The sequence below is a fragment of the Salvelinus namaycush genome, chromosome 3 (genome assembly GCF_016432855.1).
Source record: "Salvelinus namaycush isolate Seneca chromosome 3, SaNama_1.0, whole genome shotgun sequence".
NCBI classification, from domain to species: Eukaryota; Metazoa; Chordata; class Actinopteri; order Salmoniformes; family Salmonidae; genus Salvelinus; species Salvelinus namaycush.
The window spans coordinates 52,925,929-52,998,017 of NC_052309.1; the positions used below are offsets into that span (position 1 = coordinate 52,925,929).

General features: G+C 41.6%; 3 protein-coding genes across 3 annotated transcripts; all 3 read right to left on the reverse strand.

The window, feature by feature from the left end:
- Positions 1-21,908: 21,908 nt before the first annotated feature.
- LOC120043910 (hepatitis A virus cellular receptor 2 homolog) lies at positions 21,909-25,921 on the reverse strand. The gene is made up of 6 exons (XM_038988513.1): positions 25,861-25,921; positions 24,812-25,147; positions 24,574-24,624; positions 22,720-22,796; positions 22,397-22,581; positions 21,909-21,993 (listed from the first exon to the last, which is right to left on the reverse strand). Exons 1-6 carry the CDS (start codon positions 25,919-25,921, stop codon positions 21,909-21,911), a joined length of 795 nt encoding a protein of 264 aa, XP_038844441.1.
- Positions 25,922-26,916: 995 nt separating this feature from the next.
- On the reverse strand, positions 26,917-29,650 carry LOC120043911 (T-cell immunoglobulin and mucin domain-containing protein 4-like). Its single transcript, XM_038988514.1, has 7 exons — positions 29,602-29,650; positions 28,997-29,338; positions 28,368-28,442; positions 28,182-28,249; positions 27,984-28,074; positions 27,814-27,850; positions 26,917-27,052 (listed from the first exon to the last, which is right to left on the reverse strand). Exons 1-7 carry the CDS (start codon positions 29,648-29,650, stop codon positions 26,917-26,919), a joined length of 798 nt encoding a protein of 265 aa, XP_038844442.1.
- Positions 29,651-33,672: 4,022 nt separating this feature from the next.
- On the reverse strand, positions 33,673-36,419 carry LOC120043912 (T-cell immunoglobulin and mucin domain-containing protein 4-like). The gene is made up of 7 exons (XM_038988516.1): positions 36,371-36,419; positions 35,766-36,107; positions 35,137-35,211; positions 34,951-35,018; positions 34,758-34,848; positions 34,569-34,605; positions 33,673-33,808 (listed from the first exon to the last, which is right to left on the reverse strand). The coding sequence occupies exons 1-7, from the start codon at positions 36,417-36,419 to the stop codon at positions 33,673-33,675; spliced, it is 798 nt and encodes a 265-aa protein (XP_038844444.1).
- Positions 36,420-72,089: the final 35,670 nt, after the last annotated feature.

The window sequence follows — 72,089 nt, forward strand, 5'->3', positions numbered from 1 at the left end:
AGCGGACACATTGACAGCCCTGAAAGAACTTAAACTGGAAACCACATATCCTGAGGCTGCATTTATTGTAGCTGAGGATTTTAACAAGGCTAATCTGAAAACAACGCTCCCTAAATTTTATCAGTATATCGGATGCGCGACCCGGGCTGGCAAAACCCTGGATCATTGTTACTCTTCCGCGACGAATACAAAGCCCTCCCCTGCCCTCCTTTCGGACAATCTGACCACGACTCCATTTTGTTGCTCCCAGCCAATAGACAGAAACTAAAACAGGAAACGCCCGTGCTCAGGTCTGTTCAACGCTGGTCCGACCAATCAGATTCCACGCTTCAAGATTGCTTCGATCACGTGGACTGGGATATGTTCCGCATAGCATCGGACAATAACATTCGGTGAGCGAGTTTATTAGCAAGTGCATCGGTGATGTTGTACCCACAGCGACTATTTAAACCTTCCCCAACCAGAAACCGTGGATTGATAGCAGCATTCATGCAAAACTGAAAGCGTGAACCACTGCTTTTAATCAGGGCAAGGCGACCGGAAACATGACCGAATACAAACAGTGTAGCTATTCCCCCTGCAAGGAAATCAAACAAGCTAACCGTTAGTATAGAGACAAAGTGGAGTCGCAATTCAACGGCTCAGACACAAGAGGTATGTGGCAGGGTCTACAGTCAATCACGGACTATAAAAAGAAAACTAGCCCTGTCGCGGACCACGATGTCTTGCTCCCAGACAAACTAAACAACTTATTTGCTCGCTTTGAGGACAATACAGTGCCACCTACACGGCCCGCTACCAAAACCTGCGAGCTCTCCTTCACTGCAGCCAATGTGAGTAAAACATTTAAACGTGTTAACCCTCGCAAGGCTGCCGGCCCAGACGGCATCCCTAGCCACGTCCTCAGAGCATGCGCAGACCAGCTGGCCGGTGTGGTTACGGACCTATTCAATCAATCCTTATCCCAGTGTGCTGTTCCCACACGCTTCAAGAGGGTCACTATTGTTCCTGTACCCAAGAAAGCTAAGGTAACTGAACTAAATGACTATCGCCCCATAGCACTCACTTCCGTCATCATGAAGGACCATATCACCTCCACCCTACCTGACACCCTAGACCCACTCCAATTTGCTTGCCGCCCCAATAGGTCCACAGACGACGCAATCGCAATCACACTGCCCTAACCCATCTGGACAAGAGGAATACCTATGTAAGAATGCTGTTCATTGACTACAGCTCAGCATTTAACACCATAGTACCCTCCAAACTCATCATTAAGGGTCTCGACCACGCACTGTGCAACTGGGTCCTGGACTTCCTGACGGACCGCCCGCAGGTGGTGAGGGTAGGAAACAACATCTCCACCCTGCTGATCCTCAACACTGGGGCCCCACAAGGGTGCGTTCTCAGCCCTCTCCTGCACTCCCTGTTCACCCATGACTGCGTGGCCATGCACGCCTCCAACTCAATCATCATGTTTGCAGACGACACTACAGTGGTAGGCTTGATTACCAACAACGACGAGACCGACAACAGCAGAGGGAGCAGCCCCCTATCCACATCGATGGGACAGTAGTGGAGAAGGTGGAAAGTTTTAAGTTCATCGGCGTACACATCACAGACAAACTGAATTGGTCCACCCACACAGACAGCGTGGTGAAGATAGCGCAGCAGCGCCTCTTCAACCTCAGGAGGCTGAAGAAATCGGCTTGTCACCAAAAACACTCACAAACCTTTACAGATGCACAATCGAGAGCATCCTATCGGGCTGTATCACCGCCTGGTATGGCAACTGCTCCGCCCACAACCGTAAGACTCCAGAGGGTAGTGACGTCTGCACAACGCATCACCGGGGGCAAACTACCTGCCCTCCAGGACACCTACACCACCCGATGTCACAGAAAGACCAAAAAGATCATCAAGGACATCATCCACCCGAGCCACTGCCTGTTCACCCTGTTACCATACAGAAGGCGAGGTCAGTACAGGTGCATCAAAGCTGGGGCTGAGAGACTGAAAAACAGCTTCTATCTCAAGGACATCAGACTGTTAAACAGCCATCACTAACACATAGAGGATGCTGCCTACATACAGACTTGTCATCATTGGCCACTCTAACAAATGAATCACTAGTCACTTCATTTTTGCCACTTTAATAATGATGTTTACATATCTTGCACTACTCATCCCAAATGTATATACTCTATTTTATACCATTTATTGCAGCTTGCCTATGCCGTTCTGTCATTGCTCATCCATATATTGATATGTATATATTCTTATCCCATTCCTTTACTTAGATTTGTGTGTATTAGGTAGTTTTTGTGGAATTGTTAGATTACTTGTTAGATATTTCTGCACTGTCGGAACTAGAAGCACAAGCATTTCGCTACACTCGCAATAACATCTGCTAACCATGTGTATGTGACCAATAAAATTTGATTTGATTTGATTTGATGACTGAGCTAAACAGGCAGGAATGGGGGATCTATGACCCCAGATGACTGCCTGTGATCGGCTGACCCCATGGTGTTATCTGGCAACTTGGCCTAGCAACAGAGGTATGAAGTGTCAGTTTATGTCCCCTTAGGCTCAGGCAGGTGTGGGGTGTCTACTTGGTGCAGTTAGAAGTCACACAGAATTAGAAGTTGTGTCTCTGTGTACCAGTGCCAGAGAGAGGGTTTTCTACAATGACATTGTAATCAATAAATACATTCCTATTAGAGGATCATGCCAACACGGGCATGTTTGCAGGAAAGTATTGGCTTATTACAGGCAAAGTGAGGTCTGCCTTCACCAGATATATTGCCCACAATGCGCCACACTGGGAAAATGCCTTCGGGGCCGATGTGGAGCCGATAATCAAAGGCGAATTGGTCTAATATTGACAACTTACATGGGGCCAATATTTGTAGACGTGCTTGCTGGGTATCCCTCCCATTGATAAACCATATGGGGAAAAAAGTAAGCTAGTCAGCTAGCCTCAAATACGTAACATAGTAAATGTAAATATGTGACACCCAAAAATAGTATGATATGTTATGTTTTGTATGATTACATAAAAGAGAAGGTTTCTTACTGTAAGCCAAAAAAACTAAAGGAGGGAGGCTGGTCGAGGAGGATAGGAGGGCACGTAATGGGAACATCTAGCAACCCAAAGGTTGTGTGTTTAAATCACACCACAGACAACTTTGGTATTTTAGCAACTTTGCAACTACTTACTACTTTTAACTACTTTGCAGCTACTTAGCATGTCATCTAACCCTTCCCGCTAACCATAACCCTAACTTGACCCATAACCCTAACTCCTAACCTTAACCCTAACCCCTTACCCTAACCTTAACCCCTATCCCTAACCCCCAACTTAGCTAACGTTAACCACCTAACCACCTACAGTAGCTAACGTTAACCAAAACAAAGTGGAATTCGTATGATATGTTATACAGTATATTGCGAATTCGGAACATATCATACTAAATGGATGATGGATACCCATCAAATGAATACATAACATATGAAACATATCATACTGGGTGGAGGGAGACAGATTTACGTTTACTATGTTATGTCTATCCCTAAGTCCAGGTTGCAGTAGTAGAAAACTGTGCGAGGCACAGATGCAACATTAGGCTACCTGCTCTCAATTCATTTGGAAAAAATACACATTTTGCCCATTAATCAAATAAACGACATGTCTTTTACTTATCAATGTAAACCCATTTATTTTATATTTATTCATCGAATTGAATTAACTAGTACATTATTAGCTAAACTATTGACCGACATCTATTTGGAGCTATTTCTGACAAAGTGATTACATGGTGTGATAAGAATCCCTTCACCACCAAGGAAAGAAATCACAAAGATTCACATACAGCTGCATGGCACATGTGAAAGGCAGCGAGAGTATTACTTAAATCAAGCATGGCTGTGGGGAAAATCCTCTAAGTGCAACTGCCAGGGAGGCAGATGTGGAACCGCACAATATCTGTGAGATGTGAGAGAGCAGGAGTGTGGAGAGAGAGAGAGAGAACAGATGGAAAATTCCACGGTACTGGAATTATGCTGAGACTCAGATTTTCAATTTAAAATGTGTGCCAAACAAACAACATTGAATTCAAAGTTTAACAAACCATACAACTCCATGCAAGAGGACTACTTCGAACAATTTACATAGAAAATGTCACAAAAACACATATGCAGATGCAAAGTTTGGTAACCGAATTATGGTAAAATCCACCTCGGTTTTTTATGCGACCACATTTTCCAAAAACTCTGTTAGCTATCTTCTACGCATTAAGATTGAAAGATGTCTTGAGGAAGAATGGGATGTCAGCTATGACATGACACCTTGAGTTTGAAAAAAAATCTATCTTTGGTTATTGAAATACAGTAAGTTAAGTGGATTTACACCCTGTAACAGAATTACGATAACGGAATTACATCATGGGTCCCTGATCTGTACCACACATAAATCATTATGGATATCATTATCTTCATGGTGATGTATCCTGAATAGGTACACAAAGGTAAACATGTGCAATATCATCATTTACATATTTGGATATTATTCTACATACTGGCTATTATTCTAATGAGCTCCGCCCCCAAACAAGGCCAAATTTGGTTGGTCTGGACCGGACCAAATCTGAACCAATCATAGACGTCTATGTTTCACAAGTTTGGACAGTACAGCACATCACAGTAGAGTAGAGTTCAGTGCAGTAGAGTTCTGTATAGTATAGTACAGTAGAGTACAGTAGAGTAGAGTAGAGTAGAGTATATTATACTGTACTCTACTCTCGTGTAATCTAGTGTACTGTACTGAACTCTACTCTACTGTACTCTACTGAAATCTACTCTACTTCTATTTACTGTACTGTACTCTACTGTGCTTCACTGTACTGGACTGTATTCTACTGTGCTGTCCAAACTTGTGAAACATAGACGTCAATGATTGGTTCAGATGTGGTCCGGTCACCAATCACGGACATCTGTGTTGAGCCAAATCAAGGCGGTCTGGAACGGACCAAAAATCTACATCTGTAGATATTGAAATCAAGTGCGGTCCGGACCAAATAACGATATCTGTGTATCTTGAAAGACCAGAGTGGAGTGTCCAAAATTGAACTACTTTCCAACGTCCATGGACGTCCAGTGTCGGTCAGTGCTTTTACTGGTATCAGTAAAAACAGTACAACTAATTGATAGGTCTACCTTGAACTTCTGTGAACCTTTCATGATCCTCCCTCATGTGAGAGAGAAATAAAAAATATCTTAAAGATATGTGGGGGGGTTTTGGTAACAGAATTACAAGGCACAAGGGATGTTTCTTAAACTTACAGAAGGCAAATAATTTCTCCAAAACGAAATATAAGTGTTGATATTAGCAAAAATATAAATGCAACATACAACAATTTCAACAATTTTACTGAATTGCATTTCATATAAGAAAACCAAGCAATTTAAATAAATAAATTAGGCCCCAATCTATGGATTTCACATGACTGGGAATACAGATATGCATCGGTTAGCCACAGATATCTTAAAAAATACGGTAAGGGTGTGGATCAGAAAACCAGTCAGTATCTGGTGTGACCACCATTTGCCTCATGCAGCGCGACACATCTCTTTCACATAGAGTTGATCAGTCTGTTGATTGTGGCCTGTGAAATGTTGTCCCACTCCTCTTCAATGGCTGTGCGAAGATGCTGGATATTGGCGGGAGCTGGAACACATTGTCGTACATGTCGATCCAGAGCATCCCAAACATGCTTAATGGGTGACATGTCTGGTGAGTATGAAGGCCATGGAAGAACTGGGACATTTTCAGCTTCCAGGAATTGTGTACAGATCCTTGCAACATGGGCTGTGCATTATCATGCTGAAACATGAGGCAATGGCGGCGGATGAATGGCATTACAATGGGCCTCAGGATCTCGCCACAGTATCTCTGTGCATTGAAATTGCCATCGATAAAATGTTATTGTGTCCGTTGTCCGTAACTTTTGCTGCCCATACCATAACCCCACTCTGTTCACAACATTGACATACAAGCATGCCTACAAAATCTGCTTGGTACAGTTGAAACTGGGATTCATTCGTGAAGAGCACACTTCTCCAGCGTGCCAGTGGACATTGAAGGTGAGCATTTGCTCGCTGAAGTCGGTTATGACACTGAACTGCAGTCAGGTCAAGACCCTGGTGAGGACGACGAGCACGCAGATGAGCTTCCCTGAGATGGTATCTGACAGTTTGTGCAGAAATTCTTCTGTTGTGCGAACCCACAGTTCCATCAGCTGTCTGGTTGGCTGGTCCTAGACAATCCCGCAGGTTAAGAAGCTGGATGTGGCGGATCCTGGGCTGGCAGTACGTCAGGGATGGACGTACTGCCAAATTCTCTAAAACGACTTTGGAGGCGGCTTATGGTAGAGAAATGAACAAGGAATTGTCTGGCAACAGCTCTGGTGGACATTCCTGCAGTCAGCATTCCAATTGCACGCTCCCTCAGAACGTGAGACATCTTGGTATTGTGTTGTGTGACAAAACTGCACACTTTAGAGTGGCCTTTTATTGACCCCAGCACAAGGTGCACCTGTGTAATGCTCATGCTGTTTAATCATCTTCTTGATATGCCACACCTGTCAGGTGGATGGATTTATCTTGGCAAAGGAGAAATGCTCACTAATTGTGCACAACATTTGAGAGAAATACGCTTTTTGTGAGTATGGTTCAGCTCATGAAACATGGGACAAACACTTTACATGTTGCGTTTATATTCTGTTCAGTGTAGTTGGCAGCGGTCTTTACTTCAAAATTATTGTGTTATATGTATTTCTCACACATTTTAAGACTTTTTTTGGTAGATGTTCTGTTTGACCAGAAATCAAAGCCATTACTTTTTCATTTTTAAGACGGAAAATGGTTTTTTAAAAAGTATATATTAGTTGGTTGACTCATAATCCACCCATGGGTTTAGGGTCATAAAATGCGTGGCCATGCACGCCTCAAACTCAATCATCAAGATTACAGACGACACAACAGTAGTGGGCTTGATTACCAACAATGACGAGACAGCGGTCTGCACAACACATCACCGGGGGCAAACTACCTGCCCTCCAGGACACCTACAGCACCCGATGTCACAGGAAGGCCAAAAAGATCATCAAGGACATCAACCATCTGAGCCACTGCCTGTTCACACCGCTACCATCCAGAAGGCCAGGTCAGTACAGGTGCATCAAAGCTGTGACCGAGAGACTGAAAAACAGCTTCTATCTGAAGGCCATCAGACTGCTAAACAGCAATCACGAACTCAGAGAGGCTGCTGCCTACATTGAGACCCAATCACTGGCCACTTTAATAAATGGATCACTAGTCACTTTACACAATGCACTCTAAATAATGCCACTGTTAATGTTTACATATTTTACATTACTCATATCACATGTATATACTGTATTTTATACCATCTATTGCACCTTGCCTATGCCGCTCGGCCATCGCTCATCCATATACTTATATGTACATATTCTCATTCACCTCTTTTAGATTTGTGTGCATTAGGTAGTTGTTGGGGAACTGTTAGATTACTTGTTAGATTTTACTGCACTGTCGGATCTAGAAGCACAAGCCTTCCGCTAAATTCGCATCAACATCTGTTAGCCATGTGTATGTGACAAATACAATTTGATTTGATTTGATTTGAAATATTGTGCGGATGATGGGCGGGCAGGTGGGTGGCAGGCGGGTGGGTTGAATAAAGAGAAAACAGAAAATCCGTAAATGTATTATTCTTGTGCAATTTATATCTATAGACTACATGGAGGGTTTTCTTTCATTATTTTAGGCTATCTGGCATTAGTGCTTAAGCCTAAGCTTTAGAGCTTAACTGGAGTTATACACGCAGACGACAAATGTTTTTTGGAATGGAAAGGAAAAGTTCATGTCATCCGCTGAGGCAAAAAAAGGACAATGTCAGAGTTTAGTTCAATGAGAGAATAGCAGTGAAATGGAGAGTTGAAAATAAAGAGAAGGGAGGGGCCAGAAAAGTAATGTTTGTGAAAGATTTGGTGAAGTGGTACAGAGGATGATAGCAGTGTCTCTATGTTATGTGTGATTGTGAGGCGCTATACAAATTCGACAGTCACAAGACGGGGACTTCAAATAGGCCTATGGCACGTCAAGGGAACTGTAGCCTACTGTTTAGATCAGGGGTGTCAAAGTCAAATGGACGGAGGGCCAAATAAAAAATTTAGCTACAAGCCGAGGGCCGGACTGTTCGAATGTTCATTGAAAAATTTTTAAATGACGCATATAGTCTAGTGAACCTAATTGAACCTACTGAAAACCTAACAAATATATTCCAATATGATCAGATAAATAAAGCAATATTTTCTTATGGCTCTGTCAGTAATCTTTAATTTTCAACAGACACAAAAGACAAATTTCCTTTATATAAAAATCCCCATAACATGAACATTAAATGAAAGAAACCGGTATTCAAGGCACCATCAGTAGCCTATATTTTCTATTTTAGCAAAAGTGGGCTAAATTTACTTCAAAGAAAAAAACAATAATAGCAATTTTCTATCATCCACTCAACTGAAATATTTTTAAAATATAATTGGATTGAAATACAATAAAATAAAGTGCAAAAATCTAGCCTTTTGTAGCCTTTGTTCCATGTCCATATTCTTGTTTTTGTCCGCGTGTTTCGTTTCATAATGTCGTCTCAGATTATACTCTTTCAGTACCGCCACACTTTCTCCACACAGAAGACACACAGGTTTTCCAGCTACCTCCGTGAACATATACTCCGACTCCCACCTTGTTTGAAACCCCCGGTTCTCAGTGTCCACCTTCCGTTTTGCCATTTTTGATGGGTATCTGAAAGTTAATTTTACTGTGATGCTGACGACTGCTGTGCCAATAAATATTGAAATGAAGCAGCCTACTGCTCGGTGCGTCACCGTTGCATTGTGGGAAATGTAGTATTGGTGCGTGTAAAAGATCTGCGGGCTGCCGGCTTGCTGCGGTCTGCGGGCCGGTTCTAATAATAAATCAAGATCATCCCAGGGGCCGTAAAAAACCTTCTCGCGGGCCGGATGTGGCCCGCGGGCCTTGACTCTGACATATGTGGTTTAGATGGTTTAAATGGAAACTGAAATCTGGATACTGACTGTGGGTCTACAACCTCTCACATTGCTGAAATATCAACTCCTGCAGAATTAAAAGATTCTTGCAAAAATTATACACCAATTCTAGGCAAAATTTTGACTCGGGAACAAGAGAAATATGATGCATTTCTTTCAGCATCTTGAGAGAAGGCGAATGCGCACTTAGCTACCGCCTGTAGCGGTTCTATCTTTATCAGCGTCATAAAAGCTGATAGTATTTAAACCACATAAAATAGGCTACGTATCCAAGCCAAACTGAAGTCTTATCAGAAACGTGTTGGTCGTTTTCACATGCAGCTTCTATTTCCTTACAATCGGTCAAACTGATGTCACTTGGAAATATCTTTTTTTCCCCTGGAGTTACTGCATTTTATCCATAAATGTCTTTGCTGGATGAAAGAAGCAGGAGATTACAGAGGAAACTTGACCAATGTCAACTAGATTGAAGCATTCACTTTATCGTTTTATGACATTATTCTGTTGAGCAAGGGTTTATTTAGTCTTCTATTTCAACTTATAGTACACTGTGTTTCCAAAACATTTAGACCATGACAGACTGACATAGATTGACCAGGTGAATCCAGGTGAAAGCTATGATCCCTTATACAGTTGAAGTTGGAAGTTTACATACAGTTAGGTTGGAGTCATTAAAACTTGTTTTTCAACCACCACAAATTTCTTGTTAACAAACTATAGTTCTGGCAAGTCGGTTAGGTCATCTACTTTGTGCATGACACAAGTAATTTTTCCAACAATTGTTTACAGACAGATTATTTCACTTATAATTCACTGTATCACAATTCCAGTGGGTCAGACACTAAGTTGACCCTGCCTTTAAACAGCTTGGAAAATTCCAGAAAATGATGTCATGGCTTTAGAAGCTTCTGATAGGCTAAGTGACATCATTGGAGTCAATTGGAGGTGTACCTGTGGATGTTTTTCAGATCCTACCATCAACCTCGGTGCCTCCTTGCTTGACATCATGGGAAAATATAAAGAAATCAGCCAAGAATGTAGACCTCCACAAGTCTGGTTCATCCTTGGGAGCAATTTCCAAACGCCTGAAGGTACCACGTTCATCTGTACAAACAATAGTACGCAAGTATAAACACCATGGGACCACGCAGCCGTTATACCGCTCAGGAAGGAGACGCCTTCTGTCTCCTAGAGATGAACGTATTTTGGTGCGAAAAGTGCAAATCAATCCCAGAACAACAGTAAAGGACCTTGTGAAGATGCTGGGGGAAACAGGTACAAAAGTATCCACAGTAAAACGAGTCCTATATCGACATAACCTGAAAGGCCACTCAGCAAGGAAGAAGCCACGGCTCCAAAACCGCCATAAAAAAGCCAGACGACGGTTTACAACTCCACATGGGGACAAAGATCGTACTTTGTGGAGAAATGTCCTCTGGTCTGATGAAACAAAAATAGAAGTGTTGGCCATAATGACCATCGTTATGTTTGGAGGAAAAAGGGGGAAGCTTGCAAGCCGAAGAACACCATCCCAACCATGAAGCACGGGGGTGGCAGCATCATGTTGTGGGGGTGCTTTGCTGCAGGAGGGACTGGTGCACTTCACAAAATAGATGGCATCATGAGTAGGATAATTATGTGGATATATTGAAGCAACATCTCAAAACATCAGTCAGGAAGTTTCATCAGGAAGTTTTTCATCAGGAAGTTTGGTTGCAAATGGGTCTTCCAAATGGACAATGACCCCAAGCATACTTCCAACGTTGTGGCAAAATGGCTTAAGGACAACAAAGTCAAGGTATTGGAGTGGCCATCACAAAGCCCTGACCTCAATCCCATAGAAGATTTGTGGGCAGAACTGAAAAACCGTGTGCTAGCAAGGAGGCCTACAAACCTAACTCAGTTACACCAGCTCTGTCAGGAGGAATGGGCCAAAATTCACCCAACGTATTGTGGGAAGCTTGTGGAAAGCTACCTGAAACGTTTGACCCAAGTTAAACAATTTAAAGGCAATGCTACCAAATACTAATTAAGTGTATGTCAACTTCTGACCCACTGGGAATGTGATGAAAGAAATAAAAGCTGAAATAAATCTTTCTCTCTATTATTCTGACATTTCACATTCTTAAAATAAAGTGATGATCCTAACTGACCAAAAAGTTAATTTTTACTAGGATTAAATGTCAGGAATTGTGAAAAACGGAGTTTAAATTTATTTGGCTAAGGTGTATGTGAACTTCCGACTTCAAATGTTGATGCCACTTGTTAAATCCACTTCAATCAGTGTAGATGAAGGGGAGGAGGCAGGTTAAAGAAGGATTTTAAGCCTTGAGACAATTTAGACATGGATTGTGTATGTGTGCCATTCAGATGGTGAATGGGCAAGACATAAGATTTAAGTGCCTTTTAACGGGGTATGGTAGTAGATGCCAAGCTCACCAGCCTGGTCTCAAAGACTAGACGTAACATAGTAAATGTCAATCTGACACAAATTAGTATGATATGTTACTTTTTGGTATGGTTACATAAGACAGATGGTTACTTAAGGCAAAAACTAAAGTAGGGTGGTTGGTTGGGGTGGATGGTTGGACGTATAGCGCAAACGTCTAGCAACTCAAAGGTTGTGAGTTAGAATATCATCATGGACAACTATAGCACTTTAGCTAATTAGCAACTTTCAACTACTTAGCTTAACCCCTTTAACCTAACTCCTAAACTTAACCCTAACCCCTAACTTAGCTAACATTAGCCATCTAGCCACCTAGCTAGAATTCGAATAAATATGATACGTTTTGCACATTCATAACATATTGTATGTTTTGAAAAATTCTTAACATATAACACAAATTGAGTGTACAAAACATTAAGACGACCTTCCTAATATTGAAATGCAATTTCGTATGATATGTTACGAATTACAGTGTATAATGATAGAAGAGAAGCTGTTTGGATCTAATTCTAAACAAGTTCACTAACATTTAGAATAGCAAAATGTCAGAAATTATAAGCAGAAACCTATCTAAATCAGGCAAAAATATATACTGCACTCCATGCCCCAAAAAATGTCCGCTGTCTCTGACTGTAGCCTATAGTGCATTTTCTATATTATCGGTTTAGGGTTGGGTGCAGGCCTCAGATTGTCACTTTTTCACATAAAGTGCATTCGGAAAGTATTCAGACCCATTGAATTTTTCAACATTTGTTACCTTACATCCTTTTTCTCTACACACAATACACCATAATGACAAAGCAAAAACAGGTTTGTAGACATTGTTGGACATTTATTAAAAACAAAAAATGGAAATATATAATTTACATAAGTATTCAGACCCTTTACTCAGTACTTTGTTGAAGCACATTTGGCAGCGATTACGGCCTTGAGTCTTCTTGGGTATGACGCTACAAGCTTGGCACACCTGTATTTAGGGAGTTTCTCCCATTCTTCTCTGCAGACCCTCTCAAGCTCTGTCAGGTTGGATGAGGAGCTTTACTGCACAACTATTTTCAGGTCTCTCTAGAGTTGTTGAATCGGGTTCAAGTCCGGGCTCTGGCTGGGAAACTCAAGGACATTCAGAGACTTGTCCCTATGCCACTCCTGCTTTGTCTTGGCTGTGTGCTTAGGGTCGTTGTCCTGTTGGAAGCTGAACCTTCGCCCCAGTCTGAGGTCCTGAGTGCTCTGGAGCAGGTTTCCATCAATGATCTCTCTGTACTTTGCTCCATTCATCTTTCCCTCGATCGTGACTGGTCTCCCAGTCCCTGCCGCTGAAAATGCTCAGTTTGGCCGGGCAGCCAGCTCTAGGAAGATTCTTGGTTGTTCCAAACTTCTTCCATTTAGGTATGATGGCCACTGTGTTCTTGGGGACCGTAAATGCTGCAGACAATTTTTGGTAGGCTTCCCCACATCTGTGCCTCGACATAATCCTGTCTCGGAGCTCCATGGACAATTCCTTCAACCTCACGGCTTGATTTTTGCTCTGACCGGCACTGTCAACTGTGGGGCCTTATATAGACAGGTGTGTACCTTTCCAAATCATGTCCAATCAATTGAATTTACCACAGGTGGACTCCAATCAAGTTGAAGAAACATCTCAAGGATGATCAATGGAAACAGGATGCACCTGAGCTCAATTTCATAGCAAAGGGTCTGAATACTAATGGAAATATGACATTTCTGTTAGATTTCTAAAAATAAAATAGCAAAAAATAAAAACAATTTTAGAATTAGGCTGTAACGTAACAAAATGTTGAAGTCAAGGGGTCTGAATACTTTCCGAATGCACTTATAGTCAGGCTGTTGCTGACAGGTTACAGTTACGGGCGGGTGCCAATGAACAAACAGCTGACCTGCACACCACTAGTATCTATGTCTTAATTTCCCCAAAATATAGACTCTTGCCCACTGGGCAAAAACTGGTTGAATCAACATTGTTTCCAAGTCATTGAAAAAAACTAAACATGAAACTGAGTGGATTTTTTTAAGTCATCAAGGCAAGGGAATTTTGTCTTTTTATCACCCAACTTTGAACCTAAATCTAATGGCATGGTGAATTTCTTTGTTGATTTCACCTTGAATTCACGTTAGTTGACAACTCAATCAAATGTAAATCATTGAACTGACGCCTGTGCCCAGTGGTCAGTCTCTTTAATTTGACACCCAATTTTAAATGCTCCTCTGAACTTCACATTTATGCTCATGTGCCCTTTTACATGGAAATGGCCAGATCTAGGAAAACGGTGCTCATTCATCTTTGGGTGGTGATACGTTATCGAGATCACACTATTCTCCTCTTATTGCAGCTCATGAGATTACACTGTTCCCCTCTTATAGCAGGTCATCGATTTATGCCAGACAACGTCGCTCTCAAAGCGCACTGATCCAGAACTGGAGTCACTCCCTTTAAAACCATTAGCACACTTTCCCCCTATCAGTGCTCTGTTATCAATACACCTTGGCCTCACTCTTTAAAGGGGTAGTGGGGAAAGAGGAATTATCTTCAGAATTGTGCTACTGCTCTATTCAATACATTTTGTGTGGATTTCTAAGCGAACATGTCGAGAATTAATAGACATAGTTGCCATTGTAACAAGTTTATATTGATTCCTCGTGAGAGTTTTTAGGGAATAATTAGAGATTACCACATCAGCAGGAGCAGTAGGACTTGCGACAAACTTACATTTCAGGTCAGTATGAGATTGTCAGAGCTAGCTATCAAATATTTGACAAACACCACCAATAAAAGTCCTCATCTGTTTCCATGGGAACTCAGAGAATTGGGCTTGAGCCCAGACACATGCAGAGAGAGATATAAGCAATACCAATATCAAGTGCCTGATAGAAATTGTTGTCAGTGTTTTCTAGTCCCAAAGTATGTACTTTAGTTTTTCTAATCACAATAACTGCATTGTACACAATAGTATTGTTCTTGTAGGTATGACTTCAGCTACTTGATCTCACTGATTAACTGTTGTCAAAGGGGAAACTTCACATTATCCAGCCACAAGTAGTGGCTGTAATGCATTTTCTGGGCTTAAACATGGTGGATAGCTATTCCACAAATAGCGCCTCAACGATTCCCAGAATAAGGTGATTAGTGGAACGAACGTTTTAGAGAGATTGGAACAGAGGAAGAAGTGACTCGTTTGATTAATTAGATATAAAAGCATTCTTCTGACCATAATGCTAGGGTATGCTGTAATGGTCCATTTCATTTCATGTATTACATTTATTTGACCTATCTGCTCAACGATATGTATAACAGTATGAAATATACTGTAATTCTGCATTAAAACTTATATCAAAAAGTGTACGCTTTTGAAAGAGAAAGGCGGGAAATACCTTCCTGTTTTTCTCTTTTTCCATGCTAAAGAGGATAGCAGTGACCTACAGATCACAAAGCTCAATGTTGTGGTGGAACAGACCACAGGCCGATTGGTGTGGCTGTGGCGAATAGCTCCACTCCGCAGGTGTAAGGTTACCTCAGGGAGCTGCACTCAGAGGATATTCTATCCTAATGTGTCTGGAGAGAGCAACTCACCCTCAAACACATACCTCATAGCAGAGGAACCATGTGTAAAGTCAGTGACCTTATACCTACGCTGTCATTACTTGCATTTTTTTTCTACAGAAGAGCTATTAATTATGACTAAAGTTAAAGAGCACAGGAGACATCTGCACTTCTTTTTTTGTTGGAGAGATAATTATCTAGTCTTACTCTAAGTATGTCTTCAGAGGGTCGCGATGGTAGCATTTCTGTCTGCCTATTGACTCAAAAACTCTACTGGTTAGTTATTATGTGTTGTACAACACGGTGTTCCTCTTGTGGAATGCTCAAACCAGATGAAAGTGCAGTGAGTGAGGAGGCCTATTCACGTTGAAGTGTACCGATGGTCAAAGCAGCAAACAAAGTCTTTCCATTTTCACAATGTTACTTCCTGATGACCTTCGTGGTGTGTATGTTCCTAATGTGTTTGTTTATGATGAGTCAACAAACTGCCCGCTGAATCCACCTCATTCAAAGCCTCCACTTCAGAGGGCAAGAGCACTGCAATGCTGCTTTATGATGCTGTTTTGCTTTGACAGTGGGCGAAACGATCTTAGTCCCAATTTGTTGTGATGTATTGAAGTGGAGGGCTTGATTATACTGGATTGATCATACTTGAAGTAACTTATAATTCCTTATCACTTTGTTTTCAAAGAGGAAGTGAAATCCTTCAGATCCATGTGAAGACAAAGTGAATGCCCTGCTGCTGTTTTGTCAGCCTCTGGTTCAGTACACATGTTGTTCATGACTCGTTTCAAATGACTGAGAATTGAATTGCTTCCTTGTGTACAGTATTCAATATGTCAGGTCTGACATTTCGGTTACTTGAGAGTCAATAACTTTTTGTTATGGTCTCTTTAATCGTCCCCTCCCCGTTTTTATTTGTATTTCAATCTGTCCCCTGGCCTCCAGTGACTCCAGGCCTCTCCCATCTGGGATACCAAGTCCCCACATCTGGCTTCTCCTCTGGACCTTGCTGGGCAGGTTGTGTGTGTGTGTGTCTTTCTGTCTTTCTGTCTGTTTTTCTATCTGTCTCTCTGACTAGTCCTGGGACCAAGCTCTCTCTCCCTCCAATGGTGCACAGCCTTGAAGTGTGGCACATCCAGTCCCCGTTCCTCACTTCCGTCCATGTGGCTCCATGGTTGAGTGTTGATTATTCCCCATCTCTCAGTGGCTGCTGTTGCTGCTCTCCACTGGGGGCCTGATCTCCTTCCGCCACATAACTGTGTTTCTGTTTCTGCTGAGGAATGTGAGAAGCAATGTTTAGATTTACATAATTTGGTTTTTCCATCCAGTTTGCCACTGAGGTGTACTGGTTGTCAGCTTGAGGCTCTTGAGGGCACCCTGATCTGACACATCCAGACAGGCATTGTATTGCGTTGTCTGTCTGTCACAAACACAATGAACTGGGTGGTAGTAACATTATAGAGTCAACAATTAATCGTAAAAAAATGATATTGGTTTAGTATCTTCATTCTGTAAATGAACTGTGAAATTAAAGTTTAATAGAAGTTGATGTTACAGGCAGAATTAAGCATATGGACATGTTAAAGCGCATTCTGTACAGCTGAGCAACAGACCCTCAGGGTTACACTTCAAAAGCTCATTGACTTTGACCCTAAAAATAACTTGTACTTTGTATTGGTGCACTTTCATAACTATTTCAAAAAAGACAGTATTACCTGTTGCTGTGCAACATAAAATATCTTTGGCTTTCCTGACAGAAATCATCAGTACACTATGTAGCCTACCGTGTAGTTGCCTAACGTTCCATCTGTTTTACCACACATTTCCCATGAAGACGAACTTGCAGTCAATTCTTGCCCATCAAACACTCACTGTATAGTGCTGCCATCATGTGGATTTTTTTTAAATTGCATCTTCTTTTTTTAACTTTATTTAATTTATTTAAGGCAAGTCAGTTAAGAACAAATTATTATTTTCAATGACGGCCTACCAAAAGGCAAAAGGCCACACATACAGTTGAAGTCGGAAGTTTACATACACCTTAGCCAAATACATTTAAACTCAGTTTTTCACAATTCCTGACATTTAATCCTAGTAAAAATTCCCGGTCTTAGGTCAGTTAGGATGCCCACAAATTTTCTATGGGATTGAGGTCAGGGCTTTGGCCACTCCAAAACCTTGACTTTGTTGTCCTTAAGCCATTTTGCCACAACGTTGGAAGTATGCTTGGGGTCATTGTCCATTTGGAAGACCCATTTGCGACCAAGCTTTAACTTCCTGACTGACGTCTTGAGATGTTGCTTCAATATATCCGCATAATTTTCCTTCTCATGAAGCCATCTATTTTGTGAAGTGCACCAGTCCCTCCTGCAGCAAAGCACCCCCACAACATGATGTTGCCACCCCCGTGATTCACGGTTGGGATAGTGTTCTTCGGCTTGCAAGCCTCCCCCTTCTTCCTCCTAACATAACGATGGTCATTATGGCCAAACAGTTCTATTTTTGTTTCATCAGACCAGAGGTTATTTCTCCAAAAATATCTTTGTCCCCATGTGCAGTTGCAGACCGTAGTCTGGCTTTTTTTATGGTGGTTTTGGAGCAGTGGCTTCTTCCTTGCTGAGCGGCCTTTCAAGTTATGTCTATATAGGACTTGTTTAACTGTGAATATAGGTACTTTTGTACCTGTTTCCTCCAGCATCTCACAAGGTCCTGTGCTGTTGTTCTGGGATTGATTTGCACTTTTCGCACCAAAGTACGTTCATCTCGAGGAGACAGAACGTGTCTCCTTCCTGAGCGGTATGACGGCTGCGTGGTCCCATGGTGTTTATACTTGCGTACTATTGTTTGTACAGATGAACGTGGTACCTTCAGGCATTTGGAAATATTCGGACATTTCACATTCTTAAAATAAACTGGTGATCCTAACTGACCTAAGACAGGGAATTAAAAAAAAAGGATTAGATAGTTTAAATGTATTTGGCTAAGATGAATGTAAAATTCCGACTTCAACTGTATATATATATACATTTAGCCATGTCCTGACTCCTGATGCTAAATCATGCTCATCAAGATTTTAATACCACTGTCATGACTCACAAAAAAAATGTATAAAACGCCTAATAGGAGACCATTGATTCAACTTAAAATACGTGGCTATGAAAAATCATTTGGCAGGAGAATTTTGCATGCATCACCATTCCCTTCCCCCTACATCCATTCTGCCTGTGCCTTTGTTATCAAAGAGAATCCACTAGAGCAAAAATAGGCTCTTTGTTTTCTTGGGGGTATAGCCTCTAGAAATTCTAAACGTTGAACACCATGTTAATCATGAACAAAATTACTGGTTGGGTTCACTTGATGTTTTATTGGAAAGAGGCTAAATTCAGACAGTTTGTAAAAACAATCCAATACTGTGCATCAAGAAAAAAAATCACACAGTACAATAACAATGTAGAAAAAAAGTGAATAAATACATTTTACATGGGGGGAAAAACACAAACCCTTTTTCATTAGGTCGAATCATCCTTCAAGGTGTCTCCCTGTACAACAGTTCCCTCAGTAGGTGAAAATAGAGCCTTTGAGATAGGTGTTCATTGTGAGGCAGGTTTCAGGCGACCGTGATCAGTCCAATGGACGTCAGTTAAATCAAATCAAGTTTATTTTATATAGCCCTTCGTACATCACCTAATATCTCGAAGTGCTGTACAGGAACCCAGCCTAAAACCCCAAACAGCAAGCAATGCAGGTGTAGAAGCACGGCGGCTAGGAAAAACTCCCTAGAAAGGCCAAAACCTAGGAGGAAACCTAGAGAGGAACCAGGCTATGAGGGGTGGCCAGTCCTCTTCTGGCTGTGCCGGGTGGAGATTATAACAGAACATGGCCAAGATGTTCAAATGTTCATAAATGACCAGCATGGTCAAATAATAATCAGGAGTAAATGTCAGTTGGCTTTTCATAGCCGATCATTAAGATTATCTCTACCGCTCCTGCGGTCTCTAGAGAGTTGAAAACAGCAGGTCTGGGACAGGTAGCACGTCCGGTGGACAGGTCAGGGTTCCATAGCCGCAGGCAGAACAGTTGAAACTGGAACAGCAGCAAGGCCAGGTGGACTGGGGACAGCAAGGAGTCATCATGCCCGGTAGTCCTGACGCATGGTCCTAGGGCTCAGGTCCTCCGAGAGAGAGAAAGAAAGAGAGAAGGAGAGAATTAGAGAGAGCATACTTAAATTCACACAGGACACCGGATAAGACAGGAGAAGTACTCCAGATATAACCAACTGACCCTAGCCCCCCGACACAAACTACTGCAGCATAAATACTGGAGGCTAGACAGGAGGGGTCAGGAGACACTGTGGCCCCATCCGATGATACCCCCGGACAGGGCCAAACAGGAAGGATATAACCCCACCCACTTTGCCAAAGCACAGCCTCCACACCACTAGAGGGATATCTTCAACCACCAACTTACCATCCTGAGACAAGGCCGAGTATAGCCCACAAAGATCTCCACCACAGCACAAACCAAGGGGGGGCGCCAACCCAGACAGGAAGATCACGTCAGTAACTCAACCCACTCAAGTGACGCACCCCTCCTAGGGACGGCATGAAAGAGCACCAGTAAGCCAGTGACTCAGCCCCTGTAATAGGGTTAGAGGCAGAGAATCCCAGTGGAGAGAGGGGAACCGGCCAGGCAGAGACAGCAAGGGCGGTTCGTTGCTCCAGAGCCTTTCCGTTCACCTTCACACTCCTGGGCCAGACTACACTCAATCATATGACCTACTGAAGAGATAGGTCTTCAGTAAAGACTTGAAGGTTGAGACCGAGTCTGCGTCTCTCACATGGGTAGGCAGACTATTCCATAAAAATGGAGATCTATAGGAGAAAGCCCTGCCTCCAGCTGTTTGCTTAGAAATTCTAGGGACAATTAGGAGGCCTGCGTCTTGTGACCGTAGCGCACGTGTAGGTATGTACGGCAGGACCAACTCGGAAAAATAGGTAGGAGCAAGCCCATGTAACGCTTTATAGGTTAACAGTAAAACCTTGAAATCAGCCCTTGCCTTAACAGGAAGCCAGTGTAGGGAAGCTAGCACTGGAGTAATATAATCAAATTTCTTGGTTCTAGTCAGGATTCTAGCAGCCGTATTTAGCACTAACTGAAGTTTATTTAGTGCTTTATCCGGGTAGCCGGAAAGTATAGCATTGCAGTAGTCTAACCTAGAAGTAACAAAAGCATGGATTAATTTTTCTGCATCATTTTTTGGACAGAAAATGTCTGATTTTTGCAATGTTACGTAGATGGAAAAAAGCTGTCCTTGAAACAGTCTTGATATGTTCGTCAAAAGAGAGATCAGGGTCCAGAGTAACGCCGAGGTCCTTCACAGTTTTATTTGAGACGACTTTACAACCATCAAGATTAATTGTCAGATTTAACAGAATATCTCTTTGTTTCTTGGGACCTAGAACAAGCATCTCTGTTTTGTCCGAGTTTAAAAGTAGAACGTTTTCAGCCATCGACTTCCTTATGTCTGAAACACAGGCTTCTAGCGAGGGCAATTTTGGGGCTTCACCATGTTTCATTGAAATGTACAGCTGTGTGTCATCCGCATAGCAGTGAAAGTTAACATTATGTTTTCGAATGACATCCCCAAGAGGTAAAATATATAGTGAAAACAATAGTGTCCTAAAACGGAACCTTGAGGAACACCGAAATGTACAGTTGATTTGTCAGAGGACAAACCATTCACAGAGACAAACTGATATCTTTCCGACAGATAAGATCTAAACCAGGCCAGAACTTGTCCGTGTAGACCAATTTGGGTTTCCAGTCTCTCCAAAAGAATGTGGTGATCGATGGTATCAAAGGCAGCACTAAGGTCTAGTAGCACGAGGACAGATGCAGAGCCTCGGTCTGACGCCATTAAAAGGTAATTTACCACCTTCAAAAGTGCAGTCTCAGTGCTATGATGGGGTCTAAAACCAGACTGAAGCATTTCGTATACATTGTTTGTCTTCAGGAAGGCAGTGAGTTGCTGCGCAACAGCTTTTTCTAAAATTTTTGAGAGGAATGGAAGATTTGATATAGGCCGATAGTTTTTTATATTTTCTGGGTCAAGGTTTGGCTTTTTCAAGAGAGGCTTTATTACTGCCACTTTTAGTGAGTTTGGTACACATCCGGTGGATAGAGAACCGTTTATTATGTTCAACATAGGAGGGCCAAGCACATGAAGCAGCTCTTTCAGTAGTTTAGTTGGAATAGGATCCAGTATGCAGCTTGAAGGTTTAGAGGCCATGATTATTTTCATCATTGTGTCAAGAGATATAGTACTAAAACACTTAAGTGTCTCTCTTGATCCTAGATCCTGGCAGAGTTGTGCAGACTCAGGACAGCTAAGCTTTGGAGGAATACGCAGATTTAAAGAGGAGTCCGTAATTTGCTTTCTAATGATCATGATCTTTTCCTCAAAGAAGTTCATGAATTTATTACTGCTGAAGTGAAAGCCATCCTCACTTGGGGAATGCTGCTTTTTAGTTAGCTTTGCAACAGTATCAAAAATAAATTTTGGATTGTTCTTATTTTCCTCAATTAAGTTAACTTGATGATGTGAGGACAGCCAGTCTGATGTCTGTGTGTCACAGTGGGTGCGTCCCAAAAGGCACCGTGTTTCCTACATACGGTATATGGCACTACATTTGACCAGAGTCCTGGTCAAAAGTAGTGCACTATATCGGGAATAGGTCCCTCCTCCCTAGTCCAGAGTACAGATGTTCTCCTCCACAGGTCTCCTCATGCGAATCGCATAGATGATGTGGGGCGGCTCCTTGGCTGACAAACTAGGGAAGCAACACAACATCATCGCACGCTGATCATAGACAGGTCTAATTGTAACCTAGTACAGTACATTCTTGTACACATAAGTATACCAGACATGTAAACATATTGCACACAAAACATAAACATTTACCAAGACAATTATTGTTTATGTTTTGTGTTCAATATGTTTGCATGTCTCTTATGCTTATCACATGTTTGCTTACCAGCCTGTCTTTAGAGCTCTTCTGTGAATCCCTCACGAGAAGAAAATAAATAGTTCAAATCAACTTAAGCCAAATCAACGTTTATTAGTCATATGCACAGGAGGATACAGACAGCATACTGTACACAGTTCAATGAAACACTTACTCTTACTTAGTTAGTGGTTAGTGCACTTTTACATGGGCAAACATTTCACATCACAGCAAGATGTCTGAATAAGTGATCATTGGCACACTGGGCTTTTCTACAGAGGATGTGAGTTTGTGGTACATACGTTTGAACCCCAGTATGACCAATGCCCCCGCTATGAGTAGGAGTAGACTGAGGGAGAGAGAGAGCACCGGGACGTTGATCTGGAGAGAGAGGCTGGGGAAAGGGTCATCCACCTGGTTCCAGAGCACAGAGAGAGAAGCGAGCGGGTTAAACTCTTGGGGGCTTATTTTGTCTCTCATAATCTTCCATAAAGCTGAGTAAAGGGTGATTATATGCCGGTGGTGTTAGTTGACGGTATACAGTTTACTCACCAGTGTTACAGAATGCAAAGCACTGGTGTTCTGTCTTGGAATGGCTATGTGTGAGGACTCAACAGCTTTCCAGTGGTCTACAAAGGGAGAAACAACACAATGGAGATGATGATGGCACAAGCAAGTCATCTCTTCCCCATCACTTGTCAGAAAATCATGACATTTTATCACCCCTGAGACATCATCGACCACTGCTGCTTGATGCTCTTGAAATGAAAGCTGTACTTTCAACACTAGTTTGTGGTTTCCTATGAGGTCGGCACTTGCACTGAGCAACATAACGCGATTCAAGATAATACTGCATAGTCAAACAGCGCACCCTGTTTCGTCAAGGTTATGTTTGAGATGAGGCTCTTTCAGTGATCAATCCGCCCTAGAAAAGGAGTTAGAATTGTGGTCTGAGACTACTCTCCGAGAAGGGTCTCCTCATAGTCATTTTGAAAGTGAATGTTTGTAAGGCACAATGGTTAGCACATTTTACTCCATTTGATGAATAAGCACATCCGGGAACTGTGGGGAGGCAAAGTAGTTTAATAATTGACGTTATAGCACTGATGTGTGAATGAGGGGTAAATGTTGAAGTAGGCAGTTTTCTTTCCGATCCGCTCCTTCTTCTTCTTTAAAATGTTATCGCGGACTACACCTGCTGGCGTGTTTCCTCTGTGTTTCTAATCTCCTCTCTGTTTGTGCTGTGCAGTTGATAACCACAGAAAGAAACGCTATAAAGTCCACCTTCTTAACATGCAACACATCAGGATCCCTCTGTCGGCAAGGAATATTATCCGGTGTCCCTACTCCTGCTACCATTACTTCTTCAACATCCCTCCTTTCTTCCACTCTTCTCACCGCCTCTGGATAGGAGACTTGCTGGACAGCCCTTGTTATTGCCACCTCTGTCTCCTTCAGCCTAACAGGGTACTTCAGGAATTCACGTGCATGCTCTCCGCCACAATTGCAGCGTTTAGGCTCGGCTGGCATAAAATACTCCTCCCGTCTGCATACACTTGACCCATGACCGAGTCATTTACATTCATCACACTGCGTGGGTTTGGGTGCGAAGGCTCTCACAGGTAATCTCGTATATCCCAAATACATGTGAGAAGGAAGAGACTCTTCATCAAAAAAACAATAGAATGGATGGAGTGGGCTTCCTCACTCCATCCAACATGTGGGTCAGTAGGTGTGCACCAACCAGTTGATCCAATTCGTCACGTATATCCTTTGCATTTACTTCTAGCGCCACCCCAGAGATAACACCCTTGATAGGCACCTTGCTTCGAAGTTCCACACACACCACATTCCAATCGGACATCTTCTTGAGTCGCGAAGCACGTTCCATAGAAACACAAAAAAACAAAATAAGCCCACTTCTTGTTATTCTTATTGACGCCACCTCATCCAACACATCCACAATTTTAACTTCAAACGGATCTCCCAGGGAACAACCTCGATCCAAAGCCCTTATTCCAACCAAAAAAAGACTCCAAACCTGGTTTTGATTTACTAGATTCCACTACCACTTTAATTCTCCTATTTCCTTTTGCATTCTCCACTGTAATCCGGGTCTTCTCACTCTCCTCTCCACGCCATCTGATTCAAACAGAACATCCGCTTCCTCCATTTTCCCCTCCTCCGCCATCTTTAAATTACTCTTCTCTTTCCTCTTCCCCATCTCGTTAGGATTTCTCAACTTCTACTAACCACACGTGAATCATCATCATTATCCCCATCATTATCAACGTAGAAATAATATTGATTTTAATATCATCTCTGATAAGGAATATGCATCACACACATCTGGATCACATTAGTTCATCTTTTTTTTTTTTTTTTTTTTTTTTACAATATACTCACCTGTGGCAGGGTTAGCTTCTGTGGTTGTTGGCATAATGGTTACTGGAGCAGCTAAAAAAATAAATACAAAATTATAACAGACGTATTGGGAGAGTCAATTGCATTTTAGGCCTAAAGTTCTGAGTTCACAATGTACGTCTGCTGTACAAAGCAAATGAAAGCTAGAAAGTCCATTGATCCCCATTTTTGCCCAAGAATTTTAAATAGGGACATAAATTAATATCTTGCCACAAATTACCTTTCATGACCCTCAAGTTTTGGATTACTTTTTTGTCGTTGAAAATGCCGTCTATGTCCACTCTGCAACAGTATGGCCCGCTGTCCGTCTGCTTGACGTCGAGAATTCCAAGATCCATTTCTCCCGCGAGGACATCACCTGTCATTCTGTATCTGTCCGAAACCTTGGAGATGACCCCATTTTTGTCTGTCTGCACGAGGATGTTATTGCACCAAAACGTGCCACATTCTCGGCCCCAACACACACCGCTCAAACCCAAATGGCCCACTGAATATTGGCAGGACAATGTCGCAGTAGCACCTTCCATCACCTTGAACGCCGACACCGAACACCTGGCTGTTGAGTAGGGGAAAGAAACACAGGTTTGACAAGGCTATTTCCTTGTTCCGGAGTTCCATACACATGTTGTAAACATCCCGAGGTCGACTACGAAACTTTCTCAACATCGCCTGAAGTTATGATCAAAAGGCTATATTTTGTAACTTGCTAGGTAGGCCCCTCATCTCGGTTGCTAGAATTAAAGTAAAAGTAGGGTAGTCTTCTAAATAGTATGTACAGTGCATTCGGGAAAGTATTCAGACCCCTTGACTTTTTCCACATTTTGTTACATTACAGCCTCATTCTAAAATGGATTAAACCAAACGTGGAAAAAGTCAAGGGGTCTGAATACTTTCCCGAAGGCACTGTAGGTTAGGCCTATGTAGGTGGGAATACAAGCTAATACACAGCCATGCTAAATAACTCAAAGTAACATCTTAACACGTAGCCTACTTGTGCAAAAACGTCCATGTCTAGTTGAAGAGTTAGGCCTCGTCAATGTAGCTACAGACAGCAAAGGCCATCGCTTCCAACCTACTTGTCTAGAACAAAGCCATTGGAGAGCTTGTCACTATTTAGTGGCAAACAAAGACACAAAGAGTGAGCCTGCCCTTTCTGTGGTGTTTAAGTCAAATTATGGGGACATCCAATTTAAACCACATCAACGTACCCAATCCCTCGACAGCCTAAACTCCAATTATTTGTAGTGTTTTAGATTTAAATGTTCTTGCCTGAGACTGGTAGGAGGACAAGGATCCAACGCAGGAAAGACGGTCCAGAACCAGCAGCCATTCTGTACATCCAGTGTGTAGGAGTGGAGGGTGCACACGACACTGCGTTGTGCTGGGCGCGGGCAGGGCGGCTCAGAGACAGGGCATCTGAATGGGCAACTGTGTTCTCGGTGCCACTGCCTGTGACATCTCCAGGTTGGACAGCCAGAGTTGCTTTGACCCTTCTGTCAAACTCCTCCCATTGTTGATGGGATTTCCATCTGCATTTTCCAGCATTAAAAAAAACTGCATTGATGAGTTAGGAAGCTCATCTCTCACGGTACACAGTGTACATATCTGCACACAGGGATGGACTTTTTAAAAGCTAGCCCCTAGCCTGAGGCTAGTAATAGCTTGGCTGGCCAGTGCCCAAAATCCTTAAATTGATTTTTTAGGGCTTTTAGTAGTTTATTACAATCTATAAGTGGAACAACAATGCTAAACTATCAATAATAAGACATGTTTGAGTTTCAAGTTAGAGTTTTTATTCATTATCATGCAGCAGGTTGGGCTTGAATAAGACAGTAGAGTACAAAGTTGGTTGGAGACAATTTGTGAAGAATGCTGTGGTTATGTTTGACCTTTCACTTAGCTGCCTTTCTATGCCTGGATCCTGTTGCAGATGGGTGAAGCTAAATGTCATGGTTAAAGGAGATGGAGGGGATAGAAAAGGCCCCTTCAGAGAAAAGTAATTGCTTTTCAAGTTGATGCCATTTTTTGTACCTTGTATTACATACAAAAAAATACAGTCATCGTAATTGAAACTTACACTTATAGTGCTGAATACACATAGATAGCCATACTAGCGAGCCTTTCGTTTCAAACAAACATTTCAAACATACAAATCAAGTAAAGTTTTAGTCATTTATCACCAAAAGCATCTGATTTTGTTGTAGCTTGTCTTGTCCGGTTGAATCATTAGCCTATAAGTTCAGACTCAGCCCTGTAACACAGAGCTACTGCGCTACGCACTGCACAGTGTTAACAGCATGACTGTGGTGATGTGTCCATGCTTTGTCAGGGGCACTCCTCATAGTCGTCTCTCTCGTTGTCATCTATTTGATAGACGTTCTCTACCGCCATCTCTCGAGTATGCACACCCAAGCTGGACTCTGAGTTGCTGTACAGGACTGTGCTGCCAGAGTGCTCTGGCCTGCTAAAGGAAAGAACAGTAAATACACAGCCAAGGGAGACATGCATGCTTTTATTGACTTCATTATATAGCTTAGTTCCACTCTAGTGATTTTCCAATACAGATGAATTAATGCTGAGAAAAGTTTTGGAGTTTTAGTGTACAAGCTGACATAGCAAATAAAGTTTGTATTGATTTAATATACTTATTTTGCGCTGCATAGCGACTATTGCGACTTTCTTTTTTTTTGTAATTTTTTTAATTTAACCTATATTTAACTAGGCAAGTCACTTAAGAACTTAAGAACAAATTCTTATTTACAATGACGGCCTACCCCGGCCAAAGCCTAACCCGGACGACACTGGGCCAATTGTGCGCCGCACTATGGGACTCCCAATCACGGCCGGTTGTGACACAGCCTGGAGAATACTGTATGTGTAATGTGTATTAGATTCTAAAAGCAATGACCTACTGGTCAGTTAGGTCATCTCAAGTCATATTTATTAACGACACAGACAAGAGTACCAACGGCTCACAAGATGTTCATATGAGTGTTCAGAAGAAGCCCGGTTGTTTCACTTCCTCAGAGTGTTGTGGTCTTGGCTCTCATTAGTCGTAGTTTCAGTATTACCTCAGGTCAGTTGCCATAATGTTTTTGCTAATTAGGCATACATGTCTCATGGAGGGACATTGCACTTTGACTCAGTTATTCTATTGGCATATTGTGGTATTTTATCTACTCTGTCAGTTGGAAAAGGTATAGTCATGATTAGCATACTTACATTTGGACTCCCGTAGCAATTGTTTTCCATCGCTTTCCTGTAATTACGTTAACAGAGACTGTGTTAAAGTATTCAGAAAAACTTATTGTAACACTGTCAACACCATTAGGGATATATTCACGAGAATTAGTCCTTATTATGCAGGCAAATGTAGAGATGTGTGTACTTACTCAAGACAACAAGTACAGACACAATTACCACGCCTGTCAGAACCAGTAGCATGGACACCAGGATCACAGGCAGCTTATGGCCTGTCATCTGCTCCTGTTAACATCACAGATTCAGTTAAAACGACATCTCAGTACAGTACCATGTCACACAGTGGGATTTCTTATTTGCCAGAATTTGCCGTGTGGAACTATGCATACCAAAATTGATTCGCTGTAAGGTGGCGTGGATGTGTCTGAATACTCTGTGGAATGTGTTGTCACATGACCTACACAGTGAGGAATTTACAGGTTGTATTTTCAGATGTAAGAATAATGCTGCAATATAAACAATATAAAAGTATGATTTTGATGGACTGATGTTATTATGTACGTTGTGTTCCATACAGTGTGTGTGGTTGTCCGTGGTCTGTTGAGTTATGGTCACATTAGCAGGTGCCTGAGATGTTGTCGGGACAGGTGCTGAAATCAGAAAGCAATACAATACTAACTGCTCAGCTTGAAAAATATAGATGCTAAGAAATCATAATATCTGTCAAGGCTGTGGGTAACTGGTGAAAGGTGTCAGGCGCAGGAGAGCTGAGATGTGTGGACAAGGTATTTAATTCAAGAAGACACCAGTATAAACACAATACTATGGTGCTGGAAAAATACTGGTACCACGAAATAAACGGGCGTAATAACAAAACCCGGTAACAATATACCAGCCGTCAGATACAGCCTTACAATAAAACAAACACGCACACAAACATGGGGGAAACCAGAGGGTTAAATAATGAACATGTAATGGGGGAATTGAAACCAGGTGTGTAAAAAACAAAGACAAAACAAATGGAAAATGAAAAGTGGATCGGTGATGGCTAGAAGGCCCGGTGACGTCGACCGCCGAACGCCGCTCGAACAAGGAGAGGGACCGACTCCGGCAGAAGTCGTGACAATATCACTCATTAGGCTGACAATGATCACCTGTAAAGCATCAAGTTACTGTATATCATAGCATGTTGTGCATTTCTTACCTTTCTCAATGTTCAAGTTGACATGATGTTTCTCATCATTCCACAATCCGTAAACATGCACACGACAGCCGTATTGTCCAGAGTCTTTTTCAGTGACATTGAAGATGGTTAGAGAGACATCCCCTGTCTTCATCTCACCGAATAAATGATATCTAACCGAAGATCTCCATGTCACTTTAGTGCCATCAGATGAGATGATTTCCTCGTAACAACCAGAGTTCGGTATGGCTCCTCTCCCCCAACATATGGCTGATACACCATGCGTTTTGGTGTTATATTTACATGGCAGAGTGACATTCTGGCCCTCAATACCAATGACTTTTGTGGCAATGCATTCACTGACTAGAAAAGAGGGAGGGAGAGGAGGACAGAGATACTTTCAATTGTAAATTATTAATTCACTTATTATCAAGTAAATAACCAGCCTAAAAATCAAATCAAACTTTATTTGTCACTTGCGCCAAATACAACAAGTGTAGACCTCACAATAACATAACAATATTGTGTTACTTTTAATTATTTTGTACTTTAGTTTATTTGGTAAATATTTTATTAAACCTTCTTGAACTGCACAAAAAGAGATGGGACCATCGTGCATCACGTACCTGAAAGTAGACAGAGGAGAAACCAGCCTAAAACACAGTGAGTCTCCATGATGGGGTCATATCACTTCACCCTTCGCCATTCAAACACCAACTGCATATATACACAGTCATCTGAACAGTCATATATACACAGTCATCTCTTTAATAAAGTCGAACCTCCTGAGCACATGACTTCATCTTGACATCTGATTTCAGATGTTTCCGTTGCACTCAGAAAGGCAGAGATGGTCATTGTGGTTGTTTTTTTGTAGGTTTCAATTTCCAAATGATATAACACACAGAACTGCACAGGTTTTAGAATGTTCATTGAAAAGAAATTAAAACCGAAACCTTTTGCTCATGTCAATTCTGTGGGAGGTTGTATTTAATGTTATGTAGTGTACTGTAGAATCAAGACTCAAGGGAACAAACTTTCTCTTGAGTGGTATTTATTCTTATTTTAATTTACACCTTATCACAAGATACTATAGCTAGATAGTATACACTGAGTATACAAAACATTAAAAACACCTGCTCTTTCATTGACATAGACTGACCAGGTGAATCCAGGTGAAAGCTATGATCCCTTATTGATGTCACCTGTTAAATCCACTTCAATCAGTGTAGACGAAGGTGAAGAGACAGGTTAAAGGAGAATGTTTAAGCCTTGATACAATTGAGACATGGATTGTGTATGTGTCCCATTTAGAGGGTGAATGGGCAAGACAAAAAGCTCAGTATTAGTAACCTCTTATGAGTGGTCCTATATTACCTACGTCACAACGTGTCGAAGAACTGAGTATGCCTACGCTAGAGGGGACCCAGATGTTTCTGTGATGGGCAGTGGTTGTTCTGTCGCGGTTGGGACAATAGTTGGGATGACAGTTGGGACGAGAGGTGCTAAAGGAGTAAAAAAACAAACAACAACATATATTTCTGTTTAAAAACACAACACTGCTGGGGCAGTTGTGACAAAAGGTGCTAGAAATGAAAGCATAGATTTTATGGGATATTTTTTGGTTTACAAACATATAGCCTAACACATTGAAGGAAATTTCAAACTATAAGGAGAAACACGAGGTTACGTTAAAGACAGTGACAGACGAAACATACCTTGTCTGCTCTTTTCTGGACTACCAGAGGACTCAGGTGTGTCTGTGATGGGCAGTAGTTGTGCTGGTGTAGTTGGGATGACAGTTGGGATGACAGTTGCCACAGGAGTAAAAACAACAACATTGATTTCTCTTTAAAAACACATTAAATAAGGTGATATTACAGACAGTTTCAAAATTATAACTTAGTTTTTTATACACTTGTTGTTTCTGGAAAAAGTGCACATTTTGCATAGTAGCGATGGCCCGTATTGCAACAGAATAATCATTCATGATTCATGCGTCAATGAAACAGAAGCCACAATTGGGGAGGAAAATCAATACAGCTACATATCGGTATATCATTTTTGATGCTATATCGTACCGTATCATTTTGACAATATTGCAATATTATTTTTGTGCTAGTTGGCTGTACCTGCACAAAAACTCCAGTATGTTTCCTTCATAGCGTGTTCATCACTTTTATTTCCATGACTGATCAAAACTTGTTTTCTCATGGCTGGCTCTCTCTTGTCCCTCTGCAGCAGACATACAGTGCATACGAAAAGTATTCAGACCCCTTCACTTTTTCCACATTCTTTTACATTACATCAATCTACACACAAAACACCATACAGACAAAGCGAAAACAGGTTAAGACATTTTTTTAAATGTATTAAAAGTAAAAAACATAATGACCTAATTTCCATAATTATTCAGACCCTTTGCTATGACACTCGAAATTGAGCTCAGGTGCATCCTGTTTCCATTGATCATCCTTGAGATGTTTCTACAACTTGATTGGAGTCCACCTGTGGTAAATTCAATTGATTGGACATGATTTGGAAAGGCACACACCTGTCTATATAAGGTCCCACAGTTGAAAGTGCATGTCAGAACAAAAACCAAGCATGAGGTCGAAGGAATTGTCCGTAGAGCTCCGAGACAGGATTGTGTCGAGGCACAGATCTGGGGAAGCCTACCAAAAAAATTCTGCAGCATTGAAGGGGCCCAAGAAAACATTGGCCTCCATCATTCTTAAATGGAAGAAGTTTGGAACCACCAAGGCTCTTCTTAGAGCTGGCCGCCTGGCCAAACTGAGCAATCGGGGAAGAGGAGCCTTGGTTAGGGAGGTGACCAAGAAACCTATGGACACTCTGGCAGAGCTCCAGAGTTCCTCTGTGGAGATGGGAGAACCTTCCAGAAGGACAATCATCTCTGCAACACTGCACCAATCAGGCCTTTATGGTAGAGTGGCCAGACGGAAGCTACTTCTCAGTAAAAAGCACATGACAGCCCGAATGGAGTTTGCCAAAAGGCACGTAAAGGACTAACAGACCATGAGAAACAAGACTCTCTGGTCTGATGAACCAAGAATGAACCCATATAGAATCCTGAGAATCGGAATACATATTGGTGAGGGCACTTAGAGTGTGGTGTCAGGAAAACAACCTCTCACTCAACGTCAACAAAACGAAGTAGATGATTGTGGACTTCAGGAAACAGCAGAGAGATCAGCCCCCTATTCACATCGACGGGACAGCAGTGGAGAAGGTGGAAAGTTTTAAGTTCCTCGGCGTACACATCACGGACAAACTGAAATGGTTCACCCACACATTGTGGTGAAGGTGCAACAGCGCCTCTTCAACCTCAGGCTGAAGAAATGTGTCTTGTCACCTAAAACCCTCACAAACTTTTATAGATGCACAATCGAGAGCATCCTGTTGGGCTCTATCACCGCCTGGTATGGCAACTGCACCGCCCACAACCGCAAGGTTCTCCAGAGGGTGGTGCGGTCTGCACAACGCATCACCGGGGGCAAACTACCTGCCCTCCAGGACACCTACAGCAACCGATGTCACAGGAAGGCCAAAAAGATCATCAAGGTCAACAACCACCCGAGCCACTGCCTGTTCACCCTGCTACCATCCAGAAGGTGAGGTCAGTACAGGTGCATCAAAGCTGAGACCGAGAGACTGAAAAACAGCTTCTATCTCAAGGCCATCAGACTGTTTAACAGCCATCACTAACACAGAGAGGCTGCTGCCTACATACAGACTTGAAATCATTGGCCACTTTTATAAATGGATCACTAGTCACTTTAATAATGCCACTTGAATAATGTTTACATATCTTGCATATCTCATCTCATATGTATATACTGTATTTTATAACATCTATTGCAGCTTGCCTATGCCGTTCTGTCATTGCTCATCCATATATTGATATGTATATATTCTTATCCCATTCCTTTACTTAGATTTGTGTGTATTAGGTAGTTGTTGTGGAATTGTTAGATTACGTGTTTGATATTTCTGCACTGTCAGAACTAGAAGCACAAGCATTTCGCTGCACTCGCAATAACATCTGCTAACCATGGGTATGTGACAAATACAATTTGATTTGATCGGCACCTAAGTACACTACATGGCCAAAAATATCTGGACACCCCTTCAAATGAGTGAATTCAGCTACTTCTGCCACACTCGTTGCTGACAGGTGTATAAAATCAAGAACACAGCCATGCAATCTCTATAGACAAACATTGGCAGGAGAATGGCACGTAATTAAGAGCTCAGAGATTTTTTACGTGGCACCGGCATAGGATACCACCTTTCCAACAAGTCAGTTTGTCAAATTTCTGCCCTGCTAGAGTTGCCCCGATAAACTGTAAGTGCTGTTATTTTGACGTGGAAGCGTCTTGGTGCAACAATGTCTTACTACATCGAAAAAATACAGTCATTGTAATTGAAACCTATGCTGTTAGTGCTGAATACACATAGATAGCCATATTAGTGAGCTTTTCCTTTTAAACACACATTTAAAATATACAAATCAAGTTTTACTCATTTATCATGAAAAAACATCTGATTTTGTTGTAGCTTGTCTTGTCCGGTTGAATCATTAGCCTATAAGTTCAGACTCAGTCCTGTAACACAGAGCTACCGCTATGCACTACACAGTCTTAACAGCATGACTGTGGTGATGTGTCCATGCTTTGTCAGGGGCACTCCTCATAGTCGTCTCTCTCGTTGTCATCTATTTGATAGACGTTCTCTACCGCCATCTCTCGAGTATGCACACCCAAGCTGGACTCTGAGTTGCTGTACAGGACTGTGCTGCCAGAGTGCTCTGGCCTGCTAAAGGAAAGAACAGTAAATACACAGCCAAGGGAGACATGCATGCTTTTATTGACTTCATTATATAGCTTAGTTCCACTCTAGTGATTTTCCAATACAGATGAATTAATGCTGAGAAAAGTTTTGGCGTTTTAGTGTACAAGCTGACATAGCAAATAAAGTTTGTATTGATTTAATATACTTATTTTGCGCTGCATAGCGACTATTGCGACTTTCTTTTTTTTTGTAATTTTTTTAATTTAACCTATATTTAACTAGGTAAGTCACTTAAGAACTTAAGAACAAATTCTTATTTACAATGACGGCCTACCCCGGCCAAAGCCTAACCCGGACGACACTGGGCCAATTGTGCGCCGCACTATGGGACTCCCAATCACGGCCGGTTGTGACACAGCCTGGAGAATACTGTATGTGTAATATGTATTAGATTCTAAAAGCAATACCTACTGGTCAGTTAGGTCATCTCAAGTCATATTTATTAACGACACAGACAAGAGTACCAACGGCTCACAAGATGTTCATATGAGTGTTCAGAAGAAGCCCGGTTGTTTCACTTCCTCAGAGTGTTGTGGTCTTGGCTCTCATTAGTTGTAGTTTCAGTATTACCTCAGGTCAGTTGCCATAATGTTTTTGCTAATTAGGCATACATGTCTCATGGAGGGACATTGCACTTTGACTCAGTTATTCTATTGGCATATTGTGGTATTTCATCTACTCTGTCAGTTGGAAAAGGTATAGTCATGATTAGCATACTTACATTTGGACTCCCGTAGCAATTGTTTTCCATCGCTTTCCTGTAATTACGTTAACAGAGACTGTGTTAAAGTATTCAGAAAAACTTAAATAGCAAACTATTGCTTCTTGTAACACTGTCAACACCATTAGGGATATATTCACGAGAATTAGTCCTTATTATGCGGGCAAATGTAGAGATGTGTGTACTTACTCAAGACAACAAGTACAGACACAATTACCACGCCTGTCAGAACCAGTAGCATGGACACCAGGATCACAGGCAGCTTATGGCCTGTCATCTGCTCCTGTTAACATCACAGATTCAGTTAAAACGACATCTCAGTACCATGTCACACAGTGGGATTTCTTATTTGCCAGAATTTGCCGTGTGGAACTATGCATACCAAAATTGATTCGCTGTAAGGTAGCGTGGATGTGTCTGAATACTCTGTGGAATTTTTGGTCACATGACCTACACAGTGAGGAATTTACAGGTTGTATTTTCAGATGTAAGAATAATGCTGCAATATAAACAATATAAAAGTATGATTTTGATGGACTGATGTTATTATGTACGTTGTGTTCCATACAGTGTGTGTGGTTGTCCGTGGTCTGTTGAGTTATGGTCACTTTAGCAGGTGCCTGAGATGTTGTTGGGACAGGTGCTGAAATCAGAAAGCAATACAATACTAACTGCTCAGCTTGAAAAATATAGATGCTAAGAAATCATAATATCTGTCAAGGCTGTGGGTAACTGGTGAAAGGTGTCAGGCGCAGGAGAGCTGAGATGCGTGGACAAGGTATTTAATTCAAGAAAACACCAGTATAAACACAATACTATGGTGCTGGAAAAATACTGGTACAACGAAATAAACGGGCGTAATAACAAAACCCGGTAACAATATACCAGCCGTCAGATACAGCCTTACAATAAAACAAACACGCACACAAACATGGGGGAAACCAGAGGGTTAAATAATGAACATGTAATGGGGGAATTGAAATCAGGTGTGTAAAAAACAAAGACAAAACAAATGGAAAATGAAAAGTGGATCGGTGATGGCTAGAACGCCCGGTGACGTCGACCGCCGAACGTCGCTCGAACAAGGAGAGGGACCGACTCCGGCAGAAGTCGTGACAATATCACTCATTAGGCTGACAATGATCACCTGTAAAGCATCAAGTTACTGTATATCATAGCATGTTGTGCATTTCTTACCTTTCTCAATGTTCAAGTTGACATGATGTTTCTCATCATTCCACAATCCGTAAACATGCACACGACAGCCGTATTGTCCAGAGTCTTTTTCAGTGACATTGAAGATGGTTAGAGAGACATCCCCTGTCTTCAGCTCACTGAATAAATGATATCTAACCGAAGATCTCCATGTCACTTTAGTGCCATCAGATGAGATGATTTCCTTGTAACAACCAGAGTTCGGTATGGCTCCTCTCCCCCAACATATGGCTGATACACCATGCTTTTTGGTGTTATATTTACATGGCAGAGTGACATTCTGGCCCTCAATACCAATGACTTTTGGGGCAATGCATTCACTGACTAGAAAAGAGGGAGGGAGAGGAGGACAGAGATACTTTCAATTGTAAATTATTAATTCACTTATTATCAAGTAAATAACCAGCCTAAACATCAAATCAAACTTTATTTGTCACTTGCGCCGAATACAACAAGTGTAGACCTCACAATAACATAACAATATTGTGTTACTTTTAATTATTTTGTACTTTAGTTTATTTGGTCAACATTTTATTAAACCTTCTTGAACTGCACAAAAAGAGATGGGACCATCGTGCATCACGTACCTGAAAGTAGACAGAGGAGAAACCAGCCTAAACCACAGTGAGTCTCCATGATGGGGTCATATCACTTCACCCTTCGCCATTCAAACGCCAACTGCATATATACACAGTCATCTGAACTCTCGCTCTTTAATAAAGTCGAACCTCCTGAGCACATGACTTCATCTACTTGACATCTGCTTTCAGATGTTTCCGTTGCACTCAGAAAGGCAGAGATGGTAATTGTGGTTATTTCTTTGGGCGGCTACACATCCAAATCATATAACACACAGAACTGCACAGGTTTTTGGAAAGTTCACATAGTTCTTAATTGAAAAGAAATTCAAACCAAAACCATTTGCTCATGTCAATTCTGTGGAAGGTTGCATTTAATGTTATGTGGTGTAGAATCAAGACTCAAGGGAAAAAAACTTTCTCTTGAGTGGTATTTATTTATCTTTTCAATTACACCTCATCACAAAAAAAACATGGCTAGATAACATAGGTAGAGTATACAAAACATTTAAAAAATCCTGCTCTTTCCATAACATAGACTGACCAGGTGAATCGAGCTGAAAGCAATAATCCCTAATTGATGTCACTTGTTAAATCTACTTAAATCAGTGTATATGAAGGGGAGGAGACAGTTGAAAGATGGTTTTTAAGCCTTGAGACATGGATTATGTATCTGTGTCATTCAGAGGGTGAATGGGAAAGACAACAAAATATAAGTGCCTTTAAACAGGGTATAGTAGTAGGTGGGGGGGTGGGGGGGGGGGGGGGGGTGTTCGGGTGCAACTCAGTGTTAGTGACCTCTTATGAGTGGTCCTATATAAGCAATGTCACAACGTGTTGAAAAACTGAAGAACTGAGTATACTTAATTAATTATTGAGTGAAATAGTATATATGATAATATATTTTGATGAGTCTATACATCTGTAGGAGCATCATAGATCCAGGCATCTGTATCATGGTGACTGAGAGGTATTTCCACTCTAGAGTTCCTGCTGCTGACAATGGGGGAACTGGCAGGTTCTCCTCTGACTCGGCTATTTCTGGACCGTCTCAGACCTAGATGGAAAGAGACAGACATTTAATGCACACTATGCAGAAAAAACATGAGTCACCACTTTCACATCCACTTTGAGAGGCAAACTGTTTTAAGCAGCTCAATTCTTCTCTGACATTATTAACCCCTGAACAAAGAATTGCTCCAATAGGATCAAGAACAGACAGTTGCGACACATTGATTAAGCTAATGCCCTGATAGAACAAGAAAAAGTATTATATTCATGTCATGATTGATGAAAGAAATGTAATTGCTGTGACTGCTCCACCACTCACTAAGAAGAACTGCTAGGATCAGACCAGGGATGAAGGTGATTGCTCCCACTCGGACAGTGTGTCCTATGTAGCTTTCCAGAGATGGAGATGCCATTTTCTGCTGTGGGTTACAGTCATAGTTTTGTTTCAGGCACAGTGATTGAAGACAAAGTTGAAACAGAAATGTTGAAGTATTTGCATAAGATTTGCATTTTGCTACCTTATAGCTCATAAGGCATTTAGGTTTTTATGTACAATATTCTGGTTGTATGTAGCTTAGGGGCATTTTGGATATAATTTGCTTCATATCCAGTTGCACTGTACCTTAATTCCCTTGACAAGACCTATTATTGGGCCTGTGGTGCAGTCATAAAGCATATCAGGACCTTGCTCACCTAGTAAGAAAAAAGACATCTCAAACCTTGACTAACTGTAGTATCACTGACTTTTTCTGATCTATCTTCATGTGCAATACAGATTTATCAAACATATTCAGTGTTGGTGTTGATATCAGATACCTTCTCTGCTCTTCTCTGGTGTGAAAGGGGACCCAGATGTTTCTGTGATGGGCAGTGGTTGTTCTGTCGCGGTTGGGACAATAGTTGGGATGACAGTTGGGACGAGAGGTGCTAAAGGAGTAAAAAAAAAAATATATATATATATTTCTGTTTAAAAACACAACACTGCTGGGGCAGTTGTGACAACAGGTGCTAGAAATGAAAGCATAGATTTTATGGGATATTTTTTGGTTTACAAACATACAGCTTAACACATTGAAGGGAACTTCAAACTATAAGGAGAAATGCGAGGTTACGTTAAAGACAGTGACAGACAAAACATACCTTGTCTGCTCTTTTCTGGTATAACAGAGGACCCAGGTGTGTCTGTGATGGGCAGGAGTTGGGCTGGTACTGTTGGGATGACAGTTGGTACGACAGGTGCTACAGGAGTAGAACACAACAACATTGATTTCTATTTAAAAACACATTAAATAAGGTGATATTACAGACAGTTTCAAAATTAGAACTATGGTTTTCATAGGCTTGTTGTTTCTGGGAAAAGTGCACATTTTGCGTGGTAGCGATGGCCTTTATTGCAACAGAATAATCATTCATGATGTATGCGTCAATGAAACAGAAGCCACACTATTTGTGATGGGGAGGAAAATCAATACAACTACATATCGGTATATTATTGTTGTTACAGTACCAGTGAAAAGTTTGGGCACACCTACTCATTCAAGGGTTTTTCTTTATTTTTACTAATTTCTACATTGCAGAATAATAGTGAAGACATCAAAACTATGAAATAATATATATGGAATAATGTAGTAACTAAAAAAGTGTTAAACAAATCAAAATATATTTTATATTTGAGATTCTTCAAAGTAGCCACCATTTGCCTTGATGACAGCTTGCACACTCTTGGCATTCTCTCAACCAGCTTCACCTGGAATGCTTTTCCAACAATCTTGAAGGAGTTCCCACATATGCTGAGCACTTGTTGGCTGCTTAGCCTTCACTCTGCAGTCCAACTCATCCCAAACCATCTCACTTGGGTTGAGGTCGAAGGGGGCTGCAGGGCCTGGATTAACCTCTACATCACCAGAGGAACAGAGATGACGTAGCAGTCAGACGTGTGTATCTACACCAAGATGGCGTAGCAGTCAGACATGTGTATTTGTCTTGTCCCGTCCTGTAACGTGTTTATATCGTTTTCTTCGTATATATTTTAATTTCTTATGTATATATTTTAATCTCACTTTCCATCTACGGACTGAATATACTCTCCTGCAACCCGCCTCACCACATTTGGTACAGATCTGCTATTTTTATACTATAGAACCGGAACCCTGATCAGAAGCTAGCCAGCTAACTAGCTACTAGCTAGTAGTCAGTTAGCTACTGCTAGAGGTCCTCACCGTTAACTCAGTCATCAGCCAGCCTCAACCCGGTCAATTCCTGCCAGTCTGCACAGCACGATATCAACCCAGAGCATATCGGACTGCTTTTTCTCTACCACATCTCCGGATTCCTACCTCAAGCTCTGAACCTTTACACCGGATAATCACAGCTAGCTAGCTGCTATCCGAGTGGCTACTCCTGGCTAACGTCTCTGTCCCAAAGCAAGCACCAGTTAGCCTGGAGCTAGCCTGGAGCTAGGCCCATCTCCCGGCTAGCCAAAGAGGTCCACCAGCCAATTATGGGATACAAAAGGCCTGGACCCTTTACTGCTGACACGGCGCCCCGCAGATCTATCACGACTGGTCTGCCGACATAACCGTCCGAGGTGGTTTCAACAGGCTCTTCCATTGCGACGTCGCCAGATGCCCATCTGCTAGCCCCGGCCCCCTAGCTGTCTGAGTCGCCGTGTCTCCAGCTTGCCTAGTGTAGCAGTGACTACGGAATTGGCTCCCTGACTCATCTAGTGCTACTCTTTGGACCCTATGATCACTCGTCTACACATGCCTCCCCCTAATGTCAATATGCCTTGTCTATTGCTGTTTTGGTTTGTGATTATTGTCTTATTTCATTGTAGAGCCCCTAGCCCTGTCCAATATGCCTTAGATAGCCCTTATGTTACAACCCCACACATGCGGTGATCTCACCTGGCATAACTGGTGCCTCTAGAGACAAAACCTCTCTCTTCGTCACTCAATGCCTAGGTTTACCTCCACTGTACTCACATCCTACTGTACCCTTGTCTGTATATTATGCCTTGAATGTATTCTTCTGCGCCCAGAAATCTGCTCCTTTTACTCTCTGTTCCTAACGCACTAGACGACTCGTACTTATAGCCTTCAGCCGTACCCTTATCCTACTTCTCCTCTGTTCCTCTGGTGATGTAGAGGTTAACTCAGGCCCTGCAGCCCCCAGCACCACTCCCATTCCCCAGGCGCTCTCATTTGTTGACTTCTGTAACCGTAAATGTCTTGGTTACATGCATGTTAACATTAGAAGGCTCCTCCCTAAGTTTGTTTTATTCACTGCGTTAGTACACTCCCCAAACCCTGATGTCCTAGCCGTGTCTGAATCATGGCTTAGGAAGGCCACCAAAAATCCTGAAATTTCCATCCCTAACTATAACATCTTCTGACAAGATAGAACTGCCAAATGGGGCAGAGTTGCAATCTACTGCAGAGATAGCCTGCAGAGTTCTGTCATACTATCCAGGTCTGTGCCCAAACAATTTGAGCTTCTACTTTTAAAAATTCACCTTTCCAGAAACAAGTCTCTCACCGTTGCCGCTTGTTATAGACCCCCTTCAGCCCCTAGCTGTGCCCTGGACACCATATGTGAATTGATTGCCCCCCATCTATCTTCAGAGTTCGTACTGTTAGGTGACCTAAACTGGGATATGCTTAACACCTCGGCCGTCCTACAATCTCACACAAATTATTTCTGGAACCTACCAGGTACAACCCTAAATCCGTAACCATGGGCACCCTCTTAGACCAACTTGCCCTCTAAATACACCTCTGCTGTCTTCAACCAGGATCTCAGTGATCACTGCCTCATTGCCTGCGTGCGTGATGGGTCCGTGGTCAAATGACCACCCCTCATCACTGTCAAACGCTCCCTAAAACACTTCAGCGAGCAGGCCTTTCTAATCAACCTGGCCCAGGTATCCTGGAAGGATATTGACCTCATCCCGTCAGTAGAGGATGCCTGGTTGCTCTTTAAAAGTGCTTTCCTCACCATCTTAAATAAGCATGCCCCGTTCAAAAAATGTAGAACTAGGAACAGATATAGCCCTTGGTTCACTCCAGACTTGACTGCCCTTGACCAGCACAAAAACATCCTGTGGTGTTCTCTGCATTAGCATCGAATAGCCCCGGCGATATGCAACTTTTCAGGGAAGTCAGGAACCAATATACTCAGTCAGGAAAGCTAAGTCTAGCTTTTTCAAACAGAAATTTGCATCCTGTAGCATTAATTCCAACTTCTCTTTCGTATCGTCTGAGATCACCAAAGATTGGAAAGCTGCCGCGATCATCCCCCTCTTCAAAGGGGGAGACACTCTAGATCCAAACTGTTAGACCTATATCCATCCTGCCCTGCCTTTCTAAAATCTTCGAAAGCAAAGTTAACAAACAGATCACCGACCATTTTGAATCCCATCGTACCTTCTCCACTATGCAATCTGGTTTCCGAGCTGGTCATGGGTGCAGCTCAGCCACGCTCAAGGTCCTAAACGATATCATAACCGCCATCAATAAAACACAGCACTGTGCAGCCGTCTTCATAGACCTGGCCAAGGCTTTCGACTCTGTCAATCATCGCATTCTTATTGGCAGACTCAACAGCCTTGGTTTCTCAAATGACTGCCTCGCCTGGTTCACCAACTACTTCTCAGATAGAGTTCAGTGTGTCAAATCAGAGGGCCTGTTGCCCGGACCTCTGGCAGTCTCTATGGGGGTGCCACAGGGTTCAATTACCGGGCCGACTCTTTTCTCTCTATATATCAATGATGTCGCTCTTGCTGCTGGTGATTCTCTGATCCACCTCTATGCAGACGACACAATTTGTTATACATCTGGCCCTTCTTTGGACACTGTGTTAACAAACCTCCAAATGAGCTTCAATGCCATACAACACTCCTTCTGTGGCCTCCAACTGCTGTTAAATGATAGTAAAACTAAATGCATGTCAATAAGATTGAAACCGAAGTGAATGAACATGAAAAAGGAGAACGCCGTTCTGAGAGAAGCCTTACTTGACATACAGACTAGATCCATGAGAGAGAATCTGGTACTTACAGGTATCCAAGAGAAAGAAGGAGAAGTTCCTGAATCTGTAGTTAGAGAGTTCCTCCTCACAGCGCTTTAGATTCCATGCGAAGCTATCGACAAAATCCAACTCGAACGTGTACACCTCTTCGGACAGAGAGGACAAAGGTATGAACGCCCAATCGTTGCCAAATTTGCTTCCTTTAAAGATAAAATAATGTTTAAAAGCCTGGGTAAAAGACTTGCTGGGACCCAAATTGGCGTAAAGTTCTGTATCCAATTTTCAAAGAAAATAGATTAAAAGGGAAACGATTAGCTCTCGTCGTCAATAAACTATATATTGATAACCAGTTGTTCAGAGACGCAAAAATTACTCCATGGTTATTTTAAAAATTACAAAGTTCTCATTGACGAGGAAAATAATGAAACACAATTCTAGCCCGGTTATGGATTGTAACAATACAATAAAAAATATAGCTTTTCTATATATCTTCAAATATAACTCATTGGAACACACAAGCACTAATTCCACATGGTGAAGATTAAAACTCAGTAAACAGAAGGCACAGTATGTGTGGTGTGGTGTGTGTTTTATATTTTTTTTATTTGTTATGTTTGGGAAAGTGTGGCGTTGAGTGAGAAATGAAATGGTTGCATATCCCAGAACCAATGTACTGCAGTGAGCAGGGGTGTGAGAGAGCTTTCAATGTTGTTCAGATGATGGATAAACTTTTTATAATGAATTTTACGTCTTATTTATTTATTGTCCTATCATGGTGAAACAATTTTAAAATAAATTATACCTTTAATTTATTTATTGTCCTATGATGGGGAACAAAATGTTTCAAATAAATTATATTTAATAAATTAATTAATGATCCTATATTGATGGAACGGTCCACAACCCTATACCCTGGACACCCACCTGAATGTCCCAGATACTAAGGAGAAGTCCCTAACTGTTTTATGGGCCTGCTATAAGCGGTCTGTATGCAGACAAAATGCGGTCAGAGACCTAGAGCAGCACTGTCCCCTCAAGATTCTGAGCCTGCTTGGCAGGGTTGGTCCTGCAAAGCCAAAGCCCCCTAAAGGGAGAGCATACTACACAAGGAAATTCTCAAAGCTGCTAATGAGAACCTTGACAACCTTGTACCTAGCCGGTGGGGATTCCCCCACCCAGGCAGTGGCAGTGCTGGCAACACTAGCTGCAGTAACCCATGGGGAGGGGGTCACATTTGGACATTCAGAGAAGGGGTATATTATTGTGGCCCTGGTGGCACAAATTCAAAAGTCTGACTGCATGGAGATGCTTGGGAATATGGTCAATACGGGGGACCGTGTTGCAGGTGTTTCAGGGAAAAGGTGTACATTTGACCTCCATCATCTTCTCATACGGCTGCAACTGTAAATGCATTTGTAAATCAAAACCTTTCTTGAGTTGGGCTCTGGGATGGTGCAAGTGTTGAGAATGTGAGCCTATGGTTGTGTGGGTGGAAAGGGTTGAGTGTGTATGAGTGTGTGTGTGGGTGTATGTGTGTATCCCACAACTGTTGCGAAGGAGTCAAAGATGTTAGGGACAATAGAGGATGATTCACAGCAATTGTTTGCTAATATAATAATTGCTTGTAATAATGTAATTTTGATAATGGCGAGACTGGTGAGCGGTAAAATCCTTTTCATAAATTGCCAAAATGACTACAAATATTAATAGCTAATTATGGAAAATAAGAAACAGGATTCTTAAAATATATACAGTATATATATATTTTGATGGCTATATATAATACAAATCGAGGTTAGGGCGTTGGAAATGCATTTGGCAGTTGATCTACTTCTGTTCTGTAAATGGCACTGTATGCTCTTTTCGAAGGATGAATCCCAGTCTCTTCAGGGCTATGGGATACGGGGGTCGGGGGTTGTCTGCCGGGCACTGGGATGACAACCCAACTCGGGATGAGGAGGGCTTTTAGAGGGTGGAATAGTGGGGACCATTTGGAGGTTTACTTAGTAGCAATGCAAATATAATGGTACAACTATATACAGTAGACAATCAATCATCATGTTAATTTTTATTGGTACGTTTACAAACATATATTTTGATAAATAGAATTTAAAGTTGTGTCTCATTATGGTAAGTGGTGAAATAAGTATAGCCAGTTATTATTGTAATGGCCTAGCAGATAGTAAGGAAAGGCGATCAGTATTTACCTGGCTAAAAGAGAAGGGATATATTGTTTATAGGAAACCCATTCAACAATTTTAGATGAAGTTTTGTGGAAAAGGGACTGTGGGGTGAAATATATTTCTCCCATGGGCAAAGAAATTCAAAAGGGATGATGGTTTTAATTAACAGTCATTTTGATCCAAATGTGAGAATTGTCCAAACAGATCATCAAGGTAGATGGATTATTTTAAATATGTTATTGGACAATAAACATATATGGCTTATTAACCTATACAGTCAAAATAATGATGATCCAAGCTTATTTGAAAATATATATAAGAATTTATCAACTCTACAAGCAACACTAGACTCTATTATTATGGTGGGAGATTTTAATATGGTTTTAAATACCTCTATGGACCGGAAAGGAAATCACACTACAAACTATCACCCTCAGGAAATCATGAATGTCATGGATATATTGGAATTAGTGGATATATGGAGACTTAAATACCCTGACCTAGTGAGATATACATGGTGGAGGCTTAATCAATTTCTTATGCCATTCTCTCTGGCACCAAAAGTTTAAAAAGTGTTGATAGGGGACAGAATGCGGTAGGATCATCACATAATTGGCATATATATTACTCTTACAGAATTTCCACGTGGGCGAGGATACTGGAAATATAATCAAAGCCTACTAGATGATAAACTGTTTCGAACTATGGCAGAAGAATTTATAACTGAATTTTTCAGACATAACATAGACATAACAAGTATGTGGACATACCTTCAAATGAGTGGATTCGGCTACTTCAGTCACACTCATTGCTGACAGGTGTATAAAATCGAGCACACAACCATGCACTCTCCATAAACAAACATTGGCAATAGAATGGCCCGTAATTAAGAGCTCAGTGACTTTCAACGTGCTACCGTCATAGGATGCCACCTTTCCGACAAGACAGTTTGTCAAATTTCTACCCTGCTAGAGTTGCCACGGGCAACTGTAAGTGCTGTTATTTTGAAGTGGAAGCGTCTAGGAGCAACAACGACTCACAACCTCCCCAAATGGCACCGCCGAGTGCTGAAGCACATAGCGTGTAAAAATGGTCTGTCCTCGTTTGCATCACTCACTACCGAGTTCCAAACTGGAAGCAACATCAGCACAATAACTGTTAGTCGGGAGCTTCATGAAATGGGTTTCCATGGCCGAGCAGCTGCACACAAGCCTAAGATCACCATGCGCAATGCCAAGCGTCGGCTGGAGTGGTGTAAAGCTTGATGCCATTGGACTTTGGAGCAGTGGAAATGTGTTCTCTGGAGTGATAAATCACGCTTCACCATCTGGTAGCCCGACAGACGATCTGGGTTTGGTGGATGCCAGGCGAACGCTACCTGCCTGAATGTATAGTGCCAACTGTAAAGTTTGGTGGAGGAGGAATAATGGTCTGTGGCTGTTTTTTATGGTTTCTGTTAGGCCCCTTAGTTCCATTGAAGGGACATCTGAATGCTACAGTATACAATTACATTTTAGACGATTCGGTGCTTCCACCATTGTGGCAACAGTTTGGGGAAGGTCGTTTCCTGTTTCAGCATGACAATGCCCCCGTGCACAAAGCGAGGTCCATACAGAAATGGCTTGTCAAATTGTGGAAGAACTTGACTGGCCTGCACAGAGCCCTGACCTCAACCCCATCGAATACCTTTGGGATGAATAGGAACGCCAACTGTGAGCCAGGCATAATTGCCCAACATCAGTGCCCAACCTCACTAATGCTCTTATGGCTGAATGGAAGCAAGTCCCCGCAGCAATGTTCCAACATCTAGTGGAAAGCCTTCCCAAGAAGAGTAGAGGCTGTTATAGCAGCAAAGTGGGGACCAACTCCATATTAATGCCCATGATTTAGGAATGAGATGTTCGACGAACAGTTGTCCACATACCCATGGCCAAATTCCCAGCCCTAACCTTTGTATTCATGATAACAGTTGTATATTCTCACCTTGTCGAACAATTAAATGAACGGTGTGCGTCAGGTCGTTGAACAGTCCTGATTGCGCCACACGACAGTGGTAGAACCCAGAGTCTCCCTCTCCGACGTTGTAGATAATGAGAGAGACATCTCCACTCCGAAGCTTCCCTGGTAACCTGTGTCTGTACGACCTCCTGTAGGTCACCTCTACTCCATTAGTAGCAATGACTGTGTTCTCACAGCCGAAGAGAGACGGCTGTGCTCCTCTCCCCCAGCACACCTCTGTCAGACCCAGGGTAGCGGTGTCATACCTGTAGATCAGAGATACCGTCCTACCTGCAACACCAACCACTGTCTCCATGACGCCATCACACACTGCAGGCAACAGAAACACAATCGCGGACACGTTAGTGGGACCTCAATAGTGCACCAGTCTCAGACAAACAGAAGAGTGCATTAGACATTTCCTTAAGTTTTTGATTGATTCGTTTTACCTGACTGAGGTTCATGGTTTACACAGATTAAGACAGGCAGGACTTACATGCCAACAGAGAGACTGTGATAAGGGTATGAAGTGTAGACCGCATTGTCGTTGTGTTCATCGAAACCAGACAGACAATCAGTTTTGTCTCACAGTCTAGCACTGCTTCCCTTTTTAACTGAATGTATAACGGATGGCTTTAAACAGACTATGTGCCAATCAACCTCAAATACCACACCACTTCTCTACCATCGCCCACAAGCCTTGCCAGGGATGTCAGCATTCACACACCAGGGGGAGTAGTGAGACTGTCTTTTATATCCATGACAACAGGCCAACGCTTCAGAAATCAACATTACTGTGAAAATGTGTATTAGCAGGATCTTGAAATGACTGATTTACTACATTTTCTTTGTTTGTCTCCATCCCTACGAATATAACTTGGCAATGCCAAAATAACTGTCTTTCATAGTGTCGTTGTGAAGTGATGATTTCCCATGTTAACTCTGTGGTTTTTATATCTTTAACCTGCAGTTTGTTTAGACACTTATCCAGGAACAAAATCTATCTCCCACTTGACGGCAGAGTTGTAGTTTGATCACACAGGGAGGAGTGGGAATAGGATAGAAAGAAATGTCCGGTATAAATGTTTGGCTTGTACTTTTCATCGGAGTGATCTTCTCTGAAGGATAGTGTGTGTGACATATCCCACAGATAGTTGAGACACCGTTCATAGCCGTTGCCTAATGTGGCTGATCTACTTATTCCGGTATGTCCAGACGTTCCAGTTGATGATTTAAATAAGAGAGCAGACCTAGAGAAGGCTACATGGGTTTTAGCCTTGCTGAATGCTGTAGCGCTACACGGAGGCGCTGTCGACGTACACCGAGGCCCAGCATACCTTCGCTACGCATGCTGTTCCACATTCCAAATCAAGACTGAGCGACTCAGTATATTAGCTATGAATAGATCTGTTGTTACGAGACAGTTGTTTTCCTAGTCACTGAAAAGCAGTAGGACCAGGTCCCTGTTCTGAGAAAGAAGTTAAGAGGGGGTTTCAGATGAGTCGTGAAAGTTTATGTCTAACTGCACTGGAATTGAGTGTTACAATCAGTCGCAAACAGTAAATGTCCCTCTAGTGCCTTATTCATCTCATGTCTCATAGCTTCACGATGAGTAGAACACACTGTGTGTGACGTGGTGAGGTTGGACCCAGGTGCAGATTAGAGACCAGACGAGGAATCAGTGGTTAAGGATAAACATAATACTTTACTGAAAAAACAACAAACACTAAGTCTCGAAAACTCACTCAGGAGACAACCGCATACGGTAAACAATTCAAGCTTCAGCTGAAAGGAAGGAAGGACAACAGAAAACACACCTCTTTCAACGGGGAAATCATAATGAGTAAATAGGATACACCTGAGTGTCGTTAATGTCTCTAGGACGGTGTCTGCCGTCCTCTGGTGACAGGTGGAACTATGACACTGTACAGCATGGTGCTGTGTAGAACACACTAGCTGTGTTCGAATACTCGTGCTAACCCACTAACCATACTATTTGTGATGTAAATTGAGTATGTACTATGCTTATTAGTCATAGTATGGATATAGTTAGTATGCCAAAAGTTGCCTTATGTCCTACTACATTTGCCCAAATACAAAGTATACAAGCAGTGGACAATTTATCCGTGCTTTTGGGGCCTATAATGAAATTTGCGTGGCTTAACAACATTTTCAGATTTGAAATAAATGATGGAAAATATGCAGCCAAAGTCAAATTCATTGCTTCAACTAATTATGACAAATGTTTAAAAAAAATGTTAAGCAATGTAATAAAGTATTGACTTTTCAAATAAATTACATTACACATTATGCTGTCTGACAATTTGTTAGCTTCGCTAGCCTTACGCACCGCATAGCATATCATTACAGCAGTTGCTTGTATGTACCGCCGGTATGTTAGCTAGCTACCGTCCTAACGTTGGTTGGCTACTAATACATTGAACTTGCCAGTATATTAACTATATGCTATCTAACTAACTACCCAATGTTTATTGACTTGATTATTCGAGTCATTCTTGGCTTAGCTAAGTGGTATAGTCTTTGTGCGTTCTCAATAGACATTGTTAATGAAGTTGTAAGATGTCAAGCTAGTAACTTGTTAGCTATGCTAACAAGCTAGCAAGAAGTTGCATAGCAACAGCATCAACTTCCGGTAGACAGGCGAAGCGCTAGTACACTCAACTGAAAGGAGACCGTTCGTTTACATTATACTAAAATGAACTAATAGTATGTAGTATGTACTATACAGTATGTTAGTATGGGTATTCAAACACAGCTACTGTGTACAGAATGGTGCTGTGTAGAACTGCGTAGAACACACTGTGTACAGAATGGTTCTGTGTAGAACACTCTGTGTGCAGCATGATGCTGCGTAAATGTCTGCTGCCCTGGTGTATTTTACGCCAACCACTGTATGTCATTTCACATTGGGGCTGCCATGTGAACTTCCTCCCTCTATTATGTACATTGAAATTGTATAGGCCATTGTATTCCAAGCAATTATTTTAGGGTTAGCGACCCTACCGTCCGAAGCAGTTTTTGGTAAGTAAGTTGCTAAGTATTCTCACGAATAATTAAAGAGACGTGATCATGTCTCAATTTGCAGTGTACAAATTATTATATTATGTTACGGCCCCCCGACGATCCACTTAGACAAAAATCAACTAGCAGCTGAATCTTGTTACCTACCCTTGGTCTACAGGTTCTTTGGGGGCACTGAACAGCAAGGGCACCAAATGGGAGGTCCTGTTTGTGTTGGTGTAGAGGTAGTTGCTGTCAACAGCAGTGCTGCTGAGAAAAGAGAGCCTATGAGTCTGTTGCGAAAGACTATTATCCTTGATCTCTTGAGCCACTCAATTTTGTTGCTTTTAGCAGGAAAAGAGGGGACTTCCATTTTCTGTACAACCTATTGTGACCATTAACCAGAAACATTGAACAGAATGATTGCTCTTGACCATTGCTCTTTGTCAGACTGAGACGAGACGCTCTCTTCACAGGGGAAACATGGTCTAGAAGGGGAATGTTTAGAAAGCACTGTAGTGGTTTCACACTGCACATGCTGTGTGAGCATGAGTCAGGTATACTCATTCTTCGATTGCAGTGAGACTACTGAGACTGAGAACCTCTTTTAGCAAAGCCACTGATGCATCCCATTTATTTAATTAAAAATTAGTGAGGGAGAACTCTGATGCACCAGTGTCTTTTTCAACTCTTTGAAAAACGGTGAGGTCGAGATAAAGCCAGTGTAGACTTAATGATGTGGTTATGTCATTGTGTTGAGGATGACACTGCAGAAGAGAGGGTTAGAGGGACAAAGCCCTGGAGCAGATCCAGTAGATATGTCCCTGATCTGCTCTTGTCATTCCCTTGACTTTTCGCTTTTATCTTGGTTCAGCAGTAAGCATCACAGAAACCCTGAGTCAGCTGCTATGGGACTAGAACGAAGGACACTTCCTGAGTGGCCATCATGCAGAGATGGGCAGTAAACAATGACGTTAATTAAGATTAATCACAATTACACACCTAATTACACACACATCATACACACAATACAGTACACAGGCACGCACACACACAAGCACACACACAAAACACACATGCAGTCACGCTTTCTCACTCTTGTCAACAACACGCAATTTGAAGTACCACACAGAACTCGACTAGGTTATCTTGAAATTGATCTGTATTAGCAGTGTAACCTAATAAAGAAGACCAAAAGAGCAGATGATGTGTCAGAGTTTAATCTGGACAGAGGAACGGTGTCTTTAATACCATAACAATGTTTCACACTTCAATCTTAGAGGTTGTAACAGTCAGAAGGACACATTACTCCACAAGCAGAGCTTTATTTTATTTGTTGACAGACCGGTTACAAAACTACTTTCTCAGCGTCATTTGACCCATAAGAAGTTCACTAATCCGATTACATTCCTGGATAACAAGATACGAAATAAAGGCCTAGCCTTTTCTCTCTTATTTTTGTCTCTTCCCATCTCTCTCTCCCTCTCTCTCGCTCTCTATCTCATTGGCTAATTCAATAATTTGTCCAAGACGATTCTGTTTGTCCTCCTTGTTTTTTCGTTTTATTACAGAGTTGCATACTTGTGACTTTTCTTCTGATAATTCCACTTATCATGCCAGTACAATGGACCGCTGATATCCTTCCTGGTAGTGTACAATTAGTACTACCATACATCTACCGTATTGATGGATTCTGTAACTAATAGCCTTATATACTGTTGGTTCAGTCAAGTACAGTAAAATATGGGAATTAGGAGGTGGTTGTGTGATTTGAGGTTATGGTCACATGTTGATGAGGGATTAGAGGGAGCGCTGTATCCTCATACTTGATGAGGAGGAAGACTTCCACCAACTTCCTCTTCCAACTAGTCTTATTCTCTAAGAGCAATATTGCTCTGAGGCCAAAAGCAGGACTGATCTACTGTGCAATTTATAACACTTCCATTCTGAAAAAGGGTAATGCTGTTTTTTGTTGGAAAATGTGCTATACCGTAAACCTAGTAAACCACTTTTCTAGTAGCTTGCTGTATTTTATAGTGTTAAAGGAAAGCAAAAAATCGAATAACTATTGTGCTGAGATGTAAAGGTATTGAATCATATAACACTTGTAACGCAGCAAGTCTTATATTCAAAACCTTTAATTGTGCATTCATTTCGTTTGGAGACATCTTTCACCACACAGCCATTGATCCCAAATATACTGTATGTTTACTGTGAAATACCATGAGAACATTGGTTTAATCAGCAAAACACAACATAATGATATCTTCTCAATTCCGTTGTTGTAACAACCGATTCATCCAGTAGCAAAAAAATTCAAGAAACATTTCAAAATTGCCCTTTAAATGTAATATGCTACAGTACTGTAAATTATAGTACATTACACTGTTTTCATATTATGCAACACACTTGCGCTACCCATCAAACATTTAATTTCCATAATTTCTGTCCCATGTGTAATCAAAGGTGTGTTCATTGAAGACATGTTTACAGTACAGTCATTGATGCAAAAAGTAAATGTATTGTTCAGATATAATTACAACATACAGTACCCTCCTGAATTATTGGCACCCTAGGTAAATATGAACAAAAAAGTCTGGGAAAATGTCCTTGTTCTTTATCAGCTTGATATAACACTCAGAATATCATATGAATCTAACCTTTAATTTAGTTAAAATTGTTTAAAAAAACATCAATTTTTTAACCAAATTTATATTCCGATTTTACTCATCCACGACTTCGTGTTTCGCTGGGGTATAAATATGAGGTGACACACAGACCAAACTCCCCTAGTCATCCATCAACATGGGAAAGGCCAGGGACCTTGTTAGGATACATGGCATCATGGAATCCATCACATACCAGAGGATTTTAGGCCAAAACCTGTCTGCCTCTAGAAGGACACTAAAACTGGGTAGTCATTGGATATTCCAGCAGGGCAAGCTTGCATCCAAATCCTCACGAAAATGGTTCACTGACCATAAAATCAAGCTTTTGCAATGGCCATCCCAGTCCCCTGACCTAAACCCCATTTAAAACTTGTAGTGTGAGCTGAAGAGGAGAGTCCACAAGCAAGGACCAAGGACTCTGAATGATCTGGAGCATTTCTGTATGGAGGAATGGTCTCAAATCCCGTCCCATGTTCTCCCACCTCATCAAACATTATAGGAGACGACTCAGAGCTGTAATCTTGGCAAAGGGAGGGTGCACAAAACACCAAATGCAGGGGTGCCAATAATTGTGACATGCATGTTTTTGAATAAAATTATTATTTCTTGATGACAATGTAGTTATTTATTTTTTAAACAATTTTTATCTCAATTACAGGTTATATTCATATGATATGTTGAGTGTAAGATCAAGCTGATTAACAACAATGACATTTTTTCACAGCCTTTTTTGTTCATATTTACCTAGGGTGCCAATAATTCAGGAGGGCGCTGTAGGTGTACTATAATCAAATGAAACAAATTAAATAAATGAAAGAAACAAAACCTATGTATTGTAGTGGTCCTGTGTTTGTTTCTCTGTTAGTAAGAGCATGGCACTAGCAACACCAGAGTTGTGGGTTTGATTCCCACTGGGGTCACATAGGGAAATGTGTGGACTCACTGTTGTCTCTTTGGATAAAAGTGCCTGCTACGGAATTGGTATATATTATGGTTTTGCAGTATTGTATTGGCAATGTAGTAAAGCAGTGTGAACCCCCCCATAAAAAAAAAATAATAATAATTTTGGATACATGTTCACTTTTTAGCAGATGCATTTGTGGCATAGAGGAAATCTCTGATCTTGTCAATATCAGATTTTTTCTAACTTATTTTTAAGAAAAATTGTAATAGTCATAATCATAATAGTACATTACAGTATATGTCATACTTTATATGCTTATACACTACCGGTCAAAAGTTTTAGATCACCTACTCCAAGGGTTATTCTTTATTTTTACTATTTTTTACATTGTAGAATAATAGTGAAGACATCAAAACTATGAAATAACACATATGGAATCGTGTAGTAACCAAAAAAGTGTTAAACAAATCAAAATAGAGTTTATATTTGAGAGTCTTCAAATAGCCACCCTTTGCCTTGATGACAGCTTTGCACACTCTTGGCATTCTCTCAACTAGCTTCACCTGGAGCCAGGAGATGCTAAATGTGTTTATGTGCGTTAACGATAAATTACTGTGAGACCGGCAGTTATTTGCTTGACAGTCACCGGCTGACAAAATATCATGACCGCCACAGTCCTAAAGACAATAATATCAAAAGTAATCTGAGCATTGCATTGTGAAAAGTAATTAATTTTTATGAACATGTATTGCAATGTGAAACATGTCATTCTAGATGAAACACTGATTAAGTTTGGTGAAAAAGTGACTACGATTTTGTGTGTTGTACTCAACGATTTATATATACACTAGATGACTAATGGGGCACTGTTATGAAGCCGCCATGCCTCCATCTTGGCACTCCCCCACCATTGTAAAAAAACATATTTTGGAAGCTATAGAAATGAATTATTAATGTCTACATTTGATTTTGCCACATTTATTCTAATGCAAACATTTTAAAAAATTATACTTTAAGAAAAGTTTTTTCTTAAAGTATAATTTCTCGAAAGTACTAATGTTACTATCACCACTACAACAACAAAAATACTTATACATGTAATTTTGTCCCTGAAATATTGAATTGAAATACTATAGAATTCCGTTCTTTCAGAGGATTGCTCCTTCTGGGGAGTGCCAATGTGGCAGACCAGTGGTTTCAAAGCCTCTCATTGGCCAATACATAACATCAGCAATCCAGTGGCAAGAAAAAGTATGTGAACCCTTTGGAATTACCTGGATTTCTGCATAAATTGGTCATAAAATGTGATCTGATCTTCATCTAAGTCACAACAATAGAAAAACACTGTCTGCTTAAACTAATAACACACAAACAATTATAAGTTTTCATGTCTTATTTAACCACACCGTGTAAACATTCACAGTGCAGGGTGGGAAAAGTATGTGAACCCTTGGATTTAATAAGTGGTTGGCCCTCCTTTGGCAGTAATAACCTCAACCAAATGTTTTCTGTAGTTGCGGATCAGACCTGCACAACGGTCAGGAGGAATCTTGGACCATTCCTCTTTACAACACTGTTTCAATTTTCTTGGGATGTCTGGTGTGAACCGCTGTCTTGAGGTCATTCCACAGCATCTCAATCGAGTTGAGGTCAGGACTCTGACTGGGCCACTCCAGAAGGCATATTTTCTTCTGTTGAGCCATTCTGTTGTTGATTTACTTCTGTGTTTTGGATCATTGTCCTGTTGCATCACCCATCTTCGGTTGAGCTTCAATTGGTGCACAGATAGCCTTACATTCTCCTGCAAAATGTCTGGATAAACTTGGGAATTCATTTTTCCGTCGATGATAGCAAGCTGTCCAGGCCCTGAGGCAGCAAAGCAGCCCCAAACCATGATGCTCCCTCCACCATACTTTACAGTTGGGATGAGGTTTTTATGTTTGTGTGTTGTGCCTTTTTTCTCCACACATAGTGTTATGTGTTCCTTCCTTCCAAACAACTCAACTTAAGTTAAATCAGTCCACAGAAAATTTTGCCAGTAGCGCTGTGGAACATCCAGGTGCTCTTTTGCAAACTTCAGATGTGCAGCAATGTTGTTTTTTTGACAGCAGTGGCTTCTTCTGTGGTGTCCTCCAATGAACACCATTCTTGTTTAGTGTTTTATGTATCGTAGACTCGTCAACAGAGATGTTAGCATGTTCCAGAGATTTCTGTAAGTCTTTAGCTGACACTCTAGGATTGTTCTTAAACTTATTGAGCATTCTGCACTGTGCTCTTGCAGTCATCTTTGCAGGACGGCCCCTCCTAGGGAGAGTAGGAGCAACAGTGCAACCTTTCTCCATTTTTAGACAATTTGTCTTACCGTGGAGTTTTAGAGATACTTTTGTAACCCTTTCCAGCTTTATGCAAGTCAACCATTCTTAATTTGAGTTATTCTGAGATCTCTTTTGTTCGAGGCATGGTTCACATCAGGCAACGCTTTAACCAACATCTCCAATCTCGTCTCATTGATTGGACTCCAGGTTAGCTGACTCCTGACTCCAATTTGCTTTTGGAGAAGTCATTAGCCTAGTGGTTCACATACTTTTTCAATGTATTCAATATAGACAAGAAAAATACAATAATGTGTGTGTTATTGGTTTAAGCACACTGTGTTTGTCTATTGTCTTGATCATATCAAATTGTATGACCAATTTATGCAGAAATCCAGGTAATTCCAAAGGGTTCACATACTTTTTCTTGCCACTGTACATGATTGGTTGTTCTTTGTTAATTGAAAATGTGCTTAGAGTTTTGAAACAACTCTCTTTTTGATGATCTGTTTTGAGTTTTGTACTAAGCGTTGTGGAAATGTAGCACATACTTGTGAAAAGTATACCAAAGTGATTTAAAGTACAAATATCAACTCAACGTGCAACAATTTCAAAGATTTTACTGTGTTACAGTTCATATAAAGAAATCAGTCAATTGAAATAAATAAATTAGGCCCTAATCTATGGATTTCACATGACTGGGCAGGGATGGGTGGGCCTGGGAGGGCATAGGTCGACCCACTGGGGAGCCAGGTCCAGCCAATCAAATGAAAAGGACCACAATGGAAATAAGATTTTAAGCTTTATTGTGTTATCCTTGATGATTTTCTTAAATTGTATGTGGAGGTGTCACCAGCTGGAGCACCCTTATGTATAGTATGCCTTCATTATCTGTGCATAGTCACTTTACCCCTACCTACAAGTACAAATGACCTCAACTAACCTGTACCCCTTCACATTGACTCGGTACTGGTACACCTGTATATAGCCTCGGTATTGTTATTTTATTGTGTTACTTTTGATTTTATTCTTTACTTTCGTTTATTTAGTCAATTATTTTCTTAACTCTATTTCTTGAACTGTATTGTTGGTTAAGTGCTTGTAAGTAAGCATTTCACTGTAAGGTCTGCACCTGTTGTGTAGACCTTATGTGACAAATATGTGACAAATACAATTTTATTCAATTTTTTTAAATTCTAATGAATTCAGTCAATCAATCATAATTCGTTTTTCCTCACAAAAGGGCTTTATTATAGAAAAAAATACTCCTCAGCACCCACCCCACCCCCACTCAGACGATCCCACAGGTGAAGAAGCCGGTTGTGGAGGTCCTGGGCTAGCGTGGTTACACATGGTCTGCAGTTGTGAGTCCGATTGGACGTACTGACAAATTCTCTAAAACGACATTGGAGGCAGCTTATGGCATAGAAATTAACATTACATTCTCTGGCAACAGCTCTGGTGGACATTCCTGCAGTCAGCATGCCAATTGCACGCTCCCTCAAAACTTGAGCATCTGTAGCATTGTGTTGTGTGACAAAACTGTACATTTTAAAGTGGCCTTTGGTCTCCAGCACAAGGTGCATCTGTGTAATGATCATGCTGTTTAATCAGCTTCTTGATATGCCACACCTGTCAGGTGGATGCATTATCTTGGCAAATGAGAAACTCTCACCAACAGGGAGGTAAACAAATTTGTGCACAACCTTATAGAGAAATAAGCTTTTTGTGCGTATGGAACATTTCTTGGATTTTTTTTTTCAGCTCATGAAACATGGGACCAACACCTTACATGTTGCGTTTTATATTTTTGTTCAGTGTAATATATTTCTGTAAACTTACAAAGTCAGATGGTCTCCTTATGACGTACTGTTGAAGCAGGGAAACGAGGACATACCTAAACCTAACAAAAAGCAAATGTACTTATAATGAGTTTATATAATTAGATAGATTCAAGTATTTTAGGACAAGAAATACATTGACCACTTTCCACAGAACTGCTGCACAAGATTAGCTCAACGAAATCAGCCGATCAATATTTCAATGGTTTATACTCGGCAGGCAATTTAGGTCTAACTGTGAGTAGTCGGGGACAAAGCAGCGACATGAGTCTCTCTGAATCATGTGTCTGATCTCCAGACAGAGGTAAATGTAATAGTAAGGCTAATGAGCATCATGGGTCTGAGCAGGCTACCTCAGGATCGTGTGCACATTGGAACAGGCTCTTTTGAGGATACCCCTTTTGTTTGTCTCCACAGACCAAACATGTTCATCTCCAGTAATAGATTCGTCCATTCAGATCTGCAGAACACATCTTCACTTTTGCCTGCGGTGGTAGATTCATAGGAGCACCAGTTGTCAAAGAGTTTTGTCAAGTACAATTTGTTCTTTTACCAAAATATATTATCAAAGCAAGTTTAAAAATTAATATCTGTCAGGTTGTCCACCAGCAAGATGCTAATATAAAGTTTAATATTAACAGTTGTATTCCGTAGCGAGATAACAAACAGAACAAATAAAATATGAATTCTCGAGTTGATTTGAGGAGACAGTTTGGTTTTTTGTATTTTTTCTTAAAAGCCAATTTTCCAGGATGTTCTTTTCAATGGCCTTAAACATTTTGTATTCCTGGAACCTGACACGTACATGCATTAATTCATTCTGCTGTCCTTAGAATCAGCCCCTACTGAGTTTAGCCTAAAGGGAATGCGTAATGCGGTGGAAGGAGGGATATTTCATTGATTTCTCTACAAAAGGCCTGATAGACAGTGGTGTGTGTTCATGGATGCCAAGGGAAGCCAGGCTTCCCCAAAAAACAATTGATATTTCGTCTATCTGTGTTTTCATAATGTTCCTTCAATTCGCAAGAGGCTGGATGTATCTCGCCGGAAAAAGCATCCAAGCGAGCGAAACAGTGCCCATCTGTCTCTGTATGTGTAGGCCATCTATTTGATGTAATCTGGTCATAAAGAGTATGACATTGTTACCGCCCATAGCATTGAATGCAAGGGAAGCCAACGAGCATTCGGCCTCCCTTTGATAAAAGCCAATCAGGGTTGAGAGCAGATCCCCCACCAGCTGCAATCTGTTCCATAATCAAGACCTCTACAAATACTCAGTCCTGCCACTTCCACACTGCCAGATCTTAATCTCTGCCCAGTCAGTCCATGGTTCTAGTTTGTTCCTGTTGTGCCTGTTTTCCCTTGCCTGACGCTGTTTTCCTCTCCGCTACAGTTCTGCCCGGTCTGACTCTGGTCCCTGTCTCCAGTCAGACTTCTTGTCAGTCCTGCTACTCTGTCCTGGATTCCCCACTCAACGCTCCCTTGGATTCCCATTCGGACCTGCTTACCCTGTCCCCACACCTCTCGCTCCAGCCTCAATAAATACCTTGGTTACCTCATCCCAGTCTTCTCGTCTGAGTCTGTTCTTGGGTTCACCTGTTCCGCTCTGCGTGACACCAATAAAATACTACTTATTTGAGTAAAAGTTTGAAAGTATTTGGTTTGTAATATACTTAAGTATCAAAAGTAAATGAAATTGCTAAAATATACTTAAGTATCAAAAGTAAAAGTACAAGTATAAGTCTATTATAATTCCTTATATTAAGCAAACCAGATTGCACAATTTTTACAATATATTTACGATAGCTAGGTGCACACTCCAACAAGCATTTGTGTTTAGTGAGTCCGCCAGATAAGGATGAACAGGGATGTTCTCTTGAGTGTATGAATTGGACCATTTTCCTGTCCTGCTAAGCATTCAAAATGTAACAAGTACTTTTGGGTGGCGGGGGAATATGTATGGAGTAAAAAGTATATGCTTTTCTTGAGGAATGTAGTGAAGTAAAAGTAAAAGTTGTCAAAAATATAAATAGTAAAGTACAGATACCCCCCAAAACAATTTAACTGTTTGTTACATGCAATGTGCTTGTGCTTTGTGGACTCTCTTGTTTTGTGATGAAACGAAGGTGTGGTTGAATTCATTCTGCCACTGTGTCTTGTTATTGTCTCGGCCTTAGGCATATATCATGGTCTCAAGGCATATGAACTAACAGGTTATAGAGCAAACAACGCAATTATCACAACACATAGGTTGTAATATGGCTTTTTTTCTGGCTTCACTTCCCTAGTGATTTTACCCAGGCACCGCTAATGCTGATAGTGTCAAAAAGACAAGTTGAGAAAAAGCTTATTTTATTCTTCCATTTTTCTGAGTTGCTCTTTTCTGTCCAGCTCATGTTCCAAGTTGGATGTGCTGAGACTTTATTGATACATTTTTTTTACAAACCGTACAACTCTATGCACAATGACTACTTTTAACAATTTACACAGAACATTTGACAAAAACACATTTACTTGAAGAACAGTGTGGATGCAAAGTTTGGTAACAGAATAACGACAACAGCACAAACTGTAATTCTGTTACCAAACTTTGCATCTGCATTGTTCTTTAAGTAATCCAATTTTCTTTGTAAATTGTTCAATATAGTCCTTGTGCATAGCATTGTATGGTTTGTTAAAGGGACGGTGCAGTTAAAATCATGACTTTCCGTTTTTTTAAATGATATTTCCACACTATGAGCTTGAAATAATACTCTGAAATTGTGAAAATGAGTTTGTCCTGAAAATCTATTGTTTCAACTATATTTTATATGCATGTATATAGGTCAAATCAAATAGGGGGTGCTTATAATTGTCCTGTTTCACTTCATGTTAAGTGGGTAACCTGTACCAGTGTGAGGTGTGAAATGGAAATGTTTGTTTGCATATGCCAACTACCCCTGAGACAACCTCGGAAAGTGGGTCACGGCCAGGGTTCAGCCATTATTGACGGCAACCCTGGGCAATTAGGGTTAAGTGCCTTGCTCAATGGCAGACCAACTGATTTTTTAAAATAACAACATGTTTGATGTACAATATGTTTATACTTCATCTAATATAGACATTTGAATTCCAAGAACAAATTCTTATTTTCAATGACAGCATAGGAACAGTGGGTTAACTGCCTTGTTCAAGAGCAGATCAACAGATTTTTACCTTGTCACCTCAGGGATTTGATCTTGCAACCTTTTGGTTACTAGTCCAGAGCACTAACCACTAGGCTACCTGCCAACCCACAGAACATTTAACAAATGCGTTAATGCGTTTAAATGTTTTACTCACGTTGGCAGTGGTAAAGGAGAGCCCGCAGGTTTTGGTAGCGGGCAGTGGCACTGTATTGTCCTCAAAGCGAGCAAAGAAGTTGTTTAATTTGTTTGGGAGCAAGATGTCGGTGTCCGCGACGGGGCTGGTTTTCTTTTTGTAATCCGTGATTGACTGTAGACCCTGCCACATATGTCTCGTGTCTGAGCCTTTGAATTGTGACTCTACTTTGTCTCTATACTGACGCTTAGCTTGTTTGCGAAGGGAATAACTACACTGTTTGTATTCGGTCAAACAGTCAAGGGGTATTCAGACCCCTTTTTCTACATTTTGTTATGTTACAGCCTTATTTTAGTAAATTTAATTTAAAAAAAACTGAAATATCACATTTACATAAGTATTCAGACCCTTTACGCAGTACTTTGTTGAAGCACCTTTGGCACTGAAAGCAGCCTTGAGTCTTCTTGGGTATGACGATACAAGCTTGGCACAACTGTATTTTGGGAGTTTCTCCCATTCTTCTCTGCAGATCCTCTCAAGCTCTGTCAGGTTGGATGGGGAGCATCGCTGCACAACTATTTTAAGTCCCGGCTCTGGCACTCAAGGACATTCAGAGACTTGTCCCGAAGCCACTCCTGCGTTGTATTGGCTGGGTGCTTAGGGTCGTTGCACTGTTGGAAGGTGAACCTTCACCCCAGTCTGAGATCCTGTGCGCTCTGGAGCAGGTTTTTATCAATGATCTCTCTGTGTTTTGCTCCGTTCATCTTTCCCTCGATCCTGGCTAATCTCCGAGTCCCTGCCACTAAAAAACATCCCCACAATGTGATGCTGCCACCACCATGCTTCACAGATTGGCTATTAGACTGGGGGTGAAACCCGAAGGACAGGCTGGCCAACGACCCAATGAGTGTGCAGAACGCCTTCCAGAACCGGGACGAGAATTGATGACCACAGTCGGAGACCATGTCCACCAGAAGACCATGGATCCGGAAGACGTGCTGCACCATGAGCTGGGCAATCTTTTTGGCTGAGAGTAGCTTGGGGAGGGGAATGAAATGGGCGGCTTTGGAAAGCCTGTCCTCCACCGTAAGGATAGTGGTGTTACCATCAGACGGAGGGAGACCAGTGACAAAGTCCAGAGATATGTGACCGGGGATGGTGAGGGACAGGACGTGGTTGAAGGAGGCCAGCCGAGACTTGCCAAGGAGTCTTATTCTGAGCACAGACCGTGCAGGCGGCGACGAACGCGGAGACACCAGGGGCCACGGTGGGCCACCAAAAGTATTGTTGAACAAAGTCCAGGGTCCAACGGAAACCTTGGTGACAGGCAAGCCTGGAGGAATGAGTACATTCCAGGACCGGGGAGCAGGCTGCGTCTGGGACAAACATCCACCTCACGTACCTGGTTCGCTATTCCTCAGATGAGAGCAGCCGCCAGACACGAGGTAGGAAAGATGGTCTCGGGGTGCGAGGTTGTAGCATAGGGGCCTTTGCAGCGTGAAAGCACATCTGGCTTAACATTATTGGACGCCGGGCGAGTGAAAAACATGGCCCATCGAGCTTGCCTGGAGTTGAGATGCTTGGCGGTGGACGGATCACAGGTTCTTGTGATCCGTCCACACAATGAATGCATGTTCTGGCCCCTGTAACCAGTGCCTTCACTCCTCCAAAGCTATTTTCACCGCGAGTAGATCTTGATTTCCCACGTTGTAATACCTCTCCGTGACGTTAAAATAATGGAAGGCACAGGGATGCAGCTTAATTAAGTTCCAGGGCAGAATGCTGGGACAGGACAGCCCCTACTCCGACGTTCGAAACGTTGACCCCCACCACAAACTGACGGGACGGGTCCGGATGGATTAATATGGGAGCTGTGGTGAAGTGGTGCTTAAGGTCCAGGAATGCAGCTGGGGACCACGTGAACGGGACCGTGGGAGAGGTGAGTGCTGAAAGAGGGGAGACAGGGTGCTGTAACCGCGGATAAAACTGTGATATAAATGGGCAAATCCCAGGAAGCATTGCAGGGGGCCAATCCTCCAACGTTCTCACCTTTCCGGGATCCATCCTCACATTACCAGCAGCAATGATGTATCCAAAGAAGGAGATGGTGGAGCGATGGAATTTGCATTTTTCTCCTTTCACAAAAAGCTGGATCTCCAGGAGATGCTGGAGGACTTGTCGGACGTGGAGAACATGTTCATGAAACTCTCATCGGCCCCAGAGTCAATGACTACCCGAAGAGATTCTGACTGGTCACTCCACCGCAGGATGGCATGGAGAGGGGTATGAGTAAGGGGAGGAAGAGAATTCTCTGTATGGCACACCAGAATACTCTTACCTACTGATGAGCCTGGTCTTTTAATGGACAGGTAGACATGTAATGCAATACAGACAACTCCTGGTGTTAAGTCTGTGTAAACATTTGGCTGGAGACAGCCTAGCTCTGCCGAGTTGCTCCGGAAGAGGCGAGTCGGCAGACCTCGGAGACTCTCGGGGGAACTCAGGTAACCTCGGATTCTCTCAGAAACGTAGACACCGGGGACTTCCTCGGAGGCGAGGTGGGATCCTTGGGCGAGCGAGTGGGACCGGAACCTCCTCTTCCTACTATGTTCCCGTAGCCGCCCATCGATCCGGATGGTCAAGGCGATGAGCGAGTCGAGATCCGTAGGCAGCTCCTGGAATGCGAGCTCATCTTTATCCTCCTCCGATAATCCGTGGAGGAACGTGTGGAACAGGGATTCCGGGTTCCAGGCACTCTCGGCAGCAAACATGCGGAAATCAACAGCATAGTCTGCCACACTGCGGGAGTTTTGACGAAGCTGGAGTAACTTCCGGGCAGCGTCTCTTCCGGGTAAAACAGAGAATCTAAAACCCTTTTCACCTCAGCCACGAAATCCTCCAGACTAAAGCACACGGCAGATTGTTGTTCCCACACCACCGTAGCCCAGATGAGGGCCATCCCGGACATCAGCATTATGAGGTATTCTATCCTCGCGCTCCGAGGGAAAGGACGAGGGCTGCAGCTCAAAGATGAGGTAACACTGCGAGAGCAAAGCATTCCGGAGAAGGTAAGCGGGGTTCTCGGGAAGCCGGGGTGGCCTGGAGAGACACACTGCTGACAGCGGGGTTACTGAGGAGCTGGGAGGTTACTGTTGTGACTGGATGCCTAACAATGTATTTAAGGCATGGTCTGGTAGGCTTGACGAGACAAGACGAACTGGCAACAGACAAACAGAAAACACAGGTATAAATGGGAAAAATGGGCGACACCTGGAGACAAGCACAAGACAGGTGAAACAGATCAGGGTGTGACAGTTATATCTACAGCAGCTTTATTTGGACTGATCCTTTCAACACCATACTTCAAAATCTTAGCTTAGTTTGCAGTCATCATCATGAATCAAGTCGACAATCTAATGGCAAATTCTTTTTAATCCTTGTCATATGAAGAGAAATAACTAAAAGAAATTATAAATAAAATGCATCGGTGCCATTGTACATAAACATTACACAACAAGTTGGAAATCGCAAATTCAACAATGAGTGGTTTGGAAGGAATCAGTGGCTAACTGCAGGCATTACAATGCAATCACTAACCTGCTATTCAGTGGAGTGGGTGTGTGTTCCCAAGTCTGGGTTTAACGGTCTCTTTTCCAAGTTCGAAAATATTAACATTCAGCATTACTTCTGCCGTGCTCAAAACAACTGGAAACTCAGAACTGGGAAATGTGTTTTCATTGAGTTCAAAACAACTGGGAACTCTGGGTAAAAAACGATCTCCGACTGGGAAAATAAGTTTTGAACGGTCATCCAACTCAGAATTGCAAGTCGGGAACCCCTTTCTAGAGCTCCGACCTGAAGATCACTGACGTCATCATGATTCCACCTTGTTTTTTTCTGAGTTCCCAGTTGTCTTGAAAGTACCATAAATCCAGAGAATGCCAGACTTTGATGGCAAAGTTTGATGACAAAATTTGCCCATGAAGGACCACCGCGCCACATTCCTGTTCAAGTGAGCACAGCACAACAAGGTGAGTCCGAAAATGTCTTGTATGCTGCTGCATAAATTATGTAATATGCCAAGGAGATATGTGTACTGTAGCTAAGAAAGTAATACTAAGTGCATGTTGTGTAGTAAGATGTTAGTAGCCAACGTGCCTCCCCCTAATAGTTTGGTCCTGTTTTCCCTCCTAATTTCCCCTACTGTTCTGATTTGGTGCTGCACATGTAGCCTGTAGCCTGTTTTAGAGAAATGCAATCATTGGGGTTTCCTTGTCTACTTATATTCCCCCTTTATTTAACCTACTTGTCTGACTTGGGGTACAGGGAGAATACTCTAATATTATGGATTCTGTTCGCTGTACACTTCAAAAGTGCTGAACAAATAGTTATATTGACTACATCCATCCTAGCTCGCTCATTAATGTCTTAATCGAAATTACGGATTGCCTCTTATATGCTCATTGTCCCCTTATGCCATAGTTTGTACAGCTCAATTGTCAGTAGAAACCACATTTGTTTAATAAACCAATTAGGCACATTTGGGCAGTCTTGATACAACATTTTGAACAGAAATGCAATGGTTCATTGGATCAGTGTAAAACTTTGCACATACACTGCTGCCATCTAGTGGTCAAAATCTAAATTGCGCCTATGTTGGAATAATATATTATGGCCTTTCGCAAAGATAATGGTACAAAGAAAATACAAAAAAAATGTTTTTTTTCTTTGTATTATCTTTTACCAGATCTAATGTGTTATATTCTCCTACATTAATTTTACATTTTCACAAACTTCAAAGTGTTTCCTTTCAAATGGTTTTCAATAATAAGCATATCCTTGCTTCAGGTCCTGAGCTACAGGCAGTTCGATTTTTATTTAACCTTTATTTAACTAGGCAAGTCAGTAAATAACTAATTCTCATTTACAATGACAGCCTACTGGGGAACAGTGGGTTAACTGCCTTATTCAGGGGCAGAACAAAAGATTTTTACCTTGTCAGCTTAGGGATTCGATCCAGCAACCTTTCAGCTACTGGCCTAACGCTCTAACCACTAAGCTACCTGCGGCCCAAGATTTGGTTATGTCATTTTAGGTGAAAATTGTAAATGAGGCTGAACGAACTGCCAGACAAGGCTCCACTGATAGCCAGGTGTAGCAGCGGTAAGGTGTTGGGACTGCTGTCGGGACCTAGCTGTTGGGACAGCTTTATGTAGGCCCTAACAGTGTGTGGGCACAGTTTGTCACCGTTATAGTGCAATTAATGTGTTGTGTAGTGGGTTTGCTTTCATGCATCTAAAAATAAAAATAAGTATTTTGCCCCACCAAGATTTACAGGCTAAAATCGCCGCTGATGAAGCCCAAAACAAGCTTTAGTGGAACTTCTAGTTTCCTTTCCGAGCATAAAGGCCATGGAAACAACATTACTTCCTTGATGTTGCATTATTCATGTCTGTACAGGTAACTCAGATTTCTGCATAGACCGTGCATTTATGTCAATGGGAGTTTGGTTTCAGGCCATTTATAAAAAGCCTTTATGGTCCCTTAAAATCACATATATCTCGCAAACCCATCTTGCCGTCCATGTTGTTTTAGTTTTATATTGTGAAGAAAGGTGATTATTGTACTTGGCATTCACTTTTTCTGGTATTGAGTTGACCTTGTGTAATAGTGACGTTACTTCAGCTTCACACCACAGATTAGTGACCTTACCTGGGAGTGATGTAATAAAACATTCCCCAGAGACAGAGTGGCAATTCCAGCCTTCGCTGCCCACCGGCCCTTCAGCCCACCAGCGTGGGTTTGGTGTATCTTTGGGTTTATTTATGGGGGCTGTTTTACAGGTCTATATGATTTGCTGCAACTGGTTGCTGCTGATGTTTTTGTTCTCTGTGTGTGTTGAGCCTGCTCTTTTCCAGCCTTTACGGGGCTCTCTTCCACTGAGCTCCATGGCATTCATCATCCCAGACAGTGTCACTGCTGTAAAAGTCTATCTCTGGCCGCGTCACATGTGACTCATCTGAGCTCATGGGCAGGGATGACATCCCATCACCCCCTCTGGGATTTATCTCCTTCCCATTGAGACACTAGATTGAACGCCTGGGAAATGAGCTGGAGTCTGGGCGAAATGTTTTGGAATCCTGCTCTCAGGGTACCAGCCCCCATGTCGTGTCTGCTGCTGTGGGCAGCTGCCGTGAAGCGTTGCATGGGCACCGATCACTAGGCATACCTCACCCGTGTTATAGGCATACCTCACCCGTGTTATAAAATTAACCTTATAACAGGAAAAACATATTTGTTAAAACAGCCAGCTTCAGTCAGCTGATTCTAGCCATCCCTTCTGGTTAGTTCTAGTCGGGCAGCTTAGTCTACCATTCAGAGGTCCCCCACTTTATTACTGTCTCATTGGTCAAAGTCACGCCAAATACTTATCACCACATCTCCACACCACATTCTCAGTTATCTTAACCATGAGTGGTCAGATGTGTGTGTGATGTGTGTGTGAATGTGGACATCTTCTTCCATTTAATTAACTCCCCTTAACCTGGAAATCCGCCTCATTGGTTATCCGTGCAGTTGGTCCTTTTCATGGTAGGAATGTGAGACAAAACATCCAAAGAAAAGTATCATTACATTAACTTTTCAAAGTGCGGGTACTGTGTTCAGCTGTTAGAAATGAATCATACCAAGTTCCTAATTTGAGTCCCATAGCTGGCATGGCCAGCAGCAGTATCAATCTCTAGCCAGGAAAAGGACAACAAGGGAATTATAACAATAAGGGACATCACTTTGCATTTTGTTAACACCTTCTGTTTGAAGATTTATTATCAATAATTGGTGTATCTAAAATGGATCAAATAAAATACAATTATATTTGTTACATGCGCCGAATAAAACAGGTGTAGACCTTACAGTGAAAGAAAAGCAGAACCTTACATTAGCTAGAATAGTATGTTTAGTTACACATTATGAATAGACATTGCCTGAGTCTTAATTCAAAATATTGATATTTATATATATAATATATTTTTGGGAATTATATGGTGGGGGTTGACTTTGATATAGTCTAACCTTCACATCTAGGATGACACCTTTGTGAGTCACAACATCCCAGACAGCAATGAGTCACCCTTCAAAAAGTCCTGGACTGAAAACCTTATCTACGATCAGAGGGTTAGAAAATAGAATTTAGTGTCAAAACATATTTAGCCCGATCCACTCATAAATTACATAAATGGATGCTGGAGCAAAGTCAAACATAGTAGCCTTGGATAGATATTGTGTTTGTTTTCCTAGTCTCATATTTCCATGGGTCACCAATCCTCTGATATGTACTGGACTTTTATGAATTGTTCTTTCCGTAATGTTTACTGATGTCATCTCACATGTAAGGTGCCACTGAAAACGAAATATTCATACAAAAATTAAGACTTAAACAATCTGTAATAACACAATAAGGTTAGACACATCCATTCAGGAATTGAAAGTTGCTATGGTAATCATAACTAGCTATGCTTTAATCGGTTCTATCCTATAATAATGGTCAACTTCTGTGTATTCCAGGGACCTTTACCCATGATGAAGACACCATCTCTTGGAAGGGGCATACTGTGTTGCCATAGAGATTATTGGGGGTTACCCTGGGGGTCGGGTGTGGGGCTACACCAATGCCATGATTACTGTATATATGTGATGACCTTTGTATGCTTGCAATGGGCAATGATGGACAAGTACTGGGTAAATGGAGATGTACTGCTTTAGTTCTCAGGCAGAGAATTGTCTGCACCTGCTGATAGCCACACAGGCTCAAGGCCGAGATAGCAGAGTGAGAAACCACAGTCTAGACATGTTTTTCTCATCTTAGATACTTTGTATCTAATCCAATGCAACAATGTTAATATATGATTGACGGTAGGTTGTATAAATAGTGTGGTCTCCTGTTTTGCCACACAGATCTTTACTCTGGACTACTGAGGTATTCTGTATGTGAAACTCTGTCTGCAATTGCATTTTATTACTAAAGAGTGTTATACCAAGGTTCCTGTGTCTGTGTCATCTATCTGGAAGACTGATTGTTAAAGGAAACTTACATCACCCCATGCAAAGGACCACCCAACAAGATGACAGGTGACATCAACCTTGGGATCAGGTGAGCGGGAGCCTAGTGTAGTCACCAACCCCCATACAGTCCTTCTGGTGGTGGATGTTAGCCTTGTGAGATAGATCATGGAAAACTGACTGTAAGCAGCCTACAGTATGCTCCTCGTCATGCTCTCAGTTGAGCAGAAGCTTTCTGTATGGGGCTCAAAACGATTCAATCCTGAACCTTTAATGGGCCTGTCCCAACCAGGATTCTATCCAACCTATTTATGAGAGTAAAGTATGTCGGAATAAAACATTGATGGAAACAGCTAAATTGGCAATAAATATTCCAGATGTCAATAAAACAAAATATACTAGACAAGATGGAATCTTTTTTCTGTCAGTAAAATAAATTATGCAAGAAATGGCAGTGGAAACCTCTTTATGCACAAATATTGACATCATAACCATCATATCGAAGTAAAATTGGAGACACGCGATGACATGTGTGGTCCTCTCACTGACTCGGGAAAGCATGCAGTTTATTAGGCTACAGAGTAAATACATTGTGATGTACTTCACAGGGTGTTGAAAGTGCACGGTGATGAGCTTTCCAATAAATATTAAGGGTCTTATTCTGGTGACATGATGATTGATGCTTGGCTGCCGTTTGACAAATAAAAATAATGTAGCTCTTTTCTCCATAATAATCTCATCGTGTAGGTAGCCTATACCCGCGCTGTATCTGCGAGCTGTTAGCTAGAACGCAAGTGCCAAGACCAGTGTGCACATTCGCTATATAACGCAACATTTTTTCGGACAAAACAAATCTTGTATTTTTTATTCGGAACATGGGAATTTAACGGCAAAATCTATTTTATGTGCATTATGTCATCACGCACAGCCTTTTATCCGCAATTCAATTTGATGGAACAGATCTCTGGTTGGAAAATTCGCATATTGCTTATATGTGGATCTTAAAAATAGTCGCACGAAAATCTGTCACCAATTGGATGGAAAAGCTTCTTTTTTTTTTTTACACCGTCTGCAGTTCCGGCTCTTCTCATTGCCAACTTGACCAGACATTTTACAGTCTCTATTTGAAGTGTACATTTTGACTACAGCGGTCAATTTGCATTACAATAGTGATTTACATGTCTTTGATGTTTTCTATTTTGGATAGACTTGATCACTTTTGAATCCTCCGACTGATATGAAATAGTAGCCTTTCAAGGAAGCAGTATTTAAACCAGTGATTAAACGAAACATGATACCTGAGGTGTGTTCAACAAACTCTGGGGAAAAAACACAGTTAGCCGCTAACGATTAAGAGCACATTCCTTGTTGATCTCACCTCAGATCATCTGACAATATCTCTAACCTTTTTCGGTGTCTTGATTGATACCAATTTACTTTTTTTTGCCATGAATTGGAACAGTGCCTCATTTGTATTTGTTTTACATGTCTCCAGAAATGCTAAAACATTTTAGATTATAGATTATAGAACTCTATGAATAGTTTTAATTGGTTTCACAAAACCGCCGAGCCTGATGTTAATTACCTTGACTAGAGTGGTGCATTGTACAGTGCACCACTGAATCCCCACCTGCACGGTGTGCCCTGTGTACTCAGCCTCTCACCTAGTCAGACCGCTCTCTGTTACCTGGCCCTGCTCCAGCTCCCTGAGTAGTCCCACTAAAAAAGCCAGATAGGAATGTATCTGAATCTAACAGCAGGACTGAAGGTTATCACCCTTTCATTCGTTATGTTTTTCTTAACTTTTCTTTCAAGATATCATCAAATTATTCCTACACACCTGCAAGAATCAACTGCAGATGTGTGAGTGCTTTTCCTATGTTGGTGTTATCTAAAGTCTGTCATTTAGATCACCTTGGTGAGACTCGGTCCAATCCACAGGCTTTATTATCACCTGAAGTTAACACCAGGTAGGAGTGTCTCTTCTATGTAAAACCTCTTTCTTTACTAATGATTTCTTTATATCAATACGTATGTATGTCCTAACATTGTTGATGCTGTTGGAGAATGGCAGGTGTGTGAGGGGAGCAGTGAGCGAGTCCAGCTGTCCATGAAGATGAATCTCCAACAATTAGGACTTTTTACCAACTGATGAAAGTGAATTAGACCGTGTGGGAGGAGCATGGAGGTATAAGTGAGTATACAGCTGAGAGTGCTGATTCAGTTACCCCCCTCTCCCCCCAGTCTCCTCGCTCTAGTACCATGCTGCTGTGACACTGCAGGATGCAGCATTTATCTGCAAAGCCCCAAATTAGATAAAGGAGTTCAATACACCAGGGGGCAGCCACCACCACCACCCCCATAACACGCACCTGCACCTCTAATGAAGATGTTTTCTTCAACAGCGTGCCAAATGAATTCATGACGGATTCCAAACAACGCTAGGTTGACACTAGCGTTGTTTGACACTACGCCAGACTTTGTATATCTTTGATTTGTGTACTCAAATGCTGTTTTTATTAGGATGCTGAGCTTAGTCATTATTCCTATGAGGTCAAAATCCACTGCTGGCTGTTTCCAGCTGTCAATTCATGTCTCATCCTTCATTAGTTTGTTACCTTCCCTTCCCTGTGTTGATGCTGAAAACAGATAAAGCTGTGAATGTCTCGCTCAAATAAATAGCACTTTTTTAGAGATTAGTTTACCAAAACCTTCTTTCATCAGTGTCACAGCCAGGTCAGTGATGTTCAATCTCTGGGTTGTCGTGATTGTTAAACCCCTGTAAATCTAAGCAGTTGGGGGGAGGGGGTTCTAAGCTATCATTGGAATTTAAGATGGTCATGCTCTGGATCATTTAGCTATTTGATTTAGAATTTTAGGACCCCTTTAGGTCAAATTTTTGTTATTCTTTTTTGGGGGGGAATAAAATATTGAATTTGGCCTTTACTACTGTAGCCCAAAAAAACGCATTGAATAAAACATTCATAAATAGCAAGAAAGACAGTGAAGAAAGATTAAAATAAGAAACAAGTATTTAGCTCTGCTACCTTTCACCGCATATGCAGAAGTGCAACATTGGCGGATGTGGTGGATTGAGACGCAACCAATGCGAAAAAACACATCTCTAGTTTAAACTGACGGATTTGGGGATTTTTTAATTTATGTTACTTAAACTGAACAAAAATATAAATGCAACATGTAAAGTGTTGGTCCCATGTTTCATGAGCTGAAATAAAATATCCCAGAAATGTTCCATACTCACAGAAAGCTTATTTCTCTCACATTTTGTGCACAAATTTGTTCACATTCCTGTCAGTGAGCATTTCTCCTTTGCCAAGGTAATCCATCCACCTGACAGGTGTGGCATATCAAGAAGCTGATTAAGCAGCATGATCATTACACA

Excerpts from the sequence above, each read along its gene's own strand:
- LOC120043912 (XM_038988516.1), bottom strand. The coding sequence starts at position 36,419 with ATGGAGACTCACTGTGGTTTAGGCTGGTTTCTCCTCTGTCTACTTTCA. Across the intron at positions 36,108-36,370 it reads TCTCCTCTGTCTACTTTCAG|TCAGTGAATGCATTGCCCCA; the intron begins GTACGTGATGCA and ends CCTCTTTTCTAG. Across the intron at positions 34,849-34,950 it reads CTTACAGCGAATCAATTTTG|CAGATGACAGGCCATAAGCT; the intron begins GTATGCATAGTT and ends TGTTAACAGGAG.
- LOC120043910 (XM_038988513.1), bottom strand. The coding sequence starts at position 25,921 with ATGGCTGCTGGTTCTGGACCGTCTTTCCTGCGTTGGATCCTTGTCCTC. Across the intron at positions 25,148-25,860 it reads TGTCCTCCTACCAGTCTCAG|CCAGGTGTTCGGTGTCGGCG; the intron begins GCAAGAACATTT and ends CCTACTCAACAG. Across the intron at positions 24,625-24,811 it reads AAACTTGAGGGTCATGAAAG|CTGCTCCAGTAACCATTATG; the intron begins GTAATTTGTGGC and ends TTATTTTTTTAG.
- LOC120043911 (XM_038988514.1), bottom strand. The coding sequence starts at position 29,650 with ATGGAGACTCACTGTGTTTTAGGCTGGTTTCTCCTCTGTCTACTTTCA. Across the intron at positions 28,443-28,996 it reads CAACTTGAACATTGAGAAAG|CACCTGTCCCGACAACATCT; the intron begins GTAAGAAATGCA and ends TTCTGATTTCAG. Across the intron at positions 28,250-28,367 it reads CACGGACAACCACACACACT|GTCATGTGACAACACATTCC; the intron begins GTATGGAACACA and ends CTCACTGTGTAG.